This window comes from Erythrolamprus reginae, chromosome 3 (assembly GCF_031021105.1).
Source record: "Erythrolamprus reginae isolate rEryReg1 chromosome 3, rEryReg1.hap1, whole genome shotgun sequence".
NCBI classification, from domain to species: domain Eukaryota; kingdom Metazoa; phylum Chordata; class Lepidosauria; order Squamata; family Dipsadidae; genus Erythrolamprus; species Erythrolamprus reginae.
The window spans coordinates 102,012,900-102,084,988 of record NC_091952.1 but is presented as its reverse complement, the minus strand read 5'-3'; the positions used below and the strand labels follow the sequence as shown (position 1 = coordinate 102,084,988).

General features: G+C 43.6%; 1 protein-coding gene across 1 annotated transcript; it reads right to left on the bottom strand.

Moving 5' to 3' along the window:
• Positions 1-20,981: 20,981 nt before the first annotated feature.
• Positions 20,982-47,013, bottom strand: LOC139165363 (mucolipin-3-like). Its single transcript, XM_070748553.1, has 11 exons — positions 46,747-47,013; positions 45,327-45,508; positions 42,956-43,052; positions 35,965-36,051; positions 35,086-35,193; positions 34,846-34,995; positions 34,220-34,321; positions 33,976-34,098; positions 33,398-33,604; positions 31,400-31,530; positions 20,982-21,072 (listed from the first exon to the last, which is right to left on the bottom strand). The coding sequence occupies exons 1-11, from the start codon at positions 47,011-47,013 to the stop codon at positions 20,982-20,984; spliced, it is 1,545 nt and encodes a 514-aa protein (XP_070604654.1).
• Between the last annotated feature and the right edge of the window lie 25,076 nt (positions 47,014-72,089).

The window sequence follows — 72,089 nt, the reverse complement described above, 5'->3', positions numbered from 1 at the left end:
GGAAGGGATATCCAAGGTCAGATGCTAGATGGGTGAAACAGCAGAATATGAAGACAGACTGATGGATCAATATGTTTTGTGAGAAATACCCACAGAAACCAAAGGACCTTTAATGGCTTTCATTAATGTATGTGTGTGTTTGTTGTTTTCCAGGTGCTTCTCACTTTCTAGGAGGATCCAACTGTCAACAGATCAGGCCTGCCACAGCCATTTCGCAGTTTACCCCACTGTGTGGGGAGGAGGAGGTCTGGAATATCAGACCAGAGAACAGCAGATCATCCCGTGAGAACCGAGGTCATCTCAACAGGTGCTGACCAGAGATTGAGGGGTTGCCAAAGAGGGAGGGCATTATTTATTCCTTAATTATACTGAAACCACAGGAAATAATTAGAGCTGGTTTTGTTTTCATTCATGCCAAAATGATGTACTCAATAAAACAGTTCTTTGAGAAAGTTGCAAATTTTGGAGTATTGAATTGGTTTAGTTCCTTAGTTGGAACCGTTTCGGCCGACCAGGAAGGACGTCTTCGTGACGTCAAAGCTCTGCCCATGGAATTCCCTATTGGGATTCCCCACCTCCATTTCAGCCTCCAGATCGGCCGAAAACACCGCTGCCGATTGCAAAACCGGCGCTCCGCCAGGCACCGCCGCCCGGCTGTAATCTTCTGAAACAGCCAGGTGCTTCTCCGCGGCCTCCGGAACCTGAACCCAAACCCGAACTTTTGCTGAACTTCCGGATTCGACGTTCGAGAGAACGCCGAGAAGCCCCCTGGCTGTTTCAGAAGGTGACAGCCGGGCGGCAGCGCTTCTCGGCGGCCTCCCGAACCCAAACCTGAAAAGTTCGGGTTCGGGAGAACGCCGAGAAGCCCCCTGGCTGTTTCAGAAGGTGACAGCTGGGCGGCAGCGCTTCTCGGCGGCCTCCCGAACCCAAACCCGAAAAGTTCGGGTTCGGGAGAACGCCGAGAAGCCCCCCGGCTGTTTTAAAAGGTGACAGCCGGGCGGCAGCGCCCAGCAGAACGCCTTTTTGCGACCTGCAGTGGGTTCGTAAGTCGAAAAAAGTTCGTATGAAGAGGCAAAAAATTTCCGAACCCCCGGTTCGTATCTCAAAATGTTCATATCACAGAGGGTTTGTATCACGAGGTACCACTGTATTTTGAAAAATTCTGCTTAGCAAAATGTATTAAAAGGAAAAGGGGGCAAGAGACTAATCCTTACTTTTAATCTACTTCTAACCTTCCCCTTAAAAATCCAATCCTGTCATTGTTAAGGTTTGATGATGTTTTTGAATGCCAGATCAGTATTTGTTAAGATCTTCCATAGGAATGACTTAATTGCAGATGAGGTGGTCTGGTGTCAATAACTAAGATCTGAGTGAAAGTTCCCCTTTTAGGAATTGTGATCTGGGGTGAAGAGAACTGGTTGCTGTGGGATGTGTGGCCAGGGGTAGGTGGGATGGCAGCTATCATTTCGGTATCCTTGGGGGATTTCAGAGGCTTTCACAGGTAACTGGATGTCAGATTATCTGATTGAAGATGGGTTTTAAAAAGCAGTTGGGTTTATTGCTGCTGTACCTGCCTCCATACTATATAGCCATGATGGTGAACCTATGGCATGCATAAGGGGCGTACATAAGTGCACTGGTGTACCTTTCGTCCCCTGTCCAATTGTCTTTCCTTTCTCTCACATATCATATAGTATATTCTCTTTCTTTCATATATCCTCTCCTCTGAGTTCACTTTTACCCTTATATATATTACTATGTGTCTATTTTTCTTCCTATGTATTTGTGTATTGGATAAATGAATAAATAAATAAAAATAAATAAATGTCACAGATGACCCAGAGAGCCATATCTGAGGACACACGTGTTGCCGTATGTCCGTCATTATGCACAGCAGGCTTTCCTGAAACCTTGGGTCCATTTTTTGCCATCCACAGGTTCCGGAAGCTTTCCTGAAGCCTGGAGTAAGAGAAAACAATCTCTCCCCACCCTCTGGAAGGCCAAAAATCAGTTGGAATCTGTTTTTTGCTATCCACAGGTTCTGGAGGCTTCAGTAAGCACTATGCGCATAAGGAAAGCACAGTGGGGGTTGTGCGCACCTGCACAGAGGAGTACATTGCATTATGGGAGAAAACAACCTCTCCCCACCTTCTGGAACAGACCTGGGCAAGATACGGCCTGGGGGCTGGATGTGGCCCGCCCGCTGTCTGTGACCGGCCCGTGGAGGTCAGTCCAACCTGTGTGCGCGCATATGCGTGCAGGCAAAAACCAAAAGCCACATGGTGGAGTCGGACGGCTTCGCCACCTGCACGAAGAAGCAAAAGGCGAAAAAATGGCAATCGCATCATGCCTATTGCTTGGCTGACGGCGCTGCCTACACTGGAACTCTCACCTCACCCTCTCCACCTTTCCCTTAAGTTGACATAACCTTCTTTGGGAATTCGCGGCGGAGCCTCTCCCACCCCCAGTGGGGGTAAATTAGGTTGGGGAGCAGGGAGACAATTGGAAGACTGTGAATAGAGGGAAGGAAGGAGGAAGGGAAGTAAGGAATGAAGGAAGGAGAGAAGGGAAGGAGGGAAGGAAGGGAGAAAAGAAGGAAGGAAGGAGAAATGGAGGAAGGGAGGGAAGGAGGAAGGAAAGAAGGAGAAATGGAGGAAGGAAGGAAGGAAGGAAGGAAGGAAGGAAGGAAGGAAGGAAGGAAGGAAGGAGAAATGGTATTACTCTGGAAATATAAAATATAAAACTGTTAAATTTGAATATCTCCCTTCTTCATCAAAGAAAATCTAGGATCTGAAGGAGTATGATATGAAATATGTCCAGGCCAATCCGCTAAAGCGAATTGAAGATCCTCTGAAACTTTAAAAAGTGCATCCCAGGTATTCAAAGGACAAGGAACTATAAATGAAAGTGGTTCAATACCTGCTAAAAGCTTGCACCTGCGATGGCCTTTGAAAATGAGATTTGCAAAAAGAGTATACTTTTGGGTAATACTTGTCCTTGGGGTGTGGGACAAGTGAAGCCATTCTAAAAATCGCAATGGAGGGCCGATTTGAGACAAAACAGCAGTTGGTAGGGTAGCAGTGTTCAAAATAATTAAGACAGTTGGCTCATTCTCTTGCATACAATCTACCCATACTTGCTGAAGAGCTGTATCAACAATTTCAAGGGTGTCCTTTTGCTGCTGGTTCAAAGGGATCCTGTCTCCCGGAGCCTTGCCGCCGGAAAAAGCAGAAAAAAGAGGAGTTAATTGAGCTGATGTTAAACCCAAATACGTGTGCGCCCAGTTGAGGGCGCCCAAGTACTGTTGTAACTTAACTAGGGTGGTTGTGTCCGGTAAAAAAAGGTGTGGCAAGTAAGGAGCAGCTCTGGCTGCCAAGAGCCTATGACCCAAATATAAATAGGGCTCCTTGATCTGAATTTTTTCAGGGGAGACATGAAGTCCTGCAATTCCTAGGAGAGAAGAGAATCTAAGAACTGCTGGACGGTACCCAGTGGACCTGGTGTGGCCACAAGGATATCGTCCATATAATGGTAAATTAAGAGCTGTTTATGTTGCAATCTGAAAGGTCGTAAAACGGCATTGACATAATACTGGCACATGGTGGGACTATTAATCATGCCTTGTGGCAAAACTTTCCACTAATATCGAGAAGAAAGTTTGGAATTGTTTAATGGTAAGACTGTAAAAGCAAATAATTGTCAGTCCTTCTTCTGTAATGGGATGGGAAAAAAGGCATCCTTTGAATCAATTAACATAAGATCCCAGTCTCGGGGAATAAGATTGGGGTTTGGCAGGTTGCATTGAAGCACACCCATAGGCTGTAAAATTCTATTAATGGCCCGTAGATCGTGCAAGAATCTCCATTTTCCTGACTTCTTTTTAATTACAAAAACAGGAGTATTATAAGGACTCACAGAGGGTTCGATATGACCCATTTGCAATTGTTCTTCCACTAGTGCAGTAAGGGCAGTTAACTTTTCCATGGGAAGAGGCCATTGATCCACCCACACCAGGGAGGAGTCAAGCAGGGTGAGTGAGAGAGGGGGAGGCATTATTGCAAAACCAAGCGTCCGCCCAATTGTGAAATCAGATATCTCCCCCACAAGTTAACGTGAAGGGGTAGGACTAAAGGCTTGATGTGCGCAGTAACAGAGCACTCAGAGGAAGTGACAGTAAGCCAATCCTTACTAACCTGAGCATTCTGAACACCCCCCACACCTCGGACAGCGGGCGAGAAAATGACGGGCCACTGGGATGGCCATTCAGACTTTTGAATTATGGAGACATTCGCCCCAGTGTCCAGAATTCCTGAAAAAGAATGTGGGAATTTGAAATGTGAGTGTCAACAGTAAGGCAATCCATTTGAGCAGCACCAATGCGAGTGATTCTATGGAAGTCCTGAGGTTCCCTTTCTAAAGGGACTGGGATTGCTTGTGCAACAAGTTCACCCTTTTCCACTGTTAAAGGCGTGTCCAGAAGACAAATAAGGGCAACAGAGGCAAAGTCTGTCAGAATGAGGGAAATTAAAGTCCGTTTGAACCTTAAATCATTCTGGAGGTGATGGATTGAGAGAGCAGACATTTGTTGTCAAAGCAAGATTTCTTTTTATTATAAAAGTAGAAAATTAAATATGTCATGAGAGACAAATAAAAAATACATCTTCACATTATGGCTGCTAACACCCTGCCTTCTTTCTACAATTCCATTAAGAGCCGGGGAGTAAGGTGCTGGCGCTTGATGATGGATTCCATTTTTCCTCATACATCCTTGGAATTGCTGGGACATGATCACTTTGTATTCTTCTGATGCGGACACCATGTTGTTAGTACCTCTGTAGCAAAGTCTTTAAAGATCTGAAAACTCTCAGATTTTTGTTCCATTAGGAATACATACCCATATCTAGAATAACTATCAACAATAGTCAAGAAATACTTACAGTTCCTTTTAGTAAGCCGAAATGGACCGACAATGTCAGTATCAACCAAATCAAAAATGCGTGTAGACAAATGTGTGGCATGCTTAGCAATAGGTGCAGCTTTAGATTTAGAAGAGTTGCAAACAGAACAGTCTAAATGAATTTTGCAATTACTATCAACCTTAAAACCATTTACAAGTTCAGGCATCTTGGATAAGACTGGATAAGATGCATGGCCCAAACGACGGTGCCATTGGTGAACACACCTGGAATGAAAAGATTTGTTTGTTAATACAGGTTTAACATTTGCAACATCATGTGGAACCTCTTGAACCTCATTGGCTTTAGGAGCCTTTGTTTCTATAGTGACAACAGGTTTTCTCTCTGGACCTGTGCTTTTGCCCTTTGGAACTTTTATACTTACATCACGTTTTACATGAGGATTTGGCTTTAAGTAGTAAACACCTCTGATTGGAAAAGCAGTAGCAATGACTCTTCTGTTCTTGACAATGTAGCCTTCACTTAGTTTAAAAGTCACTTCGGAACCTATATCTTCATTTAGGCCAGTGATTTTCAACCTTTTTTTAGCTGCGGCACATTTTTTACATTTACAAAACCCTGGGGCACATTGAGTAGGGGGGGGGGCTAAAAAAATTATCTCTCTTCCTCCCTTTCACTCTATTTCTCTCTCCCACTTTATCTCCCTTCCTTCCTCTTTTTTCCTCTCTCTCCATCCCTCTTTCTTTCTCTTCCTTCCTTCCTCTCTTTTTTGCTCTCTTTCTCTCTCCCTCCCTACCTCTCTCTCTTTCTTTCTTTCCCTTTCTCTCTCTTGCTTTCTTTCTCTTGTTCTCTTTCTCTCTCTCTCTCTTGCTTTCTTTCTCTCTCTCTTGTTCTCTTTCTCTCTCGCTCTTTCTCTCTTTTTTTCTTTCTCTTTCTTTCTATCTCACTTGCTTGCTTTCTCTCTCTGAGCTTCGCGGCACACCTGACCATGTCTCACGGCACACTAGTGTGCCACGGCACACTGGTTGAAAAACACTGATTTAGGCGATATGTGCTGAGTATATTGCTTGTAGCTTGTGGAATATATAGAACATGTGGAATCATCTGGTCTAATTCTTTTATGTAGACAGTTCCTTCTCCTTCAACTTTGCATAAGTGATTTGACACTGCATGTAATTCTTTAATATCAGTCTTATAAAATTTTATGAACAGTTCTTTTTGGTAGGTGATGTGAAAAGCTGCTCCGCTGTCTAATGTCCATAAATGTTGAATGTCGTACTGTGGACTCTTTTGTCAAACATTGTTCAGGATGAAAGAATTGATGTAAGGACATGGCTCACCTCTAGAACCTCGTTGAGATGATCTGTAGTTGCTGGAGCTTCTGCTTCTGGAACCCCTAGGATCTGTTCCTCTGAGCTGAGCAGGATATTGGGAGCTTTGAGAATCACCAGATTGAGAGCGTTGAAAATCACCAGATTGAGAGCGATGAAAATCTGTTCTTCTAGGCTGATTGTGCCGTGAATATCTTGGAGTGTAGCCCCTTTGTTGGTAGCTGTGACTCATTGTAGGTTTGTAACCAGGTGCTGTAGTTTTGAGTCTACTTTGCATAATCACTTCTTCTTCTGTTAACAGCTTACATACTCTGGACGTAGTTCTTTGAGCTAAAGGTATGTTATTATACTTTGTAATAGCATCTTTCCATTCATAATTTAAAGACGTGATTATTGCGGTTGTCATCTGTATGTCGTCTATTTGATAGCCTCTCTCTATCAGATCCTTTTGCATTGCTAGAAGTTTAGATAAGTGTGGAGCAATTTAGATTTAAAAGAGATTACTAACCGACCTCTGCTGCCATGTCAGAATGAGGGGAATTAAAGTCCGTTTGAACCTTAAATCATTCTGGAGGTGATGGATTGAGAGAGCAGACATTTGTTGTCAGAGCAAGATTTCTTTTTATCATAAAAGTAGAAAATTAAATATGTCATGAGAGACAAATAAAAAATACATCTTCACATTATGGCTGCTAACACAGGACTGACTTAATTAAAATGGAGAGGAGGATAAAGACGAATGTGAGCTATAATGACGTGGCAGGATTTTACATCATAGTAGGAGGAGCTAATAAAACACACACGCAGTTAACTATTTAATTACTGAATGTCTCTGAATGTCTTTGGGGCTGTCAATATTCAGCGTGACAAGGTCTGCGGCATCTCTCAGAAAGGGAGAGGCTATGACTCCACGGGTAATAAATTCTTTCCTGGGGTATAAAATCAATGGAAATGGGGGGACAGACCAGATGGATCATCCTCACCTGCTTCTGGAAAATAAAAATCAGGCTCTGGTTCAAGAGGTAAAAAATAAGTAAGGCCAGGGGTCATCATAGACACAGTTTCAGAAGCATAGAGACCAAAAGAAAGAAGCATACGCCCAAAATCAAAAATTTCAGCCTTTGGTGCAGGGCTAGCTGAATGCCCCCACTCTAGTTTTCCTGGTCCTGGGGCTGAGGTTGAGGCTGTACTTTACATTGATTTGCCCAATGATACCGTTTCTTGAATTTGGGACAAAGAGTGCGTGGTTTGGCTGTGCTAGGGTTAAAGCGTTGCTTTTGGGCGGCCCCCCCTCCTAGGGCCTGTACTGGTTTTTGAAATGACCATATTTACTGCAATTATAACAGTTGCCAGATCGTGGATTGGGGTTAAACCTTTGCAATGCCATGTACAGTAATACCTCGTCTTACGAACCTAATTGGTTCCGGAAGGAGGTTCGTAAGGCGAAATGTTCGTAACACGAAACAATGTTTCCCATTGGAAACAATGTAAAAGCGATTAATGTGTGCAAGGGGAAAAAAAATCCCCAAATGGTGCTCCGCTGGGCGCCGCTGCCCAGCTGTCACCTTTTAAAAGAACCGTTGTACATACCTGAACGGTCTTCTCAATGCTCTGGAAGGAGTCCAACATGGGTTAAAATCCAATCCTATTGGTAGAGACTGAGTTAATTTAAATAATTAGCAGGCACCGCCCCCTAGTAGCCCCCAAGAGCTCAGTTTTAAAAACGAAGACAATGTAAGAACAACAAGAATTTATTGAACATTAATAACATATAACTTTAAACAACCCAAATACTCCGGCGACCTGGCCAAAAACCATGCCGGGTGGGTTTGGACTCTCCTTCCAGAGCATTGAGAAGACCGTTCAGGTATGTACAACGGTTCTTCTCCAGTGCTACTGGAAGGAGAGTCCATCATGGGATATACCAAAGATCAAATCCCTTGGGTGGGAAAAGGCTGCGTCAAGGTCGTTGGAGTGGTACACACTCGCTGCAAGACACGTCTGCCAAACGAAGCCTCCGCCGAAGCTAGGGAGTTTAGTTTATAGTGGCGGATAAAGGTAGAAGGAGAAGCCCAAGTCGCTGCTCGGCAAATGTCCTCGATGGATGGTTGAGTCGCCCAAGCTGCCGATGCAGCTGCACTTCTGGTAGAATGTGCTGTCACCCCTGCCGGAGGTGACAAGGATCGTGCTTTATAAGCCTCCTCGATGCAATCTCTAAGCCAGCGACTGAGAGACTGAGATGAAACACCCAGTCCCATCTTATTCTGGGCAAAAGAGACAAATAGTGTCTCGGTCTTTCTGAAAGGTGCTGTCCTCCTAATGTAGAGCTTCAAGGCTCTCCTGACATCAATCTTGTGCCACCTGAGCTCCGAAGGATGTTGGCCGTGCGTACAAAAGTCTGGGAGCACAAGTTCTTGTTTCCTGTGAAACCCAGAATTCACTTTTGGAATGAAAGAGGGATCCAACCTCAACACAACCCTATCTGGATGAAAGATACATAAATCCTGTCTAATAGACAGGGCGGATAGTTCAGAAACTCGTCGGGCCGACATAATCGCCACTAGAAATAAGGTTTTAATCGAGATCAATCGGAATGGAATAGATCTCATGGGCTCAAAGGGAGGTCCGGTAAGCGCCCGCAGGACCAGAGAAAGATCCCATGTCGGGAATCTCCGTATTGGAGGGGAGTGCGTATTAATGGCACCTTTAATGAAGTCCCTTATCCACGGATGTTGAGCCAGAGAACGGGTTTCTGACAATTGAAGGATAGTTGAAAGAGCGGCTACCTGCCTCTTCAGTGTGTTAGGAGCTAGTCCTCGTTCAATGCCCGATTGTAGGAATTCCAACACTGAAATTATGGACGCCTCCTTAGGATCAGCATGATGGTCCGAACAGAATCTACAAAAAGCTGCCCACGTTGCTTGGTACACTCTCGTTGTTGAGGGACGACGGGCAGCCTGCATTGTGCTAATGACTTTATCTGGTAGCAACTGCTGTTTCAGTCTATCCCTCTCACATGCCAGACGGCTAGTTGGAACCACTGAGGGTCCGGATGTTGAATGGACCCCTGGCTGAGGGAAATGTCTTGATCTGGAATCCTCCAAGGGGAGGTCACTGATAGGGCCGTCAGGTCTGCAAACCATGGGCGTTGAGGCCAGTGAGGCGCCACCACAATCACTTCTGCCCGTTCCTGAATTATTTTGTCCAACACTCTTTGCAAGAGGCATGTTGGAGGAAAGGCATACAGCAGACCTTGAGGCCAGGGTGACAAAAGAGCATTGACCCCTTCTGCCCCCAGAGTCGGAAAACGGGAGTAAAATCTCCCCAATTGTGTATTGACGTTGGTTGCAAAGAGATCCACCACTGGAGACCCGACGCGGCGAACTACTTGTTGGAATAGGCCAGGGTCCAGTCTCCATTCCGAGGGATCCAAGGCCGATCTGCTCAACCAGTCCGCCTGAATGTTGCTGGTCCCCGCGATGTGTTCTGCGGTCAATGAGGCCAACCTGTGTTCGGCCCAGTTGAACAATTCCGTAGTCAAGGTCATGAGTCGGCGAGACTTTGTTCCTCCCTGATGGTTTAGGTGAGCCCTGGTAGCCACGTTGTCGGTCAATACTAGGACATGTCTGCCCTGGACCAAGTGTGCAAAGGTTTGTAGGGCCAGGAAAACTGCCTTGAGTTCGAGGTAATTGATATTTACAGGGCTCAAGTCTTCTGGTGTCCAAAGTCCCTGGGCCAAATGAGAACCCATGTGAGCCCCCCAGCCTGACAGACTCGCATCTGTGGTGAGAATAAGGCGGTCCTGGTCGCGAAAAAGTGAACCCTGAAGTAAGGCTGGGGAGGTCCACCATTGCAGTGATTCCCTGACCACTCGTGGAATCCTTACTCGTCTGTGCGAGTGACTCACTCTGGCCCTCTGCGAAGGAAGGAGAAACCATTGAAGGGCCCTGATATGGTGCCAAGCCCAAGGCACAATTCCTATGGACGACACCAAAGTCCCTAACACCTTTGAAAGTAGGGCCAGAGATACTCGATCCTGGTGTTGGATGTTGGAAACCAACGACCAAATGTTTGCTATCCTGTCTGGGGATAAGGTTACGATACCTTCGGTTGTATTTATGATAGATCCCAGATGGAGTAGCTTGGTTGTGGGGAGAAGATGACTTTTCTCCTCGTTTATGGTGAAGCCATGGAATTCTAAAGTTTGTCTCGTCAAAGCTAGATCCTCTAGCGCTTTGGTGTGGGACCTGGACAGGATGATAATATCGTCCAGGTATGCCAGTAGTCTGATGGATTGAGACCTCAGATGGGCTGTCAAGATGTCGAGCAGTTTGGTAAATGTCAGAGGAGCCGATGATAGGCCGAACGGCATGGCTCGTTATTGATAATGAGATCCATTTAGGTAAAAGCGGAGAAATCTGCGATGAGCTGGAAGAATTGGTATATGCAAATAAGCCTCTTTTAAGTCTAGCGATGTCATAAGATCCTGATGGCGGATAGAGGCCAGAATGGTTTGGAGGGAATGCATCCTGAACCTTCGGTACTTGATATAAGTATTTAGATGTTTCAGGTTCAGGATCATTCTGAAACCTCCCGATGACTTTGGCACCAGGAATACTCTTGAGTAGAAACCTGTACCTTCCTCTAGTATTGGCACCTTTTCTATCGCTTGAATATCTAAAAGATGAGTGATCTCTTGACACAATTGAATTTTCCTCTGTGGATCTCGCAGAAGTGGGCACTGGATAAATCTTGCTGGTGGGGGCTGGAGGAACTCCAAGCGCAGCCCTTGAGATACAGTGGCCAACGCCCATCTGTCGGAGGACGTGGTCCACCAGGAGGCACTGAAGTTTTGGAGTTTGCTTCCTAAGGGTTTGGGTGCAAAGTCATTTGGTACGCTTGAAGCCCCTCTGACCGCCTCTAAAGGAGCGCCTCTGTTGAAATCCTCTTTGCCTATCCTGAGAGAACGCACGGTCTCCTCTGAACGTATTCTGGTGGTATTGGTTCTGAGGATAGGGTCTTGTGTTCTGACCTGCGTTGGAAGAGGTGTCCCACCGAAAGGACTGTCTGCGCGCATAAGGGCCTGCCCGGCGCTCCTGGCGTCTGTAAGCCTTGGGAAGTGACTTTCTTTTGTCCTTGTCCTCAATGAGAACTGGCTCTAAGGCTTCCCCAAAAAGCTTATCTCCCTGAAAGGACGATGAGGCCAGATTCCACTTTGATTTTAAATCAGCCGGCCAGTTCCTCAGCCAGAGGAGACGCCTGGAGGAGAATGTGGTTGCCATACTCCGGGCAGAAAACTTGGCCGCGTGGAGGGTGGCATCAGCTGAAAATTCTGCCGCTGCCAGAAGTTTACCTAGGTCTTGCCGAAGGCGGCCGTCCTCTGGTCCTAGTCGGGCTTGCATTTCCTGCAACCACACTATCGATGCCCTGTTGAAAAATGATGCAGCAGCCGCCGCTCGAAACCCCCAGCTCGCCATCTGGTGCGTTTTACGCAAGAGGACCTCAGCCTTTCTGTCCTCTGGTTTAAGGCTGTCACCCATCTCGGAAGGAACTAAAGCCTTGGAAATCAGCTGCATTACTGGCTGATCTATGGGAGGAAATTCTAAAAGCTTTTCCACCTCCTCATCGAAGGTGTAAAATTTCCTCTCCATGGCTGAGGGGCCTTAAGCAGCTGCCGGGTATTGCCAGGGGCGCTTCACGCTTTGACAGAAAATTTCCGAGGAAGGAATGTGGTCTGACTCGGGTTGAGGCGCCTTAAATAACACCACAGAAGGTTTGGCCTCGCCAGTGGTCTCATCAGGTTTGGTAGGCCCAGGTAAGTCTACTGCCTGCTTGGCTTTATGGAGTAGAACTCTAAAAACTGATGCTTTGAACAACCCCGCAGTAACAGGCTGTTCAGGGGCCGTTTCATCATCAGATAAATCATATTCCTTTTCAATTTCCTCAAAGGGAGATTCTTCAGTCCAAGACCCCAAACCCGAGGGGGGCGGAGCAGACCACAAGTTCCTAGATTGTAATGGGCGAGTTGGTTGACTATGTTGATTCACCCCAGCTGCCATTCCTTGCGAATAGGTGTTTGTGATAATGTCCTGCAGCATGGGGAACATTTGTTGCCAGGCCTCTGGCTGTACACGAAGCCCTACCACTGTAGGCGTGAAAGTTGCTGTTGGGCCTTGCATGCTCTTCACTGAGTGAGATGTAGAGCCTGGCCTAGGTATGCTGAGGCCTGGAGAAGGAAGAACCTGAGGCATGGATGATGTCTGCCTGTCTGGAGACCAATCCCTCTCAGATAAGGCCTCTGAAGGTCTGGAGATGAACTGAGGAATTGAGGGTTGTCTGACCAAGCCCAAATGCTGCAAGGACAGTGAAGGGATGGGTGGGGGAACATGAAGAGCTGCCTCCAGCTTCTGTTCCAAGGCCTTGATACGCCTTTCCGCCTCTTTAAGGGAAGAAGAGGGGGCGTGAAATGTCTTGGCCTTATTTATTTATTTATTTATTATTTATTAATAGAGTTGAAAGGGACCGTTAGGTCATCGAGTCCAACCCCCTGCCTGAGCAGGAAACCCTACAGAACCCCAGCCAAATGGAAGTCCAATCTCCTCTTGAAGGTGTCCAGAGTTGGGGAGTTCACCACCTCCCCTGGCAGGCAGTTCCATTGGTTGATCGCTCTGACCGTCAAGAAGTTCTTCCTTATTTCCAGGTTGAATCTCTCCTTGGTCAGCTTCCAACCACTGTTCCTCGTCCGGCCCTCTGGTGCCCTGGGGAATAAAGAGACCCCCTCCTCACTGTGGCAACCCCTCAAGTATCTGTAAACTGCTATCATGTCCCCTCTAGACCTTCTTTTTTCTAGGCTGTCCATGCCCAGTTCTCTCAATCTCTTTTCGTAAGTCTTGGTTTCGAGTCCCCTAATAATTTTGGTTGCTCTTTTTTGCACTTTCTCCAGAGTTTCGATGTCTTTTTTGTAGTGAGGTGACCAAAATTGGATGCAGTACTCCAGGTGGGGTCTGACCAGGGCATAGTACTTCCCTGGTCTTGGAGCGTATTCCTCTGTTGATGCAGCTTAGGATTGAGTTGGCTTTTTTGGCTGCTGCTGCACATTGCTGACTCATGTTTAGTTGATTGTCCACCAAGACTCCAAGATCTCTTTCGCAGTCACTACTGCTGAGTGGGATATCTCCCAGGCTGTATCTATGTCTAGGGTTCTTTTGCCGAGGTGGAGGACTCTGCATTTGTCGGTGTTGAACCTCATTTTGTTGGTATGGGCCCACTGTGATAGTCTGTCTAGGTCTTCTTGTACTCTGAGCCTGTCCTCAAGGCTGTTGGCTACCCCCGCCAGCTTAGTGTCATCTGCAAATTTTATTAGTTCCCCTTTTATTCCCTCGTCCAGGTCGTTGATGAAGATGTTAAAGAGTACAGTACCCAGGACAGAGCCCTGTGGTACTCCACTGTCTACTTTTTTCCATGTGGATTTGGTGCCGTTGAGGACAACTCGTTGGGTGCGGTTGGTCAGCCAACTGTTTATCCATCTACATGTGTAGTAGTCTACTCCATTTTTTTCTAGTTTGTGGATTAGGAGATTGTGGTCGACTTTATCGAAAGCCTTACTGAAGTCCAAGCATATGAGGTCCACTGAGTTGCGTTGGTCAACTGACTTGGTTATGGTGTTGAAAAATGATATGAGATTGGTTTGGCATGATTTGTTTCTGATGAATCCGTGCTGGCTATTGGATATGACCTTGTTTGTTTCTAGGAAGTGGGTAAGTTGTTTTTTGATTATTTTCTCCAGTATTTTTCCAGGTATAGAGGTCAGACTGATTGGTCTGTAGTTACCTGGGTCGGTCTTTTTGCCTTTTTTGTGGATGGGGACTACGTCAGCTCGCTTCCAGTCTTCCGGTAGGTCTCCAGTGATCCAGGATATTTGGTAGATGAGGAGGAGTGGTTCCGCTATGGTGTCTGCCAATTCTTTTAGGACTTTGGGGTGAAGTCCGTCTGGCCCTGGTGATTTGTATTCGTTGAGTTCCCTCAGGTAGTCCCTCACTGTGCTTTTGTCTATGTTGAGTTTGGTTCTGGGGCAGTTTGTTGCAGTTAAATTGCAGATTGGTTGGAGGGAGGTTCCCTTTTGTGTGAAGACTGATGCAAAGTAGGCGTTGAGTAGCTGTGCTTGGTCATTGCTGTCTGTGATTTCTCTACCCTCTTCGTTTTTTAGTGTGACGATTGTTTCTTTGATTTTCTTCTTATTGTTGATGTGTTGGAAGAATCTTTTTTTGTTGTCTTTGACTTCCGCTGCAAGGTGTTGTTCATATTGTGCCTTTGCTGTTTTTATTTTTTGTTTGCAGGAATTGGCTGTTTGCTGATATTCCGCTTTGGTTATGAGTCCTTCTTTCCATTGTTTGTACTTAGCTTTTTTTCCTTTTATGTCATCTGCGAGGGCTTTGTTTAGCCATGCAGGTTTAGTTTTGCTTTTCCTGTTTTTCCTTTTCATGGGGATTGCGTTGTTTTGGGCGTCTATGATGCTGTTTTTTAGGATCGCCCAGGCTTCCTGAGTGGTTTTTCCTTCTAAGAGTTCGTTCCAGGGGCATTGTTCAAGGTTCGCTCTGAGCTTGTTAAAGTCCACTTTTCTGAAGTCTGGGACTGTGGTGGTGTTGGGTATAGTAGCTAGTGATTGCACTATGTTGAATTTGAGGATGACGTGGTCGCTCTCTCCCAGTTTCCCTTCTTCTTCTGTTCCCTCTATTGTTTCTTCCCTGTTTGTTAGTATTAGGTCTAATATAGCATTCCCACTGGTTCCTGTTTCAACTTTTTGGGTTAGAAAGTTGTCAGCTAGACTGGAAAGAAATTTGGCAGACTTTCCGCTTGGTGCTGAGTTAGTTTTCCAGTTGATGTCTGGGTAGTTGAAGTCCCCCATTATTGTCGTGCTGTGTTTGTTGCATATGTCTGTTAGTTGGCATGTGAAGAGGTCGTCCATTGTGTCTGTTTGATTGGGTGGTCTGTAGTATACTCCAATTGTGGTGTTGCTCTTTTTTTCTTTTATGATTTCTAGGGGGTTATCATCTTTGGTTGGATGTAGTTCTGTGGCAGTGTAGTGGTCTTTGATGTATAGTGCAACACCTCCTCCTTTCTTGTTTGACCTGTTCTTCTTGAAGAGGTTGTAACCCATTATCTGTGTGTTCCAGGCGTGCGTTTCGTCCCACCAGGTTTCTGTGATTCCAATTAGATCGTATTGGCCCTTGTGTATTAATAATTCCAGTTCATCCTGTTTGTTTCCCAAGCTTTGTGCGTTTGTGTACAGGCATTTTAGATGTTTCTGTTTGTTTGCAGGTAGAAATTTTTTATTCTCAGGTTTGTTTGTAGGCTTGTCCCGTTCCCCTTCCTTGTTTTGTTCAGTGTTTTGTCGTATAGTTTGGTCACCCTCCCCTCTCAGAGCTAGTTTAAAGCCCTCCTGATGAGTTGAGCTAGTCGGTTGCCTAGGAGGTTCTTCCCCGCTCGTGAGGTGTAGCCCGTCGCTTGCTAGAAGCCCTTCTTGGAGATAGTGCAGGCCATGGTCGAGGAAGCCAAAGTTCTTATGGCGACACCATCCTTTAAGCCAGTGATTTATCTGCGGGATTTTGCGTTCTCTGGCGGGGTGTCGTCCTCTAGTGGGGAGGATGGAAGAAAAAACAACCTGAGCACCTGTTTTTCTGATTGTGTTGCCCAAGTGGTCATAGTCTTTCATAATTTGGTTCATGTCTTTCCCTGTGTCGTTGATTCCCGCATGAATCACCAATAGTGGGTAGTAGTCCGTGGGTTTGAGTATTTTGGTGAGGTTTTCAGTTATGTCAGAGATTTTAGCTCCAGGGAGGCAGCACACCTCTCTAGATTGGTTGTCTGGTCTGCAGATGGGAGGCTCAGTTCCCCTGAGGATTGAGTCTCCAATTACCAGTACTCTCCTTTTCTTTTTGGCTGGCTTGGGGTGAGGGAGGTTAGCTTCTGTTGTTGAGGCTTTTGGTGGAGTTGTGTTGTGCTTGGTTCTTGGTGGTTCTTTGTCAGATGTTTGCAGGTTTTCTTGTTCCGAGAGTACTAAATATTTGTTGCTTGTAGGCAGTGGGGTTGGGAGGAGGAGGGTTGGAGTTGGTGGAGGCTTGTTTTTTCGTCTTAGGGTGATGTGTGTCCAGCTATTTACTGCTTCTGGGGCGTGGATTCGGCTTAGCTCCTCTGGGGTGTTGGTTTTGTTGGGAGTCTGATGGATTTTCTCATTGTGGTGTTGGTGCTTCAGGGTTGTTAGGTTTTTCTCTAGGTTTTCGATTTTTTCCTCAAGTAGCTGGATGAGTTTGCATTTGTTGCAGGTAAAGTTTGGGAGGTTTGAGGGGAGGAGTGAGTACATGGAGCACAAACTGCAGCACACCATGGATTCAGTTCCGTCTTCATCTATGCTTGTTCGTCTTCATCTATGCTTGTTCCGTCTTCATTCTATGCTTGACTTCTGTGTGCATGGTTGGTGTATCTTCTCTCTCTCTCTGTGTGTTGTTCTTTATGTGTGTGGTAGGTTGCAGGGTGGGTGCGGGAGAGTGCAGAGGTGACATGTCTGCTCTTGTTGCTGGGTTGGTGATTTCCTCTGCTTCCCTGGTCAGCAAACCCGGTGTTCTTTTGCCTTGCGGTGAGCTTTTAGCTTCTTCCCAGCATGCACCAGGAGTATGCAAATTACCCCCTGAAGCTCAGATTCCTGGGTGGTGAGTTCCTCTGCTTCCCTGGTCAGCAAACCCAGTGTTCTTTTGCCTCGCGGTGAGCTTTTAGCTTCTTCCCAGCATGCACCAGGAGTATGCAAATTACCCCCTGAAGCTCAGATTCCTTATCTTTGGCCTTGGCCTTGACCTTTTCCTTGGAACTTGCAGCAGGAGAAGACACCACCTCCGGAGCGGCGTGATCTTCCATTCTACTCACAGATTTATTGATCAACCAACAGAATAAGCCAGCAACCGTTCTCTCCTCTCATTCGGCTCAAATAGTTGCTGTCAAAATAGGGGCTTGCGCAAACGCAGAATAGCCCAACGTTCATTCGCGCCCATTTGGGCGGAGAGGAACTTTCCCGCCTTTAAATGACAGCAGTGCAAAGAGACCGCCTAAAAATGGCGTCGCCCTGAGGCATTAGCCATTCGCCCGCTTTACTTCTCCACAGTGAGGACAAGCCGCTTGCTTCTTCCAGCCCTTGGAATCCAGCTCGCAAGGCAACGCTGACAGGAAGGCAAAAAGTGGCGAAATCAGCGGCGGCGGCGAAATTGGCGGTGGCGGCACGGCCGCCAAACAGCTGAGAGGCGCTAGCAACTTGCCAGCGGCTTCTCGCCACGGTTCTCAGCGCTCATCGAGCCTCCCAGTGGGGGGGACGGACCCCCCCACCTTCGGCTCGCAGCCGGGTATGGCCTCGGAGGCCAGGGCCCCCAGGCTGTGTTGCTCCTCGATCAGCATGGTACCCTCTGAGGGAAGAGGCTCCCAAGATCTCAATGGGGTGGTGCCCGCGGAGGGCAGAGACCCCTCTGAAGAATTTTCATAACCTGTAGCAAAGACAAAAAGAGAAAAAAATTAAACATACACAATTTATTACTTTAAACACATTTTAAACCATTTAAAACACATTTTAAACTCAGTAGACAAAAACTACAGTCTCTACATTTGGACTGAGTCTTTAAAACTGAGCTCTTGGGGGCTACTAGAGGCGGTGCCTGCTAATTATTTAAATTAACTCAATCTCTACCAATAGGATTGGATTTTAACCCATGTTGGACTCTCCTTCCAGTAGCACTGGAGAACAGCCATTATTTTTACAATATTTTCTTCTTTATTTTCCTGTATGTTCTGGAACCTCAGAAACAAAGCAGTATTTTCAAGTTCCATGCTAAGTAAAGCTTCTTCCATATTTTTAATAGTTGTCAACCTGTTAGTTTCTGTTTCTTGCATTTTTGCCTCCATCTTTTCACTCTTCTCTTCTATTTCTTTCATTTTTTGCTCATTCTTTGATAATGTTAATTGAATAGACTCTATTTTCCCATCCATTTTGACTACTCTATCCTCTACTCTTTTAATATTACCCCTCATATCTTCCATGTTTTCTGTCATCTTTTCGTAACTTTGATTGATTGATTGCTGCATCCTTACCATGGATTGGAATGTAGTCGCTGAAGACATCAACATTTTACTACATTCTAATCCAAAACTGGCAAAAAGCCAGTTTTAAATTAAATATTTTAATTTAAGTATAACAAGAATATAACTCCAATTAACCATATACTTCTATTATATTTATTTAAACTATTTCAAAAAAGAGTTGCTATGTGTCAGGTTTGTCTATTAATATCTCTGCCTCTCTAATATTGAATAGTTAATGTAATTAAAATTTAAAGATCTAACAATAATAACAAGCAAGCAATCTATCACTATAGTAAGTAATAAAGCAAATCAATCAATGACAGTTCATTTACAAAGCAATGTTAAATAAAGTAGCCAATAAATAGTTAAGTAATTTTGATTAATTAGGTTTGATCAGTACTGTATTTATATTAACTCTATATTTAATAGGGAGTCAATTTTAAATGAATATCAGAAGAGGAAACAGAGAAATAGGAATTAGGATATACCTAGACAGTTTTATATTGATTATTAAATAAGATCAGTTTTGAACTCTTAATGTTATTAATAGAATAGAATAGAATAGAATAGAATAGAATTTTTATTGGCCAAGTTTGATTGGACACACAAGGAATTTGTCTTGATGCATATGCTCTCAACGTACATAAAATAAAATATACATTTGTTAAGAATCATGTGATACAACAATTAATGATTGTCACAAGGGTCAAATAAGCAATGAAGAAGCAATATTAATAAAAATCTTAGGATATACGCAACAAGTTACAGTCATACAGTCAACATGGGAGGAAATGGGTGATAGGAATAATGAGAAAAACTAGTAGAATAGAATAGAGTAGAATAGTAGAATAGAAGTTATAGTCATACAGTCAACATGGGAGGAAATGGGTGATAGGAATAATGAGAAAAACTAGTAGAATAGAAGTGCAGATTTAGTAGAAAGTCTGACAGTTTTGAGGGAATTATTTGTTTAGTAGAGTGATGGCGTTCGGGAAAAAACTGTTCTTGTGTCTAGTTGTCTTGGTGTGCAGTACTCTGTAGCGACATTTTGAGGGTAGGAGTTGAAACAATTTGTGTCCAGGATGCGAGGGGTCAGTAAATATTTTACCCGCCCTCTTTTTGGCTCGTGCAGTATACAGGTCCTCAATGGAAGGCAGATTGGCAGCAATTGTTTTTTCTGCAATTCTGATTATCCTCTGAAGTCTGTGTCGGTCCTGTTGGGTTGCAGCACCAAACCAGACAGTTATAGAGGTGCAGATGACAGACTCAATGATTCCTCTGTAGAACTGAATCAGCAGCTCCTTGGGCAGTTTGAGCTTCCTGAGCTGGCGCAGAAAGAACATTCTTTGTTGTGCTTTTTTGATGATGTTTTTGATGTTAGGTGACCATTTTAGGTCTTGAGATATGATAGAACCTAGAAATTTGAAGGTCTCTACTGTTGATACTGTGTTGTCTAGTATTGTGAGAGGTGGAAGGGTGGAAGGGTTTCTCTTAAAGTCTACCACCATTTCTATGGTTTTGAGTGTGTTCAGTTCTAGATTGTTCTGGTCACACCACAAGGATAGTTGTTAAACTTCCCGTCTGTATGCGGATTCATCATTGTCTCGAATGAGTCCGATCACTGTTGTATCATCTGCAAACTTCAGTAGTTTAACAGATGGATCGTATGAGATGCAGTCATTAGTGTATAGAGAGAAGTGGTGAGAGTACACAGCCTTGGGGGGCACCTGTGCTAATTGTACATATATCTGATGTGATTTTTCCTAGCTTCACCTGCTGCTTCCTGTCTGTTAGGAAGCTTGTGATCCACTTACAAGTGTGTTCAGGTACCGCTAGCTGATTTAGTTTGGTTAAGAGAATGTCCGGTACGATGGTATTGAATGCTGAACTGAAGTCCACAAAGAGGACCCTGGCGTAGGTCATTGGAGATTCAAGATGTTAAGTTAAGAAGTTAACTTAAGTTAAGTTAAGTTAGTTAAGAACCCAATTGTCTTCTAATTAATGTATCAGTCTGACCCAATCCTAAATTAATTCAACAATGTTCCTTATTGGTCATCAAGTTGCTTATAGTTCTAATCCGTTTATATCCAAATTAATAAACCCGCTGAGCTGGTGATACTCCCTTTATTTTCAGCGTGGGGCTTCCGGTTTGCCTAGTCACCTCTAAGTCTTCTAAGTTCTTTCAACTTGCACAAAACTTCATATACATTCAAAAAAACCACCGTGCCCTTTGCTATTCAAACAGCTCATCCGGAATGATTCCCAAGTAGGTCTAAATCTGGTATTAGGAGGAGGGAGTCTGTGGCTGGTCTCCTATCTCCGATTTCCGATCTCCAATCACCCATCCGCCACTTCAACTCTTTCTCCTCGCCCATCTTTCAAGTCCTCACTGTTCCTGATGAAATGCAATGACTGCTGCCTTGCCCCGATCAAATCAAATACAATCAAACAAATCCAACCAGACAGCATCAAGGGCTCCTCTCTCCAAGTCATTCTACTATTACCACCTCTTACTCCAAACCTTTCCACAAATCCGCAATCCCCATCGTTTTAGTCCCTTATTTGGCTTATTTTGGCTGTTATTTCTTGCTTCCCTTTTAAGTGTCAGGCAGCTGCATCAGCTGTGGTCCTGAGGGTATTTCTCGCTTTCTGGGGGATCACCACAGATACACGGGAAGTTCCTCTTTAAGTTGTGGAGGCTCTCCAAGCTGCAACCAAAAAAGGTCAAAAGCAGAGAACAGCCCTGGAGTTCACTGGAGGCTGCCCTGCCATGATGCGATGTCAAGTTGGAAGTAAAAAAAAAAATCAGGACTTTTAAAAAATGCTGCGGGATGTGGGACAAATTGTTAAAAATTGGGACTGTCCTGCCCAAAAGTGGGACATCTGGTCACCTTACCTAAAGGATCAGAGTAGAGGAATTAGAGGGCAAATATAATTTTAAAATTATGTGCTATTCTGGACACTGTCTCTCAAGTCTAGATTCCAATTTTGGAAATAAAAATGTCAAGGCTGTTCTGCATTCTCACCTATTACTTTGTCTTCTAGTTTCCATTATTGATTTTGCGATGGAAAACAATTTGTTGACAAAATTAAGAGAAAACATGAAACGTCTCCAAAAGGAGGTAAGAGAAAACATTTGTTCATACGCTGTCACAGTAAATGTGTGATGGAACATATAGAAATTTTAGGCAGGTAGCTAGGTAGGGATAGATAGATAGTATAGAGAGAGAGAGAGAGAGAGAGAGAGAGACAGTCAATCAGACAGACAGATAGATAGAAAGAACAGTAGGTAGTTGGAGAAACACAGATAGACAGACAGAATATGAATTGTGATTTCTGTTTATCCTCAGTTGACCGTTTAGGTTTTTGTTTTGACCTTTGAAATACATAGTTAGCTTGCATTAGCAACCCAAGAAAGCCAGTTTGGTATCGTGGTTAAGGCATCACTCTGCGCACCCAGAGACCGACATTCCTTGCCCCACTTTAGGCACAAAGCCAAGTGGGTGACCCTGACCCAGTCACCTTTTCTTACCCCTAGAAAGGAGGCAACACCAAACCACTTCTGAAAAATCTTGTTAGGAAAACAGCAGGAACTCATCCAACCGAGAAGAAACTGGACTTTCCTTTTTGTTTGTTTGGGGGTTTTTTTGAAAAATTTTAGACCGTAATCCAAGAAGTTTCTTCAGTTTTGGAAGAATAGTAAAATGTTATTTTTTTCAGTAGTGTGAATTTCCAGGCATGTGTCAAAGATTAGATGGCAGAGATATAGTTGGTACCCCAGATTTGAAGAGGAAACAATGTTTAATATCATTTAGAATTGTTGATAGAAAAATTAGTGTCTTTAATCACTGTCAGTTTGCTTTTAAAAAATAGGGTATTTTGCATCCGGAAGAAGAAAGTTCGAGACTTCCTCTTCTGGCACAAAGACATGCTGAGGTATATAATGTGTAGCTCACCTTAGAATATAATTAGGAGAAAAATGAAAATAAATGATTTTTTCACAATTGGTAATGGTTAATAATGCATATGCAGCATATTTTATGTAGTATATATGTTCGCTGTATATTTCTATTGCATATATGAAATCCATACACACATCTATACAGACTAGTTTATTTGTAATTTCTGTAAAAGAATGGCAATTATCAGAGCTGATGCTAATTCTTGGTCGGTTCCTTCTTTGCTACATTAGCTAGTTTCTTTGGCCACATACAAAACCAATAGTAGTGAAATAAAATTTAGATGATTCACAATTGTTTTGAACCACTGTGTTTTACATTTCCTAAAGAAATTAACTAAGACTACTTTTTTTTGTAGCCCAGCATAAAGTTGCGTTCCCATCAGGTAAGCAATCTAGTACATAAGGAACCTGTTGAGTGTGCATGACCGAGACATAGTTCATATCATAAAAAGAGGGGGGAAAGCCCAGTGTGACTGATTGGGTAGTGAGGGGTAGCAAGTGGGCTGCTACGGAAATATATTCCTGACTTATGATCTATTTTGGCTTCTCTAGATTGTTCAGACAAAAGTGCAAAGTTCAGATGCTGATTTGAAGAGAGTGAAGGAGCAGAATTATATGTAAGTCTTCACATAGTTCATCAAATCTTTGCACAATCCTCTTAAGTTCACCCTGTCTGTATGACATTAATAATTTCATAAGGTATTTTTAATGTGTATTTAATAAAAAATGAATAAAAAGGTTGATAATTCAAGTTAAAAAAAACCCTGGGGGCTAATTTCTCTCTGGTCTTCATTATTTGCAGCATGACAATGAAAATTTCTAAACTCCTGAATGAAAAACAAGAAGAAGAAAAAAAAATTAACGAACTTGTAAAGGAAAATAAGAAACTTTGCCAAGAAAAAAATGAAATTTGTGAAGACTTTGAAGAAAAGTTGAGGAGGTGAGAAAATTTTGGATAGCAACCCTGACTTTCTCGTCGTTTCTTCAATATTTCAATTAGTTTTTATTTTAAACAAGTTTTACAATTTGAGTAAAAAACCTAAGGCGGCTAACTTCACTCTGCTCTTGATATTTTACAGGAAAATTACTTCAGAGAAAGAAGACGAGATTCAAAAAATTATAAAAGAAAATGAAAGTCTCAGCACAAAAATTAAAAAAGATGCCATGGAGAAATTAGAGCTCCTCCACAAAATTAATGAGTTGAAAGAAGAACTGTATAGGTGAGAAATGTTTATTTTTATTTTATTTATTTTATTTATTGGATTTATATGCCGCCCTTCTCCAAGGACTCGAGGTGGCTTAGAACATATAAAAACAAATACAATACAAATATAATAGCAAATCCAATTAAATTAAAACTATAGAGACAATCTAAAACCCCAATTATGTTAAAAATCAGTCATACCCATTCAAACAACAGCCATACAAACATTTGGTCGGCCAGGGGGACTGAGATCTAACTGCCCCAAGCCTGGTGGCATAAATGAAGTGGGGGGCGGCAGAGCAAATCTCCAGGGGGAGCTGATTCAGAAGCCCCCACAGAAAAGGCTCTTCACCTACGCACCACCAAACGACATTGTCTAGTTGATGGGACCTGGAGAAGGCCAACTCTGTGGGACCTCACCAATTGCTGGGATTGATGCGGCAGAAGGTGGTCCCACAAGTACCGCCAAGTACCGATGCCATGTATGGCTTTATAGGTCATTACCAACACTTTGAATTGTGTCCAGAAACCAATCACCAACCAATGCAATCCACGTAGTGTTGGAGAAAGATGGGCATGTCTAGGAATGCCCATGACCATTTGCACGGCCACATTTTGCACAATTTTAATTTTCCAAACACTCTTCAAAGGTAGCCCCATGTAGAGAGCATTGCAGTAGTTGAATCTCAAGGTGATAAAGGCATGAGCGACTGTGAGCATGAGCGACTGTGACTGTGCCACAGCTGAAAGATGATGGTTCCTTCCCCCCAGAGTAATGGACCAGCAGATGGAAGTGTTCTCTGAAAGCCCCCTGGGTCCATCGCACCTGGGAAGGAATCACCTAATCAGTTCCATCTCCCTGCAGAGGAGGATTGAAGCCTTTAAATCAAGCCGTAGCAGAAAATGATCTGACTATGACAAAGGCAACATATTTAAGACCCTTAATTTCAGATCATTGCTCAACTGCTCTGTGGGGAATACCATGTCAGGAGCATGCCCCCCTCATGAGTTGCACCCTAAATTACTTCGGTCAGGTCCATGGTTGCCATGGTAGCCATAAACTCCTGCACCAATCCAGAGGATTCTCTGAGCAACAGGTTAATGTCCACCAAGACAATAAGCTTGGGGAACTCCACTGCCAAGCCCAGCTACCTCCTCGAGTAGCGCAGGTAGGGCTGTTGACACGCAGCTGGGAGGCAGGTACATGAGCAACAAGCCCACCTGAACCCCTAGGTCCAACTTCACAAAGAGGGACTCACAACCCGTAATCTCAGGAGCAGCGAGCCTGCATAGGCTGAAGGTCTTTTTCGCTATAATAGCCACTCATCCCACCTTCCCTGGGGTCGTGGCTGGTGCCACACCTGCAACCTAGCTGGGCACATTTCAGAGAGAGGGACTCTTCCTTCTGGGCCCAGCCAGATCTCAGTAACACATGTCAGGTCAGCCTCCTCATCTAGGAGTAAATCCTGGATGAGGGGAGCTTTATTTACAACTGACCTGGCATTGAATATCAACAGCCTGAGCCTAATGTCCGAGATTCGCTTGTCGCCAGTACCCCGAGCTAAGCTCATGGGGCCGGAACAAGGGATCGCTTTCAAGCAGCGAGCTCTTGTTCCCCGAGAGCAGCCTACCCCATGTCTCCCAACATATCTGCCTCTCCCCAGCAAAACCGGGATATTCCGGCCCTGTGCCACCCTAGATATGGGCTCCTCCACTCCTCCCGCCTCTATATTGCAAGAGGGCTAATATCTCTCTGGTCCTTATATTTTACAGGAAAACAGCAGTAATGGAAGAAATTACAATAGAAAAAGTACAAATGAAAATTGAAATGGAAAAAATCACATTCCAAAAAATGGATACAATTGATAAAAATGAGGAGCTCTGCCGAGAACATTACAAATTGCAGTGGAGGTGAGAAATTTTTAGATAGCCACCAGAAACTACAGAGGAAAGGCTTATGATCTATTTTGGCTTCTCTAGATTGTTCAGACAAAAGCGCAAATATCAGATGCTGATTTGAAGAGAGTGAGGGAGCAGAGATATATGTAAGTCTTCACATAGTTAATCAAATCTTTGCACAATCCTCTTAAGTTCACCCTGTCTGTATGACATTCATAATTTCATAAGGTATTTTTAATGTGTATTTAATAAAAATTGAATAAAAAGGTTGATAATTCAAGTTAAAAAAAACCCTGGGGGCTAATTTCTTTCTGGTCTTCATTATTTGCAGGAAGACAAAGGACATTTCTAAACTGCTGACTGAAAAAAATGAATTAGAAATAAAAATTAATGAACTTCTTAAGGAAAATAAGAAACTTTGCCAAGAAAAAAATGAAATTTGTGAAGAGAAAGAAGACGAGATTCAAAAAATAATAAAAGAAAATGAAAGTCTCAGCACAAAAATGAAAAAAGATGCCATCAAGAAAGTAGAGCTCCTCCAAGAAATTAATGAGTTGAAAGAAGAACTGCATAGGTGAGAAATGTTAATGCTAATATCTAATATCTCTCTGGTCCTTATATTTTACAGGAAAATGGCAGTAATAGAAAAAATTACAACAGAAAAAGAAGAAATGAAAATTGAAATTGAAAAAACCACATTCCAAAAAATTGAAAATATTGATAAAAATGAGGAGCTCTGCCGAGAACATTACAAATTGCAGTGGAGTTGAGAAATTTTTAGATAGCCACCAGAAACTACAGAGGAAAGGCTCGTAAGTCTTCACATAGTTCATCAAATCTTTGTACAATCCTATTAAGTTCACCCTGTCTGTATGACATTCATAATTTCATAAGGTATTTTTAATGTGTATTTAATAAAAATTGAATAAAAAGGTTGATAATTCAAGTTAAAAAAAACCCTGGGGCTAATTTCTCTCTGGTTTTCATTATTTGCAGGAAGACAATGGAAATTTCAAAACTCCTGAATGAAAAACAAGAATTAGAAATAAAAATTAACGAACTTGTAAAGGAAAATAAGCAACTTTGCAAAGAAAAAAATGAAATTTCTGAGAAGATTGAAGAACAGTTGAGGAGGTGTTTTTGTATGCGTTGAGGAATGTAGACGCTCCGCTGAACGCTGAACGCTCCTCAAATGAAAAAAATAAACATTGGATTTTAAACCCCATTGAACCTCTTGGAGTCTCAAATAAACTGGACTAAGTAAAAAGCTAAAACTTTGGAACCTGGAAATACCTTGGGCTTATCGGGGGAGAGCAGAAACAACGGGAAAACAGCCTGCTTTCCATTCGGAACTGTGAGTAAACAATAAGTTAATTGGGGGAGGGAAATGGCGGAGGCAGTTGGGGCAGAACTGACAGAGAGAATGGACGCTTTGATTAAAACTTTTGTTATGGTCGGTCAGCAGCTAAAAGAAATGCAAGATGTGGTGGCTAAGACTGAGACCGAGCTGCAAAAAGTGAAAATAGAACAGCAAGAAGTGAAAATAGAACAGCAAGCCCAGGGTATTAGGGTTTTAAAGATAGAAGAAGGAAGGGAACAGGACCGCCAACGTATAAATATGCTGGAAGACAGATTAAGAAGAGCAAAGTTACGTCTGAGAGGATTTAAAGCAGATTTTGCCGATGGCAGAAATATGATCCAAAATATTCAGCAATGGTATAAGGAGTATAAGATTGAAATTCAGGATCATCAAATAGAACGTGCACATTGGGTTTTCGGAGCGCGAAGAGACGGGAATCAACGAGACATCGTAATTAAATTCCTCTCAGAAAAAGCAGCTGAAACAGTCTACAAAGAGTTAAGGAAAATTACTAACCTTACTTTTAAAGGAGCCTCGATCCGGGTTTTGAAGGATTTGTCGGTGCAAATTTTGCAAGCTAGGAGCCAGATTTTCTAATGACATTAATTAAAATGATGCATTTTGGAGATAAATTTAATAATTTTATAGAAACTATATATTCAGGCCAACAGCTAATATAATAATAAATGGAGATAAGACAGATATAATTAATATTGAAAAAGGAGTTAGACAAGGTTGTCCAATCTCTCCGCTACTATATATTTTGTACATTGAAATCTTATTGAACTTTGTGACAACAAATCCAGATATTAGAGGTTTGAAAATTAAGGAGCAACATTATAAGACACAAGCCTTTGCCGATGACCTAGTCTATATCATACCATTAAATTCGGGATTGGAATTGTTAAGGGAAATGGAAAAATTTGGAAAAGTAGCGAGGCTCAAAATCAACAAGGATAAAACAAAGATGTTAACTAAAAACTTGTCCAAGAAACATATAGAGGAATTAGAGGAAAGGATAGAAATTAAATCAGTTTAAAAAGTTAAGTATCTGGGGATTTGGCTTACAGCCAAATGTACTTCGATAAAAAAAGACAACTACCCAAAATTTTTAAAGGATATCCAGAAAGATTTAACGAAATGTTCTAAATTACAAATATCCCTGTTAGGGATCTCAGTAATTAAGATGAATGTACTTCCAAAGGTACTTTACCTATCTTCCTTGATGACTTCAACCCACCTCACATTTCCCAGGAAAAAAAAACAAGGAATATAAAATCTTACTGGAGAAGATTTGTCCAATGTCAGCTAAGTTATGGCATGCGCTGCACTCTTTTGGACTACTTTCAACGGATCTTCACTGTTGATCATTTTGTTTGCTTGGAATCAAATCAGCTGTATGTATAAATTGATACAGAGAAACATGTGTATCTGGCATTGAAAAGCCAAATTGAAAGCTGGACATTTTGAAGGTGAAAAGGAATCAACCAAAATCAGGATTGCTTCCCTGACTGCAACATTGCTAGCATAACAGTACAGCCTTTGTGGAAGGGAAGTGCTGCCTTATGAGGAGAGTTCTCAGACTTCCATGGCCATCTCACAGTTATAAGCCGTGGTCTGGTCTTGCCATGACCCTGGAATTTGGGTGCCAAACTTTAATTAAAAAGTTGAAATTGGATTTCAACTGGATTTCAATTGAAGGGCCATGAAATTGCCCTTTCAGCTCTGAGCTTTGCAGTTGAAATCCAATTTCAACTTTTTAATTAAAGTTTGGCACCCAAATTCCAGGGTCATGGCAAGACCAGACCACGGCTTATCCAGGGCCACAGAATATCTCTGTTGCTTGAACTGGAGTTCCCAGCAACTATAGAATGATCTTTGGACTTGATATTTCCTCCATTTAATTTGCCTCCTACAGGTACTTAATAAAGCTTGAAATCTCCTTATGAACTGGTGTGTTTGTTTGGTTTTGATTCTCAAAAAGCCATTTATTTGGCAGCTGGCCATTGCCTGACACTTGCACACACATACACACACACACACATACACACACACACCACAGAAACATATCAGATTTATTTACTTTGAATAACAAGGTAAATTTACAAGTCTTCAGAGAGGGGTGGCATACAAATCTAATAAAATAATAATAATAATAATAATAATAATAATAATAATAATAATAATAATAATAATAATAATATTACAAACAAACCAAGGAGCCACCCACACACATTTATTGTTCAGAAGCAATTGTGGCAATAGAACAAGATCACTGGTAAACCAGGCTGTCACCAGAAATCCATTGTATCCGTAAGGTACCTGGGATGGACCACCAAAATGGATCTGGCCTTGCATAGGCAGTCCAAAGCAGGCTGCAGCACTACCAAACCATCAAGCCACACCGTGCCAAGGATAGGAAGCTTTGCTTGCTTTCCTACGCAGTAACCTCCCCGGCTGAGCAAAGATGCTGGAGAGGAGCACAAGCCCCTTGCCACTTTGTCTGAAAGGGAAGAAGCCATGCTCTGCTCACCCCTCCTGAAATGGAGCACATCATCTCCATGCCAGGAGAAGCCTTCCTCCCAAGTCATTTTTCTAGAAAGCAGAATTCTGGGCTGGCTCCTGGTTCTACAGCCATGATAGCTAGTATTTGGGCACCAGCAAAGAAAGCCTTCCGTTCCTTTCATTCTAGGTTAAGCTGAAAGAAAAGAGCCCATAAGGGACCACATAACGCTATACTACACCTGCCAAATGACCTCACCTAATGGTCTCATCTACTTTTAGTATTAAAAGGAGCAGGAACAAACCCTGATCACTCAGACCATGCTATTCATGTGTTCACACAGTGCTTGGAAGCTTTGAAATTTGGATGAGGAGAATTTTGTGGGCGTGGCTTAATTTGTAGAAGTTGCTTGTCGGTCATATAACTGGGTGGGAGCGGCTTTGTGGTCATGTGACTGAGGTGGGATGGTTTGGTGATTATTTGACTGGGTGGTCATGTGACTGGGTCAGGGTGGCCAACTTGACATCACTAACATCAAGGGTTAGTTAGGGTTAGGGTGTCTGACCTCTCCTCGCCTCAATTTCCCTATTTACTATTACTCAGCATGCAAACTATTTTATTTAATCCTATGTATATATGCCATATGTAGACTTACATATTACATACAGGCACACAAAAATATACATTATCTACTATGTGTACTGTATGTGCATGAACACGTGCGCTCACACACACAAACACACCTCTTCTGAAACTATACATATTCAATCTCACTTATTGCGTTTGGAAAAAACATACTCAGAGTTCACGCTCTGCCACACATTTAACTCTGACTTCTGTACATTAAAACATTCCACATGCCTTCAGATTTACTTCCCTAGTTTGCACATCACTATTAGAGCCAAGAGATGTCATGGATTGAATAAAATGTGGCAAAACTCACTTAACAACGCTCAATTGGGCTCAATTGTGGTCATAAGTTAAGGGCTATCTCTGCCTTCCTCTGCATGGCAGCCTTGTCCTAGTAAACTCCTTCTTCTTTCTGGCAATTGTTCTCTCTGTTAGAGGCACCAAAATAATCCAGACAGTGTAAGCTTTCCTGCTGCAGCAGGGGGTTGGACTAGATGACCTCCTAGATGTCTTCCAGCCCTAAATTGCTGTGTTGTTTCAAAGTGTCTTCTGAAACAATGTCTAGAACCACAGTTTGTGGTGCTTCCTTCCTCTTCTCTCTCTCTCTGTTTTCTCCCTTTCCCCCCTCCTCTTCCTTCCTTCCTTCCTTCCTTCCTTCCTTCCTTCCTTCCTCTATTTCTTTTTTCTCTTTTTCTCTTTTTTTGTCTCTCTTTCCCTTCATTCCTTTCTTTCCTCTTTGATGATTTCTTACTGAATCTGTGATGATTGTCCAGCTCCAGAATCTCCAACTACTTTCAGCAATTTTTGCCAATGTTTTTATTAAGACCTAAAAGAAGGGGGAAAGGTACAGAGATGTTATCTAGCTGCACAAAAATATAATAAAGAGAAAGAAATCAAAATGGTCCCATTTTATAAAATCAAACAAGATCTATTGATCTAAAGAAAATAATTTTAATAAAAATAAGTCACCCTGAATAAGAAGTGCAAGGTTAGAAACTGTACTGTTAAAAAAACCCAAAGAATTAGTGGGGATAATCACAATTGCTCACTATACAAAAGTATAACTAATACCAAAGTTATCTTATGCACCATTATTTTAAAGGTTCACTGGTATCTTTATTCCTCAACCCTCAGAAAGTTTAAAATAAATCAGTAATTGCTTTCACTTTTAACCATTTGCAATTCTGAAAAATGGGTATCTATCTATCTATCTATCTATCTATCTATCTATCTATCTATCTATCTATCTATCTATCTATCTATCTATCTATGACATTGGGGGATCATGGGAATCCAGAGCAGCTTTCAAACCAGTGTAGGGTCACTAGGCTTATGAGAAAGTGCCTACAGTTTCACTAGATTCAACACTGATGTTCTATTAACCTGCTTTCTGTTCTCACAGCAGCCAACTTAATTTAATATTGAAGAAACCAAGCTGTCAGATGATGCATCTGTCACCCAGGCCTTTAGTCACCAACCTTTTACAACAACAGAAAATATTTATAGGACTCTCCTCTTCTAATCTGTATCTTCCAGAGTTTGGCAGGTCTTTGCACTGGGCTATGAATGAATGAAGTTCTGTCTCTGGAAAGCCTTCACGCTGGTAATGCTAAAAAAAAAAAAGTTGTTATGTAGTACAACTCCAGTGGATATTATATGGCTATGAAAAACACAATTTTTAAAGAGGGATGAGGAAAAATAGGAAAGGTCAGGTTTCTCCTGGTGAGTTAGAAGCTATTAAAAAGGAGAAAAGTGAGGTTCTTGCACCCTATTTCTCATCCACCTTCCCCCAAGTTTCCACAAGAGATTGGGAGATTAGGGTGGACTTGTAATCTGCATTTTATCGGTCTTTAAACTCTGGTAGAAATGACAGGGGAACACAACTTTGAGCCTCAGGATTCCAGGCAGACTCTAGTAGCCTTGGAGGAAATATTCAGATGTCTTCCAAATGATGCTGCCAAATTATACTTTTTCATATGAGAGAAAAGGAAAATTCTGAAATCAAAGAGCAAAGCCACCTTCTCCAACTCCTTGTGATTTACATGGATACATCCATTCAGTTTTATTGCCCAGGAATGGTAAGAAAGTGATGTGGTTTTGCCACCTTCCAGGATGGGTTTTCAACCTCCCACAGCACTAGATTTTTTTCAACTTCCAATATGAAAGCTAACCAGAGCCAAATCTGCTTTGTCAAATCGTACGTTAGCTACCTGAAGATGCGGACGGCTGCTAAGGCAGTAATAAAATAATAGAGAGGGAGCAAGGCCTTTGAAATATGGCACTGGAGAAGACTTCTGCGAGTCCCTTGGACTGCAAGGCGATTAAATCGGTCAGTCCTAGATATCAACCCTGACTGCCCTTTAAAAGGCCAGATGCTGCAGATAAAACTCAAATACTTTAGCCACCTAATGAGAAGGAAGGACTCACTGGAGAAGAGCCTAATGCTGGGAGAGATTGAGGGCAAAGGAATAAGGGGATGGTAGAGAATGAGGTGGCTGGATGGAGTCACTGAAGCAGTCAGCGTGATATTTAATGGACTTCAGGGGATGGTAGAGGACAGGAAGGCCTGAAGGAATGTTGTCCATGGGGCCACAATGGATTAGACACAACTTTGCATCAAAACCAACAAAAATCATAGGAATTGTGTTGAATTAAATATCCTTGTAATTCAATATAAACATAACATTAACTTAAAATCTTGTCTTGTTCCTGGGGTCTTCTCATGTCAGTATTGCAAGAAGAGTGCTTGAGGGCTTTTCATATTTTTTTTGTCTTTAGGGCCTACAGAGGACATTAGGAAGTTGGAGCACCCAAACTATCTTCTGAAGAGATTCCCTCATATTATAGGCAATGGGAAGGGAAAAACAACTGTTATCATAGTACATGTCCTCTTGCCCAAGGGAAATTAAGCATAGTAGTTCAGATTAAAGTAGAGTTGGGAAATTAAGCAATAGGTTATAGCCTTAAACTTCAGTCTTGGTTGTTCTAAAGAACTTGCTCAGTTCTTTAGAACCAGATAAACCATGCTAACAAAAAAAATTAAATACAAAAAACTTATCACTCAGCTATGGTATAAATGGAACAGATGGCCTGTGATTTGGATGCATTATGCGCAGGCCAAGCCCACCCCAGTTCCGCAAAGGGGGGAAACATCGCAATACATTATATGACGGTAACATGACTCTGTGAGTTTGACATAGACTGAATAAATGATGACACTGCATCATGATGTCATCATGCAAATGGCCCTTTTTTGCTTACTTGCAGTAAATATGAACTTATCAGAGCTCTATGTCATTTGTATGATGATGTCATGATGTTATGCTGAATTCTTGCAAAGGTGTAGAATATCTCTGTTTCCACAAGAGAATAATGAAATGAACAAAATCATTTGATATTCAGAAAACTATTTCAGAACTTTTGGAAATTCACATTTCAAAAATTAAACGTAACATCCTATAGTGATGTTTATGTACCTTCACTGTTTCATACGTGTCTGTAATTAAGGCAATGAAGAGACTCAGAACCATGTAGATAAAGAGGCTAATGAAAGAGTAGAGGTAGATCCGGCTGAACAGCCACACCAGGTAGCTTTTCTGTTGCATTTTTGCAAAAGTAGCAAACATGTCATCTCCATTTATCAAAGAGAAAAGACATTCAGAAACCATATTCAAGGTATGGAACTAGAAGAGAACAAATATTCAGGAACAAACAGACAAAAGAAAAGAAAATTATTTCCATTTTTTGCTCAAGTTGTTTAAAAAATACTGGTCAAATACAGTAAACTGCAAATAAATGTTACACGTTTTACTCAATACCAGCCCTTGAAAATCTCTGGATATTACAATATTTTATTAATGTGCATCAATGCCTCAGATAATGCAGAATATATACCTATACGTGACAACTCCATATTCTGGTGATCATGTATAGTTACATAACTAAAGTGATAAACTGGCCCTTTCAGATATCTTGGCAGCGTGCTCATTTTGTTAACATTTGCCCAAGACCCTTCAGATACAAAACTAGATGACAAACATCCAACTCACAGTACCTTAGCATGATATGGGCCCAGCACAATCCAGCCACAGAAACAATAACCCAGATAGATCATAGCCGCACAGGAGCAAAATCGAATGACATTGGGCAATGCTGCACGGAGAGTCAAAATAAGCAGCTGAAAAACAAGGCCCAAGAAAAACCCAGAGATGCTCATTAGACTTTCCAAAGACATTCAGCATTGCCAGGTAATAACAGAAAAGAATACCAAGAGCATGAGTGTTCCAGAAGATCCTTACATTATATTTCTTAAAGAAGCTGAGGTAGCGGATCACTCCAAGCCACACAAGCATGGTGGAAGTTCCTAACAGGATACTGCAGACGTCATAGCTTGTCAGACTCTATATGAAGATTAAGATGATGTTCAATAAATTACACTAATGGAATTTCAGTTGGGGTGCCCATAAAAAAAGGACCTTTTATATTCATTTTAACTCTTGGGGATACCATATTTTCTTTTCTTTTGACACTGAGATGGGAGACATAAAGTTCTGCTAGATTAGGAGACCGTTCTTGGGAGGTGAGTAAACCTTATTCCATTAAAAAGAAATGGGCTAAAAATGTCAGGGCTGTTTCCTGGTGGACAAAGAGCACAAATGCATTGCACAGCAAATTAATAGACTTTTGATGATATGCACAGATACTGCTCATTTCTAATTTCTAATGATATTACCATGGATAGGTAAAATATACAGCTAGAAAAATGCCTTCTCTGGAGCAGCAGTTTTCTCAATGTGACCATTTTCCCCAGTTGAAGACTCAAGTGAACTATAAAAATAACAAAATTCAGGTTGGTCAATAAGATTTCAATTGGGACTTCCAAAACTGGAACACAGGTCATCTAATCAGCATTCAAGTCACTTACCTTAGCTTGTATCTCCATCTTTAATGTAGAACCAACTATGGTAAGAAGGTCACTAACGATGATCATGATATACCATCCATTGACAAATTCCACTAGATCAGAGAAAGATACTTCTTTCTTATAGTGATGTTGGAAAAAAGTCACAAATTCCTAGGATACGTGAGAGGGCAAGAAAAGAGAAATTGCTATTGAAAAGCTGCAATTAAATTTATTAAGAGATACTGACAAACATAAGCTTACCCTTTGTAGATAAATTCCTTTAATTACAGATCGTGTGCAGAGAATCAGTGATGCAAGACATGTCAGTATGACAAAACCATCAAAGATCATCATATAATGGGTATTCTTCTGTACTGGGAAAAAAAAGATTGATTTACTTGTCTATACATAATAGTTAACCTGATACTCTCATAGAACACATACTCATTTGTGTCTGAGGGAAAATTTTCTTTGTGAAATTGCCTTGAGAGAGTGCTAATAATGGAGAAGAGGCCTCCATCTTACTTCATTTTTCAATACAGGGAGAGGTGGATAATTAAAGGATTCAAAGCCATCAAAAAGAATGAATGCTTCACACTTTTGATAGTCTAAAGAGGACCCCTCCTCCCTCAAGTTATGTAGTTATTTGCATTTGGGGCAAATTTCCCATTGTGGGGAATTCCCTTCTAATATACTGTAAATCAGAAGTGAAATTCAGCAAGTTCTGACAGATTCTGGAGAACCAGTAGCGGAAATTTTGACTAATTAGGAGAACCGGCAAATACCATCTCTGGCTGGCCCCAGAGTGGGGTGGGAATGAAGATTTTGCAGTATCCTTCCTTGCCACGCCCACCAAACCTCACCCACCAAACTGGTAGGGAAAAATTTTGAATTTCGCCAGTAATGTAAATATTAACCATATAGAAAGAGACTTTTTTAAGGACTATAGGTGAAATGATGTAACACACATATTCAAATTGCGTGCTCAGTTGACAAACATACTTAAAAAAATATAGTTACTACAGAACATAGCAAATACTATATTTAACTTCATGCATCACTAGGCCTTCAATAAAACCTAATAAGCACTAAATAATTAATAACAAAAGTATGTTTTTTAAGCTTACTTGATCCAGAAACATGCCAGTCTTTACATTCCTTGATGGCAATATCATTGTCTAGGCTTATTTTAATTCTTCCACTATGAGCTTTGTTATCAAAGAGTATCTGTAGATATTGTGGAGAAAGAAAAGATGCTATTATTCTTATTTCTAAACACTCGTTAGTTCAGATAGAATCTGAATAGTTTATGCCTAATGCTTGGTAATAAAATCAAAATCTATATCTACCTACCTACCTACCTACCTACTTTCCATCCATCCATCTATTTATCTATCTACTATTCTTCTCAAAAAAGCCATAAAGTCTTATAGTTAGCTTGAAGTATAACTTTGAAGCAGTGATGGCATATAAAAAGCATGTTTTGTAGAAAAGGGCAGCGCCGGACTTACCCGGCAGGCAGGCTTTGCTGGAGGGACCGGGAGACACGGTCCCTCATGGCGGCCGCCATTTTGAATCCCGGGCGAAGTCTCGCGATGCGAGACTTCGCTCGGGAGATTCGGGGCCTGATTGGCCAGGCCCTGATTGGTCCGGGCGGGGCCTGCTTGCCCTATATAAGGGCGAGCAGGCCCGGGGCTCTTCCTTTTCGCCCGGACCAAGCTCCTGAGCAGACGTTCGTTCGTCTGCTCCGGCGGCCATTTTAGGTGGCGACCTCGTGCGAGGCGCCATTTTGTGGCCTTTTGTCAAGCGAAGAGCCTTTTCAGTGATAGCGGAGCCAGCATCGGCTGGACTCCGCTCCGGTTTGGAGCCTCATTGCCCTTTGGGGGTGGTGGGTGGTGCTGCCTTCTGGGAGGCCCCGCGGGCTTGCGGTGTTTCCAGGGTGGTTCGAGGCCTGGGATAAAGGCCTAGTGTCGGGCCTTGTTGCCCGAGGGGAGGTGGGATTAGCCTCCTGTAGGGGTTTTTCTGCGGAGGCCTGCGGCTCCAGGCAGGCCTTTGCCAACGCAGGGCAGGGTTCGTTGGTGGCTTTTCCCTGCTTTACCCCTTTTGTGAAAAATAGATTTATTTTTCTGTAATGGCCCCTAAGAAGCGGCCAGCTAAGGCCCTCCCGGCCCAACCTGTGGTGCGGCCTAGGAGGGCTGCCAGGCCGTCTGCCTGGGCTCGGGCGGCGGCAGAGGGGCCCCCGGGGGGGATCCCGGTGGGGGGGGTGGTTGGGTTTACACCCACAGTCCCTCAACCCGCGGTGTCCCCTTCTCTCTCCTGGGCCAGGGTACTGGAGCGGCTCGATGAGTTGGAGAGGTGGCGGTCGGGGGCAGGCCCGGAGGGGCTTTCCTCGGCTGCCACCGCAGCATGGGGCGCAGACCCCGAAGAGGAGTCGGCCCCAGCAGGGCAAGTGGCCCACGAAGGACAGATGGCGGGCACCGGACAGGCGGGCAGCATCGGTCAGACGGGCCACGCTGGACAGATGGCCCAGCCTGGGCAATGGCCATCGTTCCAGGGCCCAACCAGGATGGGCCCACCGTGGATGTCTTCTACCCCTTACGGGGCAGGTGAGGTGGCACCACATACAGGCACATCTCCGCTCCTGCCCATACAGGGTCCCGGGTTCATCCCGCCAGCTTTGGGGGGTGGCAACAGCTTTACGGGGGCGGCAGCAGGCACCTGTAGTCAGGTTTGGTCCCCGCCAGCTCCGCCAGTGGGGGCGCTGGGGGTGCCTGTCCCACCTGGGGCGGGGGTGGGGGGTTGGATTCCTCCTCCACCGGCCATTATGCCACCGGTCCCGTTCATGTATCCACCGGGGCTTGGGGTGCTGGGCTCGGGGGCCACCACGGTGTGGGACCCGTTCGCCAGCATCAAGCCTGGGGCCATCCCTTGTGGGTTGCCCGCCACACCTTTAGGGTACCATCTGCACCCGTCAGTTAAGGAGGCAATCTGGCGGGGGGAGTACGTTGATTTGTTCTCCATCTTGAACAGGGAGGTCCCTAAACAAGATAAGGAGGTTGTCCCTGGGGAGAAAGTGAAAAAGACAAAGGTCACGAAATGCTTCAGCTCGTGGCTGTATGCATTTCTGACCTTTGCGTCGGTGGTCATTCAGAGGCAGCCGGGGAGGGCCGGTGCCTTGCTGAAGTACATCGACCTAATAGCGAGGGCCCATTTCGAGTATGGGGGGACCATATGGAGGCACTATGACAAGGGCTTCCGTATGCGTATTGCCCATGACCCCTACTTGCCTTGGGATATGGTGGTTCCGGACCTGTGGTTCCAGGCCACTCATATGTCAGGGAAGGAGGGCTGTGATAGGACCGATAGCGGTCACTTTATGGAGGAGGAGCCTGCGACGCCCGCGCCGGCCAAGGCCGTGGCGGGTGCCGTTAGTAAGGGTGCCTCTTTAATATGTCACGAGTTCGCTGCAAAGGGGGCGTGTTTTCGCCCCATTTGCAGGTTTCGTCACGCTTGCGGAAGTTGTGGGGGAAACCATTCCGCAGCCGTGTGCCCCCGCCCCAAGAAGGGGATTGAAAAGAAAGGCTCGGGTCCCCCAAAGCCTCCCCCACCTGCTGGGGGAAAAGGGGCCCAGCCCAATTAAGTTAGGGGTGCTCGAGGGTTGGTTGGGCGACTACCACCCTCGCTCGAGAGCGGCCGCTCTCTTGCTAGGTTTCGCAGAGGGATTTAGGATCCCTTATCAGGGTGTTAGGAAGGCCTTCATGTCTGACAACCTTAGGTCGGTTGTTGGTCATGAAGACATTGTTAGGGAGAAGATTGGGAAGGAGGTTGCCGAAGGCAGGGTCCTGGGGCCCTTTGCGGAGCCGCCCTTCCCGAATCTTCGTGTGTCTCCCTTAGGTGTGGTCCCCAAAAAGGCGAGTGGTGAATTTAGGTTGATTCACCATTTGTCTTTTCCAAAAGGGGAGTCAGTGAATGATTTCATTCCTGACGAGCTGTGTTCAGTCCGGTATGCGTCCTTTGATGCAGCCGTGACTATGGTTAGGAAGTGTGGGGTGGGAGCCCTTATGGGTAAATGCGACATTAAGTCGGCATTCCGGCTCCTCCCCATACACCCAGACGACTTTGAGCTGTTGGGCTTCCATTTCGAGGGGGGTTATTACGTGGACAGAGCTTTGCCCATGGGGTGCTCTGTCTCGTGCTCTCTTTTCGAGAGTTTTAGCACCTTCTTGGAGTGGGCGCTCAGGAGGCAAAGTGGCCTGGGTACGGTCGTTCACTACCTTGACGATTTCCTTTTGGCGGGGCCTGCGCATTCGGAGCAATGTTTTGCTTTGATGCGGGACTTCGAAGCCCTTTGTGCTCAATTAGGGGTGCCTTTAGCCTCTGAGAAGACCGAAGGCCCCGCCACCAGGATTACTTTTCTGGGTATTGAATTGGACTCAGAGGAGCAATCTTCCAGATTGCCCCTAGAGAAGTTGGTAAAGATTAAGCGGAAGCTCGATGAGGTCCTGGGCTGCCGGAAGGTGACCCTACGGCAGCTTCAGGAACTGGCAGGCATTCTTAATTTTGCCTGTCGGGTAGTTGTTCCTGGAAGGGCTTTTTCCAGGAGGTTGTATGATGCGATGAAGGGGCTCCGTTTGCCCCATCATCGTACCCGCCTTTGCGCCGGGGTCAGGGCTGACCTCGGCGTGTGGCGGGATTTTTTGGATAGATTTAACGGGTTGTCTTTCTGGAGGCACGAGCTTCTGTTGGAAGCTGAGTTGCAGCTCTGCTCTGACGCCGCGGGGACTTGTGGTTTCGGGGTAGTGTTAGGTGACCAGTGGTGCTGGTCGGCATGGCCTCCGGAATGGAGTGCCACTTCGTTGGTTAAGGACCTTACGTTCCTGGAGCTCTTCCCCTTAATAGTGGCCTTAGAGCTTTGGGGGGAGCAGTTTAGGGACAAGACTGTGCACTTTTGGTGTGACAACCTAGCGGTTGTCCATGTGGTGAATGCCCTGTCCTCAAAGAGCGACAGGGTCATGCGGCTTGTCCGCCATTTTGTGCACAGGTCCTTGTCTCTAAACGCATTGTTTTTGGCTAAGCATGTCCCCGGGTTAGATAACGGGGTTGCTGATGCCTTGTCCCGTGGTCAGTTGTCCAGGTTTCGGACCCTGGCCCCGTGGGCCCGAGAACTGCCAGAAGCGTTCCCCAGCCACCTCTGGAGTCTGGGAGGGATTCAGAGTGGTGGAGAGGCGAGGCATCCCGGGCAATCTCCTTGTCTGTAGCGCCCGGCACCCTCAGGGCATACCAGCGTGCAGGTAAGGAGTTTTGGGAGTTCAGGCAGGGCAGGGGTTACCAGCTTAGTTGGCCTGTCCCTGTAGAACATTTGGCCGAGTTTTGCGTCCAACTTAGGCAGCGTGGCCTGTCAGTTAGGACGATCCGGTCCCGGTTAGCCGGCCTCGCCTTTCTGTCCAAGGCGGGGGGGTTTGCAGATCTTTCGGGTGACTTTCGCATCCGGAAGATGCTGGAGGGCTGGCTTAGGGAGCAAGCGGGGGCCCCAGGTGACACTCGTCAGCCCCTGACGGTGGAGCAGCTGTCATCAATCAACGTGGTTTTTGGCAGTCTGTGTTCCTCATTGTACGAGGCCCGTCTTTTCAGGGCAGCGGCTTGTGTCATGTTCTTTGGGGCCCTTCGGGTCAGCGAGGCCATGGCTTCGTCTCAGGCTGACACTTCGCTCCGGGCCTTCCAGTTCGCTGATCTGACCTTTAGGCAAGGGGGGGTGTCCCTTGTAGTGAGAAGGTCTAAAACGGATCAGCTGCACAGAGGGGTTGCCTTACAACTTAGTGCGGCCACCGACCAGTCGGTGTGTCCGGTGGCCGCCCTACGGCTTTATTGTGGTATGAGGGGGTCAGGTCAGGGGTACCTGTTTAGGCATTGTGACGGTACCCCTCTGACCCGTTTCCAATTCTGGGCTTTAGTATCTAGGGCGATGGCCCAGGTGGGCATGGATCCCGCCGGTTATGGAACGCATTCGTTCCGTATCGGCGCCGCCACTAGCGCGGCACTTTCTGGTTTCCCGGCCCATCGGATTCGGGAGATCGGCCGCTGGCGGTCAGCGGCATATTTGGGTTATGTTAGGCCCGCTGAGGATCCCAGGCAGGGCTTAGGCTAGGTAACCTCTCTGTGTCTGTGTCCTCTTGCAGGTCCCCAGGCTAACACGAAACCGACGGCGCTGCTGTGTGGCCACAGCATGATTTTCTGGGCCGGCCGCGCGGCAGCCAGGAGCGCCATCGGGACCCACCTGTCCCTGGGGCGGTGGGTCAACGTTACCTGGATGGGCCGGAGAGGTATGCGGTGGGAGGGTCTCCTACCGGCGTTGCTGGGCGGTCAGCATTCTGTGGCTGCGCCCGGCAATATTGGGGGCGGCTCCTGGAGTCGCGCCCAAAGGGGTCTGGGTGGGCAGCGTCCTGTGGCCGCACCCAGGTGGCTGGTATTGCACTTAGGTGGCAATGACCTGTGCATGCTGGGAGGCCTGGCGCTGCTCATCCAGGCACGCGAAGACCTGCGAAGGCTTCGTGAGGTCTGGCCCACCACGCAGGTGGTGTGGTCAGACATATTACCTAGGATTGTGTGGAGGGATGCCTCTTCCCTTAGGGCCATTCACCGGGCTAGGAGACGGGTGAATAGGGCTATGGGGAAAACGGTTAGAGAATTGGGTGGAGTGGTAATACCTCATCCCCTTATATCAATAGATAAGCCATGGCTTTACCGTAATGATGGCGTTCACCTGTCTGACCAGGGGAACGCCATCTTCTTACAGGACCTGCAGCGGTCTCTGCGTGAGCTGGCGCAGATAGAGGGGGGAGTCGGGGGGCCAAGATAGAGATCTGACCCCCGCTCCTGTGGCAGGTTAGGGGCGGAAAATTGGGTGGTTTAGCAACCGCGCGTTCTCCCTTGGGCATCTTTGGGGATGATTGACAGGTTCTCTGCAAGCTCATGGAGGGAGTTTCTGCCTGAGCAGCTGGGGGGAACCTGTCTTTGGGTCCTGCACCTTTAATTCCCCGATTCGGGTTAGCCGGTGGGACCCCCCTCATGCACAGCATGGCAGAAAAGGTCACAGGTGACGGCCTGGCCCTCACCTGGACCTTGCATCGAGATACGCCCATGAGTTGCCCAGGAATGTTTACTGGCATAACGTCATTTCCGCCCCGGAAGTATTTGTTTGACCCTGCAGGTCCAGTTCCGGGTCATAGTTGTTTATGCTAATTTATGCAAAATATTTGAATAAATTATGCAAATTTATGTTAATAAAAATGACCCAATTTTAAATCCAGCTCTGGTGTCCGTGTCGTTACTCCGTCTCTCCAGCAACAGAAAATGCTTGGAGTTAGTTTAGTTCTGTCAGTGTACCATTCTCCCCCAAATCTAAGCAGTTTAAAAATAAGGTGGAGAAATAGAATAAAGACTATATCTGAATAATCCTCGAACAAAACTTAACAAGAGAACATGACCCAATGTCTTCATCTTTTTAATATTGTTTCAGAAATATTGCTATTCTTATCACTATTTGGGTTTTATTGCACTTTTCCATCTGAGGAGTATTCAAGTTGATCGCCAGCCACAGTCAACCAAAAATAAATAGAAACAAATTTTAAAATTTACAATTACAATATAGTTACACACATAATAAAAGTATTAATATTACTGTTAATATTATTGTCAAAAAGCTAATACTATATAGAATTATGTTTTGAACTTAACTAAAAGAAGAGTAGGTGAGTTACCGCGAGAATTAATGTGAATTGTAGGACACACACACACACACAAAGAATAGCTGATTTACCAAATGGGTATTTGCAGCTGTGGGCAGGCAAATCTCTGGTAGCAATAAATCATTGGTGCCTGCCTCTTGATTAGCTTCAGCGTTATCATTTCACTTTATTCTCTACTTCTAAATTGCTAATGTATATACTGCAATAGTCCACTTTAAGAAGAAGCTGACACAATCTAGGCCCATTTCTCCCATCCCAAACCTGCCCTTCAGAAAATGACTAATTACAAGTCTTCATCAGTTCAATTTTTTTTACTTGCTTCCTAGTTTATCTGCACATAAACAACCAAGCTCAGAAAGTTCCAAGGACTCCACCTCTGTACTTACTGTTAGTGTGAAATCATAGCAGTCTGGGAGTTTGTGTTGTCGAACAGTCTGGAGATTAATGGTCTTCAGTTTGAACGTGAGTGTCAGAGTTACAAGTCTAGAACAGAGACCGGAGCTTTATTTCACCATTACCAAAAATGTTCAAGAATGCCAGCAACTTTTATTTCTCCTCACCTCTGGAAGTCCAAAGTAAAATTGAAAGGAGTCTTCCTCAGTGTCCCATTTTCCAGAGGTAGCATTGGCTCCACATAAAGACACTCTATGGGAAGACAGATGCTTTACGGCATATAGAAAATACTCAATATTTAATAAGACGAGGAAGACAGAAAATCAGTAATAAGGAATCTGGTCACTAGTAGTCTTATCTAAATAATACGAGATGTAAAATCTTTCTTCATACTTGCAAGAAAAAAGCAGCTATGTTTTTTCATTAATTTAATGCATATATTTACTGAACCTCTGCCTTATGGGAATTCTTATTTGATAAAGAATCCCTGAAAATATCTGCTTGTTAAAAATAAACCCAAAAAGGAAATTTTATACTTGATCCACAGATCAGTACCCTAATACCCTAATTTCTATGGTTACAGGCCCTTCTACTTATGACTGTAGAATGATGTTTCAATGCAGTTATGAATTACTTCCATCTGAATAAAATGAAGAAACAGTAATTCAGAAAGTTCTTGTACTGTAATTATTTGTATATGTTACACATTGGTTCATGTAATTGCATACATATATCAAGAAAAGACCCTCAATCTGTCAACAGTCCTTTAATATCTTTCATACCCTAGAGGTTTAAGCTAAGATATCCTTACAGAATTCAGCTTTTGGTACTGTTTGGAAATGTTGTGCACATATGTTTACTACATTAGTTCGCTAAGAGATTATTATTTATGTCACTATTTCCAAACTCCAAAAATAAGTCACAATGCTTCTGAATTCTCATAACAGACACTACCAATAATTCTATATGTTCAGTAATCAATATTCATGTTGAACAGTTAAGACTGTCCACTCAAATTTATTCACAAAGTTTCAGAGGCCAGTAGTCAGCCAATATATTTCGGTATTTGCCTAAAGCACATAAACATGAATGGCTCAGGCAAGTAAACTAACTGGATTTGTAAGTGCATTGTAAGGTGACATTTTCTTCAATACTTCAGGGCAAAAGTAAGAGCGCAAAATAATCCACACAGCAAACATTTATGTCATCCAACAGGTTACTAATGCTTTCTATCACATGTCTACAGTCTGAGGGCACTGCCTCACTTTTCCTAATAGTAAAGTTCACCATGAACCTGAATCACCAATTAGTGTTGGTGATGTTTGCAATGTTGAGTTGGCAAGACACTTTTGTGGATGAGGGACATCAATTGCTTCAATTTTGATTATACTACAGTATCTTGCAAGTAGATGCACCCTTAACTCTGTTCAATAATTACCAGTATGAAGAACCTGCTTCAGATACAATAAAGTCACTGGGCTATGAGTCAGCCATTTTTATCAGCAGGGTATCAGGCCACTTGGAAACTAAACCACGTACACCCTAAAGGTGCTTTTTCAAGAGGCACCTGGACTTTCTGGTTTTTCTTTCAAGATGTTCTGTTTCTCATCCATGAAGCTTCTTCAGCTCAGAGTTGAAGAAGCTTATTGGATGAGAAGCAAAACATCTTCAAAGAAAAACCAGAAAGTCCAGTTACTTCTTGAAAAAGCACCTTCAGGACAACCATAACCTGGATGACTGAGAATCTCCATAGATATAAACAATGTACATCTATATGGAATATACTAGGTCTGACTGAAGCTGACATCATTTGAGTGAAATGGGGCAAGGAATTAAATGAAGCACCACTACTGCAGTTTTCATGACTTAAACAAGACTCTAATGTACAAGTAGTCCTCACTTACTAATCACAGTTACTAAGTGATATAGTCATAAAGTGAAACATCCCATGACAGTTCCAGTGCAGTCATTAACCAAATCACCTCAGGTTGTTAAGCAAAATGGCATATGACTTTTGTGACTTCCTGCCATTTTCCACAATGATTCTGCTTGTTGGAAACAAGCTAAGAAGGTGACAATGGATGTTGCAATAGCTGCAAGTTCAGGGATTGGTCTTAAATATACCTTTTCACTGTTGTCGTAACTCTGAACTGTTACTGAATGAAGCAATTGCTAAGTGAGGACTATCTGCAGTAGTTGAATTTCTTCCTGTACAAATAAAACATCTGAAGTGTCTACCCATTATATTGTAATGATACTGGAAATTACTATGTGTTTGCTTTTAAACACTATGACTTTGCTCAAGTTGTCTCTCTTTCTGACCTCCGCCCACCCCACTCTCATTCTCCTTTCTCTCTCACACACAGAAACAATCTATCTGATTTGAGTCGTTCAGTTTCAATTTCTGGGTCAATATCGAAAGTGTCATTTCCAGGGCTGATAATTCCTCTCTTGTAGAAGTACTGACATATTGCCATGGGCGTCTCTTTTGATCCTTTCTTTTCGTAGGCGTGATTTCCAACCGAATTAGCACGCAGTTGTAAGAACTAAGCGACAAGGTACAACCAGTTAATGGAGCTGCCTGGTAATTAAAACTGAACTAATTGGAGACGCAAGAGAATGTCTGCGATGGAACATCCTGCTTTTCAGATTTATTGATCTCATGAATAGAATTACAAAGACTAAGGTTCAAATAAAACTCGGTGAAATGGATTCAGTCATAGAAAACCTCATTTTTATGGGCCAATTGCCTGTGTTACCTTTATCTCATGAGGTTACTATGGAATTAAAAGGTCTGCATCTCTTGCCTCATTAGAGCCAATGCAAGCTCTATGGTATAGGAAACCAATGTGATTTTCCTTCCATTCATATCTGTTTACATATAATGACTTGGCTTTTTCAAGCTTAGTTTAGGTTCAGTGTACAATATTTTATAAAATACTAGCTGAAAACCCAGCGCTACACGGGTATTTATAGACCTCAAAGCATTTGTCTGACAGGGAGCCATTGAGAAGGGTCTTTTGCCCCCTATTCCCATGCCTATCACCCCTGCCCTCCCCTTCCCATGTGATCTTCTTTCCGCTCTTTCTACAATCTTGGCACTTTGCCCCAAATCCACCAGGGGGCGTCGTCTGCCTCTAACAGGGAGTCATTGAGAGGGGCCTTTCTTCCCCCTACCCCCATGCCCATCACCCCTGCCCTGTCCCTCCCCCCTCCAACGCACTCCTCTTTCCCACCCTTTCTACAATCATGGCACTTTGGGCCACCTTCTGTCAAGAGAAGGGAATATCAAGTGCTTTCCCATTGGCCCAGTGGAGGGCAAATGTCATGGCTGGCTTTCTAGAGGAAGCTGTGACAGAAGTGAATCATAGACAATGTCCACTCTAGGACGCTGCACTCGCTCTCATTAATGGCCCAGATGTTTCAGAGTTATGCTGGAACACACACACACACTAAGGGGTACTAGGGTGTCTTACTCCCACAGTATTTGTTTCCAGAGGGTAAATCATCTGTGTACCAAGTTTGTTTAAAATTGCTTGAGTCATTCCAGACTTATGCTGGAACATACAGCCGATAGATGGATGGATGGATGGATGGATGGATGGATGGATGGATGGATGGATGGATAGATAGATAGATAGATAGATAGATAGTGAGGTGAGCAGTGAGGAGCATGGTGGTCCGCTGCTCCCCTGAATGACGGGAATCATCAGGAAAATGGGTCAATCCGGGCTTAAGACGGTTGGAGATGGGTCGGAGCCTACTAGCCACTTTGTCCCCCTACTTCTGCGATCTTGAGGGTCGGGAACTTTCCCGCCTGTTGGGGGGCCCGCCGAGAAAGACCGCGGCAAGGAAAGGTGGCCAGTTGAGGTATGGAGATGGCGGCGGCGTTCGGCGTTTGGTGTTTGGCGGAGCCTCGCAGAGGGCACAACCTCGGTGAGATGCAGCCTTGCTGGAGAGAGGGGAGAGGACGAAGGAACGCCGAGCCATTGCTGAGGGGGTGTCGAGGGTGCCGAGGGAGAGCTGACAGAGCGCGGCACCAGAGGAACATCTTGCCGGCGCGGAGAATGGCGGCGGGACCGGATAGAGGTCGGAGGCTCGCGGCGCCGGCGGAGAGGTGATGAGAGAAATTGTGGGGAGTAAAGGGAGCCGAGTCCCCTACTGAGATGGATCCCCAGCTCGACTCCGGAGGTGAGAGGTCTGGTGCCGAGATGGTGATGATTGGGAGCGGCAGAGACAATACGGGGGAGAGAGAGAGAGAGAGTCAGCGGGGAAGAATGGAGTCCAGTGTCGGAAGCTAGCCGTAACACCAACAGACGAACGAGGACATTTAGGGGCAATTAAGTTAGCCCCCTCCCGTTGGCACCAGTGGGTGAGAGCTACTGGGGGCCAAGGGGAGTTAAAAAACTGAGGACTATTCTATTTACTCCCTCCCCCCCCCTCTTCCCCCTTTTAACCTTAATCTCTGTGATCTATGTATACTACTGCTGAAAGACTATGCTCCCGGTGGACTGTGGATGAATTGAAGAACACTGCCCCCTTGTGGACTGTTTTTAAAAAGACACCCAGAAAGAGAGAAAAGTTTTAAGATCAAGGCTTTTTAAATTAGACTAAGACCTAAGACCTGTGAAGACCAGAAGAACATCATGCCTGGACTGACTGATTACTGATGATTGAAGAATATTTTTAAGATCTGTTCATACCATCAACGAAATTAATTTTATATTAATCTATATTAACTTATAATTTTAGTGTATATTGTATATAGTTATATTTTTAACAGTTTTTAGTGTTTTTAAATTGTTATTAACTATCATTTTATACTATTATTAATTTAATTGATTTTTAACGTTATTAGGGTTCTAAGTAATGGATGATTGGGATAAATTTGCTTGTGGTTACGAATCGAATGACTGGTACGATTGGATGGGCGAGGGCGGGGGCGGGGGGGGATATGGTATGGATGAGTGTATCGATAGTAGTGTGAATGATATGTCTGGCCCACCTGACGCCCGGGAGACAGGAGAGGGAGGGGCACCGATCTCTGGGGTGGCAGGGGGTCGGAATATCCCTGTGTTGCTGGGGAGAGGCAGATATGGCGGGGGCCACAGAGTTAGCCGTTCCAGGGGAATGAGGGACCGTTGCTTAATAACGGTCCCCTGTTCTGGCTCTGTGAGCCCAATCTTGGGTACTGGTGATGAGTGTAACTCTGGCCCTGGGCTCAGGTTGCTGCTGTTGAATGCCAGGTCGGTGGTTAATAAAGCTCTCCTCATCCGGGATTTGATCCTGGATGAGGAGGCCGACCTGGCATGTATTACTGAAACCTGGCTGGGCCCGGAGGGAGGTGTTCCTCTCTCTGAAATTTGCCCAGCCGGGTTTCAGATATGGCATCAACCGCGACCCCAGGGAAGGGGGGGAGGAGTGGCTATTGTAGCCAGGGAGAGCCTTTGCCTGCGTAGACTCATTGCTCCGGAAATAGCGGGTTGCGAGTCTCTCTTGATGAAGTTGGACTTAGGAGTTCAGGTGGGCTTATTTCTCACGTACCTGCCTCCCAGCTGCGTGTCAAAAGCCTTGCCTGTGCTACTCGAGGAGGTAGCCGGGTTGGCGGTAGAGTTCCCCAGACTTATTGTCTTGGGGGACTTCAATCTGCCGTCACTCGGCGAAACCTCTGGGTTGGCACAGGAGTTCATGGCCACCATGACAGCCATGGACCTGACTCAAGTAGTTCAGGGTCCGACTCACGAGGGAGGGCACGCACCTGACATGGTATTCCTCTCCGAGCAATTGAGTAATGGTCTGAGACTAAGGGGCTTAGAAGTGTTGCCTTTGTCATGGTCAGACCATTTTCTACTACGGCTTGACTTCCTGGCTCCAATCCTCCCCCGCAGGGAGGCGGAACCAATGAAGATGTTCCGCCCCAGGCGCCTGATGGACCCAGAGGGCTTTCAGACGGCGCTTGGGGTTATTCCAGAGGCACTCGTCCACAGTTCGGCGGAGTCTCTCGCGGAGGCCTGGAACAGGGCTGCAGCGGGGGCTCTTGACCGGATTGCGCCTTTGCGACCTCTCCATGGCGCTAGACCCCGTAGAGCCCCATGGTTCAACGAGGAGCTCCGGGAGTTGAAACGCCAAAAGAGACGTCTAGAGAAGCGATGGAGGAAGAGTAGGTCTGAATCCGATCGAACACTTGTAAGAGCTTTTATTAAGACTTACAAAGTGGCGCTCAAGGCGGCAAGATGCGCGTACCATGCCGCCTTGATTGCATCAGCGGAATCCCGCCCGGCCGCTCTGTTTAGGGTGACCCGCTCCCTTCTCAACCAGGGGGGAGTTGGGGAGCCCTTACAGAGTAGTGCCGAGGATTTTAACACGTTTTTCGCTGATAAAGTCGCTCGGATCCGGGCCGATCTCGACTCCAATTGTGTAACAGAGTCGACTGACAACGAGTCAGTCGAGGTGACTGGGGCACGTACTTGTCCACCTGTCTGGGAAGAGTTTGATCTGGTGACACCTGATGAAGTGGACAAGGCCATCGGAGCTGTGAGTTCCGCCACCTGTTTACTGGATCCGTGTCCCTCCTGGTTGGTTTCGGCCAGCAGGGAGGTGACACGGAGCTGGGCCCAGGAGATTACCAACGCTTCCTTGGGGAGGGGAGTTTTTCCATCACTCTATAAAGAAGCGCTTGTGCGCCCCCTCCTCAAGAAGCCCTCTCTGGACCCAGCCGTACTTAACAACTATCGTCCAGTCTCCAACCTTCCCTTTATGGGGAAGGTTGTCGAGAAGGTGGTGGCACTCCAGCTCCAGCGGTCCTTGGAAGAAGCCGATTATCTAGGTCCCCAGCAGTCGGGTTTCAGGGCCGGTTACAGCACGGAAACCGCTTTGGTCGCGTTGATGGATGATCTCTGGCGGGCCCGGGACAGGGGTTTATCCTCTGTCCTGGTGCTCCTTGACCTCTCAGCGGCTTTCGATACCATCGACCATGGTATCCTTCTGCACCGGCTGGAGGGGTTGGGAGTGGGAGGCACTGTCTTTCAGTGGTTCTCCTCCTACCTCTCTGGCCGGTCGCAGTCGGTGTTAGTGGGGGGCCAGAGGTCGACTCCTAGGTTTCTCCCTTGTGGGGTGCCTCAGGGGTCGGTCCTCTCCCCCCTGCTATTCAACATCTACATGAAACCGCTGGGCGAGATCATCCAAGGACATGGGGTGAGGTATCATCAATATGCGGATGATACCCAGCTTTACATCTCCACCCCATGCCCAGTCAACGAAGCGGTGGAAGTGATGTGCCGGTGCCTGGAGGCTGTTGGGGCCTGGATGGGTGTCAACAGACTCAAGCTCAACCCGGATAAGACGGAGTGGCTGTGGGTTCTGCCTCCCAAGGACAATCCCATCTGTCTGTCCATCACCCTGGGGGGGGAATTATTGACCCCCTCAGAGAGGGTCCGCAACTTGGGCGTCCTCCTCGATCCACAGCTCACATTAGAACAACATCTTTCAGCTGTGGCGAGGGGGGCGTTTGCCCAGGTTCGCCTGGTGCACCAGTTGCGGCCCTATCTGGACCGGGACTCATTGCTCACAGTCACTCATGCCCTCATCACCTCGAGATTCGACTACTGTAATGCTCTCTACATGGGGCTACCTTTGAAAAGTGTTCGGAAACTTCAGATCGTGCAAAATGCAGCTGCGAGAGCAGTCATGGGCCTACCTAGGTATGCCCATGTTTCACCATCACTCCGCAGTCTGCATTGGTTGCCGATCAATTTCCGGTCACAATTCAAAGTGTTGGTTATGACCTTTAAAGCCCTTCATGGCATCGGACCAGAATATCTCCGAGACCGCCTCCTGCCGCACGAATCCCAGCGACCGATTAGGTCCCACAGAGTGGGCCTTCTCCGGGTCCCGTCAACTAAACAATGTCGGTTGGCGGGCCCCAGGGGAAGAGCCTTCTCTGTGGCGGCCCCGGCCCTCTGGAACCAACTCCCCCCGGAGATTAGAACTGCCCCTACTCTTCCTGCCTTCCGTAAACTCCTTAAAACCCACCTTTGCCGTCAGGCATGGGGGAACTGAAACATCTCCCCCTGGGCACGTTTAATTTATGCATGGTATGTCTGTGTGTGTGACTGTTAGCATATGGGGTTTTTTAAATATTTAAATATTTTAAATCTGTCTGATTGCTTATGATTTGTTTTTTACATGTTGTGAGCCGCCCCGAGTCTTCGGAGAGGGGCGGCATACAAATCTAAGTAATAAATAAATAAAATAAATAATAATCACAGCAGTGAAAAAGATATTAACAGTGAAGAAAAATGAGTTCTCCCACAGTTCTCATGTTCCTAACATAGAAAGCACTATTTTTGGAACCAAACATAAGGAGGTTTTTCCCATAAACACATTATTTTGTTTATCAGTTTTCCTGTTAAGATTTTACAGGATATAGTTTCACGAGTTATTTCTCAAAAAAATCTTCGACATTTCTCCCATCCTCCCCCTCTCTTACGTGCACATTTATCCTTGGCTCTTGCTTGATTTCTGCACCATCATAAAATGGCTGAGAATCACGGCTTCTGAATGGTCTAGAAGTCCAATAATGAATAACTGGGTTCTTTAAGACATGTATATTATATGGAACTCCATTCTATGTCTTACCGTCATACAGATCACACTTTCAGAGAAAAGTCACAGAACAAACCAATTTTTAAATCCAATTCCTTGAGCTAAGAAACTTTAGCACATTGAGGGAGTTCCATAAACAACTTCCTGGGCTTTTTAGTATTAGGAACCCTAGAAATTACAATATATTCTGTTTGCTCTTAGAGTACAGATGTCATAGAATCTACTTAAACTTCCTTCTAATTCTATTGACCCCCTCACAGAAGGCATGTGAATTATTTAGTTCTGTATTTGCAACATTGGCCTTAATGTATTACAAATTGTTGTTAGAGGACAACAACAATGTTAAAAGCCGGTGTGGCTCCATTCCAAAATAAGTGTGCTCAGAGGCAGGTCTCTCATCTGAAAAATGGAGCTTTCTTCTATTCATGTCTGGGTAGAAAGACAATAGATAGGAAGTAGATCCACTGTGAGAATGAAGACAAGGTATTATCAACATCTTTAATACTGAAGATACCAGAAAACCAGGTTAACTAAATTCAAAGAATTTATTATTGAGAATTGTATGGTGCTCAAGAAATATAATTGCATTACTGGTATTGCTATGAAAAACACAAGAAGCAATATTTGGGGAACAGATTCCTACGCATACGAAGGACAAAGAAGTTAATCTGTAAAGCAGTAGCTCACTTCCCTTCTCTTTCCCTCCTCTTCCCTGGTCCAGGATCTATATTATATGTGGCAGATTCCTCAATTCATCTCTTTCTCTTTCAAAAAGCACCAACGCACAATTGATATATTAAGATAAATGGGAGGAAAATCATTGTTATCTCATTTGACACTGGCATTTAAACGGGAAGTAATTTTGTGCTCATTCTAAAGCAGTACAAAAATATTTTCATATACTGTATTAAATTATTTTGTGGGACCTATCATATTTGTGCAAGGTGACTGTCTATTCCACAGGATTATTAATGTCATATCGATCCTGTAATACTGCCAACCCAACAGGGATGCTCATAATCTCATAAGATACAGCAAAACCCATGCAAATCCAAATTATTTATATAAATGTTGCAGTCAACTTATCAAATATAATGCTAAACATTTTCTTTATTGATTTCAATTGCCAAATCAGAGCCAGAGGAAGTAACTATATGCACAGAGTTAATTAGTGAATATACAGTCCATTTTTGGTATCATCATTTGAAAGTAATACGCCGCCTCCGAACTGATTTAACTGTTGCTCATAAAATCATACATCACAATGTACTACTCCCTGTTGGCGACTACTTCACCTTTAACAACAACAACGCAAGAGCATGCAATAGATACAAACTAAATGTAAATTGCTCCAAACTAGACTGCAGAAAATACAATTTCAGCAATAGAGTGGCCTGGAATTCACTCTGTTGTTTCTTCCCCCAATCCCAAAATCTTCAACCTTACATTATCTACAATAGACCTCTGCCCTTTTCTAAGAGGTCTGTAAGGGGTGTGCATAAGTGCACCTTTGTGCCTACCGTTCCTGTCCTAATGTCTCTTTATCTTTTCTATCTCTACTTTATACTTATATTATGTTAAACATACTACAATACAATACTATATTTGTATGATAAATAAAATAAAATAAAGAAAGAAAGAAAGAAAATAATCAGAATTCAGAAAAATTTTCAAAGAACGGGAAGGCAATAATATACCGGTAATCAAATCCTTGAGTTGAATTTTATTCCTGATGACAACATAGGTAGATTCATAAAGTGGGGTTTTGTGGGGGGGGGGGGGGGTGTGGAGGGCTACAATCAGTGTGAAGGGCTACCAAACCTTTTACTACCACACTGTGGGCATTGTTTATGCAGGACGCCCTGCATTTCCTTTCATCATCTTTCAGTGCAAATTGGATGCTCTGGGGTGGAGCTCCATTTTTGCTACCCCACTGCATCCCCCCCGCCCCGGTCCGTGCAGTAGCCCACACCCGGCTACAATATGGAAATGGTCTTGCCATTGCATTCTAGGATTTTTTTTCAGCTAGTCTACACATGAGATCCTTCACAGACCAAGTGTTTCTAAGTGCTAAATACAAGTACGCCCTACTCCACTGTTCAACTAGACAAGATTTGTTGAAATTTTGATTTAGTTGGTCATACTTTTCAATTCAATACAATTAGTATATTTTTCATGTATTTATTAGATTTGTGTTTAGGAAGTTCAGAGTAGGTTTATAAATTAAATTAGAGTGGTAGATTTAGCTGGCCATCTATGGTTTGTCAACACTACTATACGAGTGTCTCATAGAAGCAGAATCTAAATTTCTGACACTGTCTCAATACTAGCCACTGATGATTATTATATCATACCCTATAACTAAAATCCACTTCAAAAAACTGAACTGTTCCAAGCTAAAATTAAAAAGCCAGATGAATTTGAAAAAGGGGCTATGATTAACTTTCACCACTCAGTTGAAGTTAAAAATAAAGTTCTAGAAAGCTTTTGTTCATTCACTTAGATATGCAAGTACAGTATTTTAACTTTTTCCACAATTTTGAAAATTATTCAACTATCCTTTAAATAAAAAATAAGCCTCCAGAAAGATGTGGATTTTTTTTCTTTGTAGTTATTCAGCATCATCATGTTTATGGGAATGATAAATAGCCATGATTCATCTGCATAACCAATAACATAGTGTCATTCATTAAAATGATTTCAAAGAAAGGACATATAAAATTAACATTACCTCTATAATGTAACATAAGGCAACAATAATTCCATAGCAATTTTAATCTGAATGGAAGGAACATATTTTAGCATCATCCAGAGTTTTTTTTAATTTAAGAACTCTCTAAGTTGTCCAGTTGAAGAAACTTAACACCATTTACCTAAAAAGAAATCTACTGTACAAAGAAAGGGCATATAGATTTAATATTACCTCCACAATAAAACATACGACAGCAACACATTCATATAACTTTCATATAATTTATTTGAATGGGAAGGAAGGGATTTGATTATTATTATTAATATTTATTATTATTATTTATTAAATTTGTATGCCGCCCCTCTCTGCAGACTCCAGAAGACTTCCCCAAATCCAGAAGACTTCCAATTGAAGAAACTTTTTTAAATGTTCATTTATCTAAGGAGGAATCGAAAGCAATGCCCATCTATCTAAGAACTTAACCTTAATTAGAATAATGAATATTTCCATTAAGTCAACATAGGCTTCCACTGATGAATTAAATTAGTTTTTAACAGTCGATCACTTCTATACACATTGCTATCGGAGTGAAAGTATAATTTCTGAAGGAAAAAAGGATGCCACCTTCATGTTTAGATGGCATATGCATTTACGCCCAGAGTCCTTCAGGAGTTGGGCATCATATTATTTATTTCTTATTTATTAATTGGACTTTTATGCCACCCCTCCCCGAAGACTCAGGGTGGCTTACAACACATAATGAAACAATATATAACGTCCCAAATCCAGTTAATTTAAATTATAATCTTATTATAATTTATAATCGAGTCTGTGGAGAGGGGCGGCATACAAATCTAAATAATAAATAAATAAATTTTAAAAAAACAACCCAAACCATAAAAAGTCAGTCAGTCAGTCAAATCAATCAATCAACATGCAATTTTAGAAAAATCATTCCCTTCACATAGCAGCAAGTGGGAGGATGCAAACTTAAGAGTTTGTCCCAAATAAAGCATCCCTTTTGAGAGAAATGAACAAACGTGATATTAAATAAATATTAAATTCTTATTATTATTATTTTAAAAATACTCAAAAAATCACCCAATCAAGAGGGAGAAGAGGTTTTTTAGTTCAGCAGAAAGGCTTAGAAAAATTCAATTCAGTTCAATACGTTGCTCTCTTCCTCCTTCCAGCCACAGCTCTCAGTCCTGGAATTTTACCGCTTCGTCCTTTATTGGTCCTTCGTCGAAAGATTATCGGGGCCACCACAAAAAAGCAAGCTTCGTCGCCGGGAAGGGTCTGCCTTAAAAACACGGTCAGACCCTCTCGATGGCCTAGTTCCATAATTCAGAGGCGGATCCCATCCGAAGCAGCCCCATTTTTTTCGCCTCTCTGTGCTCAGGAAGCCCCTTCCTCCCGCCATCCCAAGGAAGGACAGAAGCGGCCGCCGACCCCAGACTCACCTTCCCAAAAGAAAGGCCGCCCCTTGAACTCCTAGAGCCGGGCAGGGGAGGGCCTTTTTTTAAAAAAAACTCCTACTTCAGCCCTAGCAGGTGAAGCTGGTTCCTCGAAGCGAGCGAGGGAGCGAGCGCCGGGCTTGCCTTACATCGCCGCCGGGCAGAAGAGTCACCTGAGCCGCGCGGCAAAGGCGAAGCGACGCAAGAGGTCGGCGACTTCGGCCTGACTCTGCTACCACAAAGCCGCGTCTGGGGAGCATCCCCAGAAAAAGCCGGGCGATGAGCAGCCGGCGGAAAATTGCAGGCGGCAGAAGCTGCTCCTCTGCGCCGGCACCACGTGACCGAGGCCGGCTTCTGCCGCCCGACTCGTCAGCCGCCTCCTCCTCCTCCTCGCCCAAAGGCAAGGAGAAATCCGAGGCCAGTCAGCCGCCCCGCCCGGGCGCAAACCGCAGCAGGCCTGACGGGTTGTTTGGAGAGAAGGCGGCATCTGAGTTCCCTCGCCCCGATTCTCAGCTGCCTTTGTCTCTCTCGGGACCAAATCTCAACCAACAAATGCTCTGTCCTACACATTGGCAAATAGATCACCACATACAGGCTGAATAAACAAGACCTTGCAGACAACCCTCACTCGCTAAGGACCTTGGAATACTCATATTCCAAGGCTAATATGAAAGGCTAGTATGAAAATAAGGAACATAATATCAGTCTGTCAAATATAAATTGAGTGAGGATAGGAGCCACTCAGGAAATGGACAAAATAAATAAAATAAATAAATATTAAATGGCCTAAGTGTCAAAGCCCACTGCAAGGACATCGCCAAAAAGGCTTCAAGAGTTGTTAACCTAATCCTACATAGCTTCTGCTCCGGTAATCTCATACTAGCCAGGGGCATACAAAACTTTTGTCAGACCAATCCTTAAATACAGCTCATCTATCTGGAACCCGCATCACATTTTGGACATAAACACTCTAGAAAATGTCCAGAAATATGTCCATTCCTCTACTCACAACAGAATACCCTACACAACTAGATTTACAATCCTAGGTTTAGAAAGCTTAGATCGATGTCAGCTAAAACACGACCTAAGTATAGCCCATTAAATCATCTACTACAACGTCCTTCCTGTCAACAACTACTTCAGCTTCAAACACAACAACACATGAGCACATAACAGATACAAACTTAAAGTAAACTGCACCAAACTTGACTGCAGGAAATATGACTTTCATAACCGAGTAGTTAATGTATGGAATTCACTACCTGACTCTAGTATCATCATCTAACCCCCAAAACTTTACCCTTAGACTATCCACTGTTGACTTCTGATTGTTAAGATATCAGTAAGGGGCGTGCATAAGTGCACCAGCATGCTTTCTGTCCCCTGTACTAATGTTTCCTCTCTTATTAGTATCATGTATATAAACATTGTTATATCTTTGTATACTACCAATATGTACTTGACAAAAACAAACAAATAATAGAATAGAATAGAAAAGAATAGAATAATAGAGCTCCACAAGAAATGATAATTAGTTAAAAAAATTAAGCTATAGCAATATTTTAAGAATAAAAATTGAATTAATTGGTGGTTGGCCCAGGAGACAAAACTAGGGGATTAGGTGACATTAGAGTCATGTAACATATGCCAAGGTTGTACAAATTATAAACATAGCAATGAAACAAAAATAATAATTTGAGAAGTGGCACCGCTAGTATGAAAATAAGGAACATAATATCAGTTTGTCAAATATAAATTGAGTGAGGATAGGAGACACTCAGGGAACGGTATTAGAGGGAGGAAGAGGAAGTAGAAGGGGAAGTTAGAGGCGTGAAAAGAAGTAGAAAATATAGAGTGTTAATAGAGGATGAATGGAGGGAAGGAGAAAGGGGAGAGAAGGAGTAAGAAAGTAGGAAGGGGATGAAGGTTGAGAGAGAGGAGTGTTGGGTCAGACTGAAGAATAAGAGTTGAAAAGGGTGCAAAATAAGATATTGGTTTATGAAATATTGAAAATGTATATATATCTTATTGATATATTTTAAGGCGTATATGTTTTGTTATAAAATGGAATTTGTGAAGAGAAAAATAGAATAATAGAGCTGGAAGGGATCTTGGACGTCTTCTAGTCCAACCTCCTGCTTAGGCAGGAAAGCCAACACCACTTCAGACAAATAGTTATCAAATCTCTTATTTGAAACTTCCAGTGTTGGAGCATTTACAACCTCTGGAGGCAGGTTGTTCCATTGATTGTTTTAGGTATCAGGAAATTTCTCCTTAGTTCTAAGTTGCTTCTCTCCTTGATTAGTTTCCACCCATTGCTTCTTGTCCTACCGTCAGTGTTGAGTACTCTGTATATTTCTGTTACCGAGGAAACTATGTAAATAGGTTGCGCCTGATTGGTTAAGGCGCTGACAGCTCGTTTTGAGCGGGAAAAAAATTGTATAAATAGAGCCGGTTTTCCCCTTGCCAGCTGAGACGCGTTCCAGCTGATAGTCACTTCCTAAAGAGCTGAAAATAAAGAGAACCGTCTCGTTTACTTGCTGTCTCGAGTCACTTCACCTGGCGACGACAGAAGAACGAGCCTTCGCTTGCCGCTATGGATTCCTTGCCTGTCGAGAGAGCTCCGGAATTCTTCAACCCGGAGAAGACTACGTGGGACGCTTATCTCGCAAAATTCGACGTTTTCCTCGAGGCTGCTGGCATGAGAGACGCCGATGCCGATCGGAAGAGAGCGATTTTTTTGAACTACTGCGGCACCGAGATGTTCGATCTCGCCCAGACGTTGACCGACCCGACTCCGGCAAATTCCATCTCCTGGGACTCCCTGAAGACGAAGCTTTCCGACCACTTCAAACCTACGAAGCCAGCAATCGTCTATCGACACCAGTTCTCCAGAATGGGACAGCTTGAGGCAGAGTCTATTAACCAATACGCTACGCGCCTCAGAACCGTGCTGTCAAAATGCCGGTTTGAAAACCCGGAAGCATGCCTGATTGACGCCCTCATCTTTGGAATGAGAAATTCAACTGTAAGAAACAAGCTCCTGACCGAAGAGGAGCCTTCACTTCAAAATGTGATCAAGCTCGCCCAGACCGCTGAAGTTGCTGAGGCGGCTGCGAAAGAACTCAAGCACAACGATAAGCAGGAAGTCGTGGCTCACATCAATTCGCCTCCTCACAGAGCCCACTCTCCATCCGAAGTCAGCGCACCTCCACACCCCGAAGACGACTGTTTTCTAATCCGGCAAGACCACCTCCAAGCCACAAGACAGCCTCGTCAATTTCTTCCATGTTCTGGTTGCTGCGGAAACCATCCCCGCCATCAATGCCCCTTCCGGGACGCCGATTGCCGCCGTTGCGGCTGCCGTGGGCACATTGCCGAAGCATGCAGAGCCCCAACGCCAGAGGACACATTCTCCTCTCCAAGGGCTACCAGATTCAACAACCAACCGCGAGGAAACAGAGGATTCCGCTCTTTCGGCCGCAACAAGCACTCCAACTATAACCGCGACTACATAAGAGGTACACGGGACGTTCCAATTCATACGGTAACAACCAACAAAACAAAAATTAACATTTCTTTGCTTTTAAATTCTAAACCATGCCAGATGGAACTGGACACTGGTTCTCGTTATAGCATTATGCCTTGGACAAAGGTTAAACTTTATTTGCCTCATATTGGGAAACATGATTTAATGCATTCTGATTTAAGTATTAAGGATTTTCAAGGGGAATTAATTCCTGTTCTAGGTATTCTAAATGTACCAATTGTATACAAATGTTTTAAGGGTGAACTTCCACTGCTAGTGGTGTCAGGGCCAACACATTCCCTTTTAGGCTTAGAGTGGATGACTCCTTTGGGTATAGGAATTTCTGGCATCCACACAATTGCACATTCTGACATTCCTGATTTTGTCAAAGAATTTCCAAATGTATTTAGTCCAACTTTGGGTACCTATACAGGGCCACCTATATCTTTCTCACTTGACCCTAAGGTGCCTCCAATCCGTCTCAAAGCACGGAGAGTTCCTTTGCCTCTACTGCCTAAACTAGATATCGAATTAGACAAGCTCATCCATCAAGGTATTCTAGTTCCAATAGATCAAGCACCATGGGAAACCCCAATTGTCACTCCCCTCAAACCAGATGGCTCTTTGCGAGTCTGCGCAGATTACAAATCAACCCTGAATAGAGCGTTACAACATCATCCATACCCCATACCGGTAGTACAACACTTACTTCATTCCCTGGGGGAGGGGAAGGTATTTGCAAAGATTGACCTTGCCCAGGCATACCAGCAGCTCCCCGTAGACGAACCTACATCATTATTCCAAACTATTGTCACCCATAGGGGAGCTTTCCGATGCACCCGATTGCAATTTGGAGTCAGTGTAGCCCCGGGAATATTCCAGAGTTTGATGGAACGACTGCTCACAGGAATAGGAGGAACTATACCTTATTTTGATGACATTCTAATTTCAGGAAGGGATCAGACCCAATTAAATTCAAGGATAAGGCAAGTTCTAACTAGACTGCAGAACAAGGGCCTAAAAGTAAAACCCGGTAAATGCGTATGGGGAACCAGGAGTGTTAATTTTTTGGGTTACACAATTGATGGCGAAGGGATCCATCCCACTAGTGATAAAGTCAGGGCAATACAAGACGCTCCAGAGCCCAAAAGTAAGTCTGAATTACAAGCTTTTTTAGGATTACTTAATTTCTACTCTGTTTTTTTGAGGCAGAAGGCCACAGCAGCAGAACCCCTCCACCGGCTGCTTCAGAAGGAAGTTCCTTGGCAATGGGGGAAAATTGAAAGTGAAGCCTTTTCCCGAATAAAGAGTCTCTTAACGTCCAAAAGCGTAGTGGTACAGTACAGTTCATTACTTCCCCTACGTCTTACATGCGGTGCTTCCCCCTATGGGGTGGGTAGTGTACTGGCTCATGTGCTGCCTAACGGTACAGAGGCCCCTATCGCATTTTTCTCCAGAACGCTGTCCAGCACAGAAAGAAACTACAGTCAGCTGGACAAGGAGGCGTTAGCATTAGTCTCAGGGGTGAAAAAATTCCACAATTACCTTTTTGGTCGAAAATTTCAATTAGTAACCGATCACAAACCCTTGTTAGGCCTTCTAGCCCCAGACAGACCAACTCCACCTTTCATGTCCCCTCGCTTGCTAAGATGGGGAATTTTTTTGGCAGGATACCAATATGAGCTGATTCATAAAGGAGGGACAACCATTAACCATGCGGATGGCCTTAGCAGATGCCCCATTCCTGACTTAGTAGAAGACCCTGCCCCCTCTGCTGATGTCTTACTAATAGATGTAGCTGATAACCCCCTGACAACTGCCAAAGAAGTGGCAGAGCATACAGCTAAAGACCCCACTCTCATGAAGGTTGTTAATTGCGTTCTTAAGGGATGGAACCATGAAAACTTGGGGACAGATCTGTCTGAGTTCAAAAGTAAAAGGTTAGAACTATCCTATGTTAAGGGATGTCTATTATGGGGTGACCGGGTCGTGATTCCAGAGAGTCTAAAGTCTAAGGTTTTGTCTATGCTGCATGTGGGCCATCCAGGAATCGTGAGGATGAAGGGGCTAGCAAGGGGGCATTTCTGGTGGCCAGGACTAGATGCCCACATTGAGAGGTGGGTGTCAAAATGTGACCCTTGTCAGGAGTCAAGGCCAAGACCTCCAAAAACAACGCCTATGGACTGGGATCAACCCCAGGGCCCCTGGTCTAGGTTGCACATAGATTTCGCTGGCCCCATTGATTCGAAATATTTCCTAATTGTAGTAGATGCATATTCTAAGTGGGTCGAGATAATATTGATGCATAACATCACCACATGCTCAACTATTAAAGCCTTACGCCATCTTTTTGCAACGCATGGCTGCCCAGATGTTTTAGTTTCTGATAATGGGCCCCAACTGACAGCCAGACAGTTTGAACTTTTCCTAGATCAGTTAGGGGTAAGGCACGCCCTCATATCTCCTTTTTCGCCATGGGCGAACGGATTGGCAGAGAGATATGTTTGGGTTGCCAAAGAAGCATTGAAAAGGGCTGGCCCTGGGGAGGTGCAAGAACACCTAGATGAATTCCTTTTGGCGCAACATATAACTCCCAATGCAAAAACCAACAGGAGCCCAGCAGAAATTCTTATGGGCAGGAAACTCAGGTCAACCTTGGATAGATTACACCCTGTGTTTTGTACAAAGAATTATATGACTGATAATGCTGAAAGACATATGTTTATAGGGCAATGTGTATTTGCAAGGAATTTTGATGGAGGCCTTAAGTGGCTTAAGGGCACAGTGTTGCAACAAAAAGCGCCAAAAACATATTTAATATCATTGAACGATGGCCGAGTATGGACTAGGCACATCGATCACTTAAGAAGGTGCCCAGAAACTGAGTCTAGTGTTAAAACACCGATTGTACACACAGACAAACCGACGGAGAACGACGCAACTCCAGCATTAATGGACTTAAATTTGGACTCACCCTTCCGAAGCCGCTCGGCCAGCATAATGGAGCCATCTTCGTCAGCAGAGGTCGGTAATGTGCCAGCCAGCTCAACTCTGGGGGCCGGAGTTCAACCTGGGCCTTTGGAAGCCAGAGGAGGTACTGACGAACCGACCTCCTTCCATGCCAACGACGAAGGACTAACTGAATTGCGCAGGTCCACAAGGAACACCCAAAGACCACACCGATTGGCTGAATATATCACATGGCTTTCTGAGTAATCTGTATGTTTTTTTTTTCTAGGAAGGGAGGGGTGTTGAGTACTCTGTATATTTCTGTTACCGAGGAAACTATGTAAATAGGTTGCGCCTGATTGGTTAAGGCGCTGACAGCTCGTTTTGAGCGGGAAAAAAATTGTATAAATAGAGCCGGTTTTCCCCTTGCCAGCTGAGACGCGTTCCAGCTGATAGTCACTTCCTAAAGAGCTGAAAATAAAGAGAACCGTCTCGTTTACTTGCTGTCTCGAGTCACTTCAGTCAGGGCTTTGGAGAATAGCTTGACTCTCTCCTTTGTGACAGCCTCTGAGATATTGGAACACTGCTATCATGTCACCCCTAGTCCTTTTCATCAGACTAGACATACCCAGCTCCAGCAACCATTCTTTGTATGTTTTAGCCTCCAGTCCCCTAATCATTTTGTTGCTCTTTTTTGCACTCTTTCTAGAGTCTCAACATTTTTTTAAAGTTGTGGCGACCAAAACTGAATGCAATATTCCAAGTGTGGCCTTACCAAGGCATTATAAAGTGGTATTAACACTTTGTATGATCTTGATTCTATCCCTCTCTTTATGCAGCCTAGATCCTATGTTGGGTTTTTTGCTCACTGTAGCGCTCTGCTGGTTCATATTTAAGTGATTGTCCACTAGGACTCCAAGATCCCTCTCACAGTTACTGCTGTTGAACAAGGTACCGCATATACTATATCTGTGCATTTTATTTTACTTGTCTAAATGTAGAACCTTACTTTTTTCATCTTTGAATTTCATTTAGTTAGATAATGTCCAAATTCAAATCTATCAAGATCCTTCTATATCTTAAGCTTATCTTCTGGAGTGTTGGCTATTCCTGCTAGCTTGGTGTTGTCCAAAAATTTGATGAGTTCTTCATCTAAAGGGGCGGCATATAAATCCAATAAACCTAACCTAACCTAACCTATACGCTTATCCACATCATTGATGAATATGTTGAAGAGTACTGGCCTTAAAACAGATCCATGGGGTACCCCACTGTATATGTCCCTCCATGTAGATGCAGTTCCATTGAGGACTACACGTTGAGTGTGGAGTACAGTGATACCTCATCTTACAAATGCCTCGTCATACAAACTTTTCGAGATACAAACCCGGGGTTTAAGATTTTTTTGCCTCTTCTTACAAACTATTTTTACCTTACAAACCCACTGCCGCCGCTGGGATGCCCCGCCTCTGGACTTCCGTTGCCAGCGAAGCACCCATTTTTGCGCTGCTGGGATTCACCTGAGGCTCCCCTCCATGGAAAACCCCACCTCAGGACTTTTTGTGATGCTGCAAGGAATCCCAGCAGGGGAATCCCAGCAGCGCAAAAATGGGCACTTCACTGGCAACGGAAGTCCAGAGGTGGGGTTTCACAGCGAGGGGATTCTCAGTGAAATCGCAGCATTGCAAAAACACAGAGGTCCGGAGGTGGGGTTTCCTATGGAGGGGAGCCTCAGGGGAATCCCAGCAGTGCAAAAACAGGCGCTTCGACTGGCAAAAGGGGTGAATTTTGGGCTTGCACGCATTAATCGCTTTTCCATTGATTCCTATGGGAAACATTGTTTCATCTTACAAATTTTTCACCTTAAGAACCTCGTCCCGGAACCAATTAAGTTTGTAAGACAAGGTATCACTGTACTGGATTAAAGTGACTTGTCATTAAACATGCTGCTAACCCTGTTTGGCTAGCCTTACTAGTGCCCATCTGAAATTTGCCCCTGGTGTTTATGGGTTTTCTGCTGTATTGCTCAGTGTTGGTAGACTTACACAATCTACAACAAAGGAGTACACTTTCAAGCAACTAATGAACATGACATAAATCAATAAAAACAAAGCATAGGCGCCGTGTCATATTTAATAAAACAGTTAAGGTCATATAAAGCCTAGGTTTTTTTAGAGAAGCTGTACCCAATCTGGTGGCCTCCATGTGCACTGGACTTGTAACTCCAAGACACATCATACATGAAGGGAATTCTCCATTGTAGAAGCCTGTTCAAAAATATTGAGGACTTTCATCTTCCTGAAATGTCCAATGAGCCATTGAGGCTCTGAACTATTTTATGGATGAAACATCCCAAAAAGGCAGATCAGAGAAATGCAAGGTAAATAAGGCCAACCAACAGAGTTGACTTTTTCCTGTCCTGTCCTGGATTATAATTCCCATACTCAAATGAAAATACAAATTATAAAAGTGGAATTCTTCAGGCAAAATAGATGGCTTTTGGGACTATTTAACTTGCTCATATTGCATTTTAGGAATTGAATATTTGACTCATCGTGCACACAAAGTTCCATATAATTCCAATAAATTTTATTTTATTTCAGATCTTTGGAGCTAGACTTCACAATGGTTATTGAATGATAATGAAAGACATATTATATTATATATATAATATGTCTTTCATTATCATTCAATAACCATGGCTATCTACCATGGAAGCCATAGTATATCCGAATTTAATAGACCCTACCAAGACCATAAAATATAAAGATATTTTACATCCAAATGGAGAACTTAAAACTAAACAAGAATTGGAAATACAAAATTATAGGATGGACGAGTGGACATATATACAAATAAAATCAAGATATAATAAGGATAAACAAATACCAGGTATAGCAAATTCCACCCAAACTCTAGACAAGATCTTAACAGGAAACACTGAAAAACAGATAACCAAACTATACCAGATTTTACTAGAACACGAGAAAGAAAAAGAGATGATTAAAAATCCAATGGTAGCCTGGGAGAAAAACCTACAAAGAAAAATCCATATAGCAGAATGGGAGAAAACATGGAATACAATAACCAAAATCACCCTATCATCAGCCTATAAAGAAAACTATTACAAACTATTTTACAGGTGGTATCTACCACCGGCAAGACTTGCCAAAATTTATCCAGCACTACAAAATGTATGTTGGAAATGCAATAAAGAAAAAGGAACTTTCTTCCATATGTGGTGGTCCTGCCCTAAAATCCAAAAAATTTGGGAAACAATTTACAAATGGTTAAAGGAAATCACGAAGGAGGAAATAGAGTACTCACCGGAGGGGATGCTCCTCGGAATTTGGAAAAAATCTTACTCGAAACAAACCCTTTTTTTAGTGACTCACATAAATACAGCTACAAGAATTGCAATTGCGCAAACTTGGAAGAACAAACAGACCCCCAATATAAATTTAATAATAGAAAAAATATATACATGTGCAGAAATGGATAAATTGACAAACCTACTTAAGGGAAACAGAATCAACGAAACTAAAAGCATGTGGAACAATTGGCACGAGTGGATTCAAAGGAAAAGATTTGTATAACCTTATACAAAATAGCAGTACAAACCTTAAAAAAAAAAAAATGAAAATACCATTTGAATGTTTTTACCCTGTTTTGCATTGCATAGTATTAAGTTAATACTATCCATATAACAACTGTAACAGGTAAAAAAGTTGGATAAGACCTGTAAACTGTATAAACAAATTGTGATATATGTATCTATAAAACAATAAAAAGATTTGCAAAAAAAAAAGAAAAAAAGAAAGAAAGACATATTATATTATAATTACTATTATTTTCTTTGGATTATCACATTAAACCAAACCAATATCTGTGCCAAAGAGCTTATAAACGTTCAATCTTGAATCTTGGCAGAGTTAAAAATTGTACAAAGATTCACTTCAAATAAATCCAATAACTCATCAACAATTTGACCCAGAACTGGGCATATCATCTGCTCGGATTAGGATTGATTGATAGATGTGTTCAGTGAAGGGCTACCAAAATTTTTACTACCACAATATGGGCATTGCTTCTGCAGGACACCCTGCATTTTCTTTCAACATCTTTCAGTGCAAATTGGGTGCTCTGAGGTGGAGCTCCATTTTCACTACCCCACTGTGTCCCTCCTCTCCCCGTCCGGGCAATAGCCCACCCCTGGATGTGTTGCCCATCTACTTCCACTCTGTTGTGCAATCAATTGTGCAGACTGGGGGCGCTGTTAGATTTGCTATAGCTTCTGGATGTTCAAATGATAGCATTGTCTATTTTATATAGCAGATAACTCAACATAATCTTACACTTGAAAACTATAGTTATTGCAAGGCCTGTGAATCAAAGCCATATATTGTGAACTGTCGTTTTTCCATTTTTTTCTAAATCGAATTGAGAATTCTAGTTCTTACCTATACAATTATAAATATTTTATGACTAGAATTTCTGAAAAACTGTTTCCACACATTTGAATCTGAATGTAATTTGAAGCCCAGTTGCATATATCAATTACTAAACTGGCTAAATTGGGCTTAGTGGAAAACACCTTGTTGAAATTTCCTTCTCAGAGATGATAGATAATTAATGATAGGCAGCCCAGTTACTTCTTGGCTACATAAATTTGATCGATCAATCAATAAAATAAATCAGCATTCTCCAAAAGGACTCTTGTATCTTGGCACTTTAATTTCTCAATTCCCAGCATCAATTTCTGACAATGTGTAATTTAGCCTAGATTATTTGAAGTGCTAAATGAACAGAAAAGCAATTTTTATAACAGCTCAAACATTACAAAAGAGTTTAGAAAACAGCTTCATTAGCATCACAAATCATCTTGTTAATAAGGGCTATGAATTTTAAGTATGGCTACTAAATGCCGTAAGAAAAGTATCCTGAAATTTACTGATGTTATACAGAGGCTACATGTTGCAGTGTTAAGAAATTATAAAGAGAATTTGCCAATCTTGATTGATAATTTATCAGTGATCTCTTGTGGCTGTACTATGTTGCATAACAATTTGTGAGTCTAATGAAATCTTGTTTTAGCACTGAGAAAGATCTACTGTACTGTACTATCTTTGACTGTATCACTACAGGTGAAGCCAAAATAGAGCCAAAGTGTATTTAAGTTATTAAAGTGATTAGATCGGTTTAAAGGAAAAAGACAGCCATGTATCTGAAGAGATTTCCCCCCCAAAAAAATAATTATTAAAAAACCTATTATAAAGTTTTTTTATAATTCTTTTTATTATAAATTATAATTTTTTTAAAAAAAACACCAAAAAACTTTTAAAGTTTTTTATCCTATATCCTATATCGAGGGCTGGCAACAGAACAGAGGGAAATGATTACTGGAAAGCAACATCGGTACATTCATTTCGCACTTAACAAACAGTGATCCGAATCTTACATGGATTCAGGATCCAACAAAAGCAAATAAGCACAGTTCGCTCTTACACACTGACCGTTCATCGGCATGCTAAAGGCAAAAGCATGCTGGAACCTGTAGTTCGCTCTATGCTTTTGGCTCTGTTCTGCAAGAGGGGGAGGGCTAAGCATAAAACAGTGTCAAACAGCTGAATGAACCCTGAGACTCGCTGGTAGTATTTTTGCAGCATTGCTGGCTTTTTGTCAATGGGACCCTAGGGCAGTGTTTCCCAACCTTGGCACCTTGAAGATATTTGGACTTCAACTCCCAGAAGGAAGGAAGGAATTCTGGGAGTTGAAGTCCAGCTGTCTTCAAGTTGCCAAGGTTGGGAAACACTGCCCTAGGGCATATAAACTGCTCAAAAAATAAATAAATAAAGGGAACGCTCAAATAACACATCCTAGATCTGAATGAATGAAATATTCTCATTGAATATTTCATTTGCACAACTATTCCATTTGCACAACGGTATTTGAAATTGATTGTAAATCACTGTTGCTTCCTAAGTGGACAGTTTGATCTCACAGAAGTTTGATTTACTTGGAGTTATATTCTGTTATTTAAGTGTTCTCTTTATTTATTTATTTTTGAGCAGTGTATAAGAAGCTGAAACAAAAGACTTGGTTCACCTTGATCAGGACCATCCTAAGTCATTTTGCTACCTAAAGTAGAGCCTATTTGCTACCTAAAGTAGAGTCTATATGTCCTTCCTTTGCGGGAGGAAGGAAGGAAGGAAGGAAGGACGGAAGGAAGGAAGGAAGGAAGGAAGGAAGGAAGGATCATGGCATTCTAAACCAGCTAACACTGTAGCTTATTAGGTAAGCCACCTCGAGTCTTCGGAGAGGGGCAGGATACAAATCTAATAAATTATTATTATTATTATTATTATTATTATTATTATTATTATTATTAAACTAATATTTCAAATTCCTGACTTAAAAGTGTTTCTTAACCATGGCAACTTCAAAGTAAATAAACTTCAATTCCCAGAATTCCCTAGCCAGTATATTCTGGGAACTGAAGACCATCAAGCTTAAAGTTGCAAATATTGAAAACCACTGGTTTAGTGTGATGTGTGAACCCAGGTGTTATCTGGCTCTGACGGAGTTGAATAAACTGACAATCAAGTGGCAATATTTAGCTGACTTGGGGCCTGGTGCGTATTTGGATGGTAGCCCACTGGAAAATCCCAGGGCTATATGTTTTTTCTAGGAGGTGGGAAAATATCTTGGAGAAGACAGGAGCAAATCACTTCTCTATTACTGATGAGACCATTATATAGACATTTTCCTGGAATCATCAGGAATCAAATGTGACTCAAAGATGACTTTACATTTTCCTTAATCGAATGCAATTGATTGTATTAAAAGTCATTTCCTCCTGATTGCTTATTACCTCCAGGATGGAAAGGACTTGTGCAATTTCTAGATTACACTTTCATCTTCTTGAGGAAATATCTGGAGACACAGATGAGGGAAGAAATATGAGGAATTGGGCAAATTCTGCAGCATTTTGTAGCATATTGAAAGCTACATATAATAAGAAGGAACAGTAATTTTAAGGTAGGAGACTAGAGTAGCATCCATAGGTTCAGGGGCAGGCTACCAACCACAGTCCTACCGGAACACACTGGGAGCGCACCACTGCAAGCGCACCAGGCATGCACCTGTGCCTGGCGCACAGTTTGGCTTCTGTGCATGTGCAGAAGCTAAATATTGTGCAAAGAAGTGTGCATTATTTCCGGGATTTTTTGCTCCCCTCGCTGCACCACTCGCCCTCACTCCCCCGCTGCATTGCTCACCCTCGCTCGCTGCGCCGCTCACCCTCTCTCCCTCCGCCGTGCCCCTTGCCCTCATTCCCCTCGCCAGGCCCCTCGCCCCGCTTACCTGGATCACCTCCTGCAGGGGCTATGGCACAGGGAGCAGGGTGGGTGGCCCCAATTCTGGCCGCACGGCCTATTCTGTGCTCTCCCACACTGCAGGCATCTCTCCTGTGGCCCAGGAGATCAAAGAGCAGGCCACATGACCGGAGCTGGGGCAGGATGCTTTTGCTGCTGGCCCCAGCTGCTGCTCTAGGCGTGGCAGCAAGAAATCTCCTTCTGCATGCGTGGAAGCAAAAAAACCGTTAATTTTTACCACAATTGCGCCATTGTGCATGCACAGCGCATGCACATCCGACGGCAATGGAGTGAGCCTACACGCTCCATTTCCGTCAACGGAATGGCATGCCCCCCGTTCCGCCTGGGTGGGTTCTTCCCGGTTCGGACCAGATCACCCAAACTGTTAGCAACCTGCTGGTAATGTAATTTAGGTGTCATAGATCAGACTCTGTCTTTGCCGGTCTGTGCTTTCCACCATCTCTCTTTTTTTGGAATTTTCAGTGATTTTTTTGGTTGTTGTTTGCATGGCTTCTTCTCCTCTACTGTGGAAAAAGCCACCCCTCCTGCCCGCACGTTAATACCCACCTATATTTCTTCATCCGAAGCACAGCTGAGTGGGTCCACAGCTGTGTTTCGGCCTGAAACCACCTTCTGAGCATGTCCGGAAGTGAAATTGCAGGAAGGGACACGCGTGTATGAGTGTGGCACCTGCATTCGTGCAACATCACGATGCGCACCAGTAGCGAAGGTAAGTGGAATCGCGCCTGATCCATAGATATTCTTAGTTTTTCCTTAAAAAAATAATACAGTGGTACCTCTATTTAAGAACTTAATTCGTTCCGTGACCAGGTTCTTAAGTAGAAAAGTTTGTAAGTAGAATAATTTTTTCCCATAGGAATCAATGTAAAAGCAAATTATGCATGCAAACCCATTAGGAAAGAAATAAAAGCTCAGAATCTGGGTGGGAGGAGGAGGAGGAAGAAGAGGAGGAGGACAGTCACTGCCCGGAGTGAAGGGAGCATTTCTTTTCTCTGGGCGCTGGCAGAGGTTTATTCCCTCTCCAAGCGCCCAGAGAAAGGAAAATGCTTCGTTCACTCTGGACTGCCAAAGCCTCCTTAAGCGCCACCGAAAGGCTCCTCTGGCAGTCCAGTAAAGCCCGAGATTTCAGGATTAAAGGGGGAATGGCAGGAAACTGGCCAGGCCTTCGTGCCGCTCTCAAATTCCCTGGGAAACCTTTCCGGCCTCGGGTTCTTAAGTAGAAAATGGTTCTTAAGAAAAGGGAAAAAGATCTTGAACATCCGGTTCTTATCTAGAAAAGTTCTTAAGTAGAGGCGTTCTTAAATAGAGGTACCACTGTACTTAAGTGTTGGCATTTACTGAACGCCCTAGTAACCTCTACAGAACAGTTAAAGTGAACCCACTTACAAAATTGCCACCATTTAGAAACAAAGTAAAAAAGTTTTTTAAAAATGTAAATGTAACAAAAAGCAATAATTAAAAGAACTTAATACTAGACCCTTTTTAGATTTGGCCCAAGAGCAGGTGGCATCTATCCAGTGGAACAAACAGGGAACCCTAAAGGCTGAAACATCTTTTTTTTTTTAAATTCTGATGCTGTTGTAACTGACTTTTAGGGTTAAGACGGGATTTATTTTACACCTGTGTCTTTTGATGATTCAGGGTTTTTTTTGCCCCAAAACAAATTGCAATCTTTAATCTTTAATGAGTAAAGTGCCTACATGGGACATTAAAGCAGTTCAATCTCAGTGCTAATTTATCATTCTTCCTTCCTGGAACAAACAACATTCATGTCTTTGCTGTTAACTAATTAACTATCCCCATCCTTGCATACTTAGCAACATGCTGGTTCAGTTGTGTAAGGTTAAATATTTTACCCCATTAGCTAATTACAAGAATGTGCTCTTACTCTATTTCTCCCCCCTCTTTCTGGCCTAAGATAACTGTCAGTTTTCTAGCACAACAACCATCTGTCAGTCATTTTTCAACACTGGAATGAGGGAAGTTGAGTGCACAAATCAGTCCATACCACTTTACAAAGAAAACCAAAAAGATATTTATTATTTATTTTTATTTTATTTATTATTTATTATTTAGATTTGTATGCCGCCCCTCTCCGCAGACTCGGGGCGGCTCACAACAAGACACAACAAATCGTAACAAATCCAAATAAATTTAAATATTTAAAATGTTTAAAAAGAGTCCCAATATACTAACACACACACACACAAACATACCATGCATAAATTGTACATGCCCGGGGGAGGTGTTTTAGTTTCCCCATGCCTGACGGCAAAGGTGGGTTTTAAGGAGTTTACGGAAGGCAGGGAGAGTAGGGGCAGTTCTAATCTCTGGGGGGAGTTGGTTCCAGAGAGTCGGGGCCGCCACAGAGAAGGCTCTTTCCCTGGGGCCCGCCAACCGACATTGTTTAGTTGACGGGACCTGGAGAAGGCCCACTCTGTGGGACCTAATCGGTCGCTGGGATTCGTGCGGCAGGAGGCGGTCTCGGAGATATTCTGGTCC

Coding starts and splice junctions, on each gene's coding strand:
- LOC139165363 (XM_070748553.1), bottom strand. CDS start 47,013: ATGTTCCTCTGGTGCCGCGCTCTGTCAGCTCTCCCTCGGCACCCTCGA. Junction 43,053..45,326: donor AAATCAGATAGATTGTTTCT/GTGTGTGAGAGA, acceptor TCTCTGTTCTAG/ACTTGTAACTCTGACACTCA. Junction 33,605..33,975: donor TGGGCCCATATCATGCTAAG/GTACTGTGAGTT, acceptor GTTCTCTTCTAG/TTCCATACCTTGAATATGGT.